General features: G+C 33.9%; 6 protein-coding genes across 6 annotated transcripts in view; 4 read left to right on the plus strand and 2 right to left on the minus strand.

The window, feature by feature from the left end:
• The window catches only part of LOC132750881 (deoxyhypusine synthase-like), a 15,227-nt gene extending 11,347 nt beyond the window's left edge, over window positions 1-3,880 (plus strand). Inside the window, exons 8-11 of the mRNA XM_060740945.1 lie at window positions 92-284; window positions 1,789-1,892; window positions 2,237-2,362; window positions 3,117-3,880. Of these exons, the coding sequence (XP_060596928.1) occupies window positions 92-284; window positions 1,789-1,892; window positions 2,237-2,362; window positions 3,117-3,251 (558 nt within the window). The 3' untranslated portion in view covers window positions 3,252-3,880. The remainder of the gene's footprint in view (window positions 1-91; window positions 285-1,788; window positions 1,893-2,236; window positions 2,363-3,116) is intronic.
• A 6,844-nt stretch (window positions 3,881-10,724) lies between these two features.
• On the plus strand, window positions 10,725-20,629 carry LOC132750882 (negative elongation factor B-like). The gene is made up of 7 exons (XM_060740946.1): window positions 10,725-11,708; window positions 12,785-12,887; window positions 13,350-13,445; window positions 14,371-14,559; window positions 15,947-16,126; window positions 17,632-17,751; window positions 20,338-20,629. The coding sequence occupies exons 1-7, from the start codon at window positions 10,822-10,824 to the stop codon at window positions 20,473-20,475; spliced, it is 1,713 nt and encodes a 570-aa protein (XP_060596929.1). The 5' UTR covers window positions 10,725-10,821; the 3' UTR covers window positions 20,476-20,629.
• Window positions 20,630-21,703: 1,074 nt separating this feature from the next.
• On the minus strand, window positions 21,704-38,955 carry LOC132750883 (A disintegrin and metalloproteinase with thrombospondin motifs adt-2-like). The gene is made up of 17 exons (XM_060740947.1): window positions 38,829-38,955; window positions 37,688-37,787; window positions 37,166-37,262; window positions 36,602-36,679; window positions 34,862-35,013; window positions 34,508-34,545; window positions 33,724-33,829; window positions 32,973-33,125; window positions 31,975-32,119; window positions 31,376-31,492; window positions 29,604-29,661; window positions 28,707-28,981; window positions 27,571-27,702; window positions 27,154-27,205; window positions 23,953-24,105; window positions 23,258-23,395; window positions 21,704-21,852 (listed from the first exon to the last, which is right to left on the minus strand). The coding sequence occupies exons 1-17, from the start codon at window positions 38,866-38,868 to the stop codon at window positions 21,737-21,739; spliced, it is 1,950 nt and encodes a 649-aa protein (XP_060596930.1). The 5' UTR covers window positions 38,869-38,955; the 3' UTR covers window positions 21,704-21,736.
• A 1,225-nt stretch (window positions 38,956-40,180) lies between these two features.
• LOC132750894 (17-beta-hydroxysteroid dehydrogenase 14-like) lies at window positions 40,181-43,455 on the plus strand. The gene is made up of 6 exons (XM_060740966.1): window positions 40,181-40,289; window positions 41,009-41,047; window positions 41,456-41,544; window positions 42,235-42,301; window positions 42,684-42,775; window positions 43,237-43,455. Exons 1-6 carry the CDS (start codon window positions 40,181-40,183, stop codon window positions 43,453-43,455), a joined length of 615 nt encoding a protein of 204 aa, XP_060596949.1.
• Window positions 43,456-52,164: 8,709 nt separating this feature from the next.
• Window positions 52,165-53,067, plus strand: LOC132750895 (E3 ubiquitin-protein ligase TRIM33-like). The gene has a single exon (XM_060740967.1). The coding sequence runs from the start codon at window positions 52,165-52,167 to the stop codon at window positions 53,065-53,067; it is 903 nt and encodes a 300-aa protein (XP_060596950.1).
• Window positions 53,068-59,187: 6,120 nt separating this feature from the next.
• On the minus strand, window positions 59,188-71,060 carry LOC132750903 (17-beta-hydroxysteroid dehydrogenase 14-like). The gene is made up of 9 exons (XM_060740974.1): window positions 69,559-71,060; window positions 69,299-69,337; window positions 68,695-68,783; window positions 67,358-67,424; window positions 66,663-66,754; window positions 65,338-65,442; window positions 63,960-64,027; window positions 60,984-61,080; window positions 59,188-59,706 (listed from the first exon to the last, which is right to left on the minus strand). The coding sequence occupies exons 1-9, from the start codon at window positions 69,659-69,661 to the stop codon at window positions 59,572-59,574; spliced, it is 795 nt and encodes a 264-aa protein (XP_060596957.1). The 5' UTR covers window positions 69,662-71,060; the 3' UTR covers window positions 59,188-59,571.
• Window positions 71,061-72,089: the final 1,029 nt, after the last annotated feature.

The following is a 72,089-nucleotide window of genomic DNA, read 5'->3' on the forward strand; positions in this document are numbered from 1 at the left end:
TTTAGAGTTAAGATGCTGTGTCAAAAAAAGATTCGGTTTTTGTTTTGTCAATTGTTAGAACAAGGTCAATATTAACTCTTTTCTATTTCAGAATGTCCTGTGGACTCCATCCAGAATGATAGATAGACTGGGCAAGGAGATTAACAACCCAGATTCTGTGTATTATTGGGCACATAAAAACAACATTCCAGTCTATTGTCCAGCTATCACAGATGGTTCACTAGGAGATATGATCTACTTTCATTCCTATAAAAACCCTGGACTGGTTCTAGATCTTGTACAAGGTAAGTCTTGACTGGTTTAAAAGTATGTTTTGTTAAAAAAAAATATTTTTTATAAAGAGGGTATTGTTGCTGACTTCAAATTATTTAGGAATAACAATGCTAAGGTTCAAATCCTGTAAATACTTTCATATGAAGAACCTTTGCTGCTAGTTTATTGGAGGTTGATGGTCTACACCTGTATATGCTTATGCCTTAATGAATACTTAAAGGGGCACAAAAAGGTCTCCATCCACCAGAAATGCTGGAAAGTCACCATTTGACCTTTAAACCGTTAAAATGACTTTAAACCCAATTTGCATTTTGTCATTATTATGTGCCATGCAACAGGTTTGAGAAATTTTTGAGTTTTTTTTTAAATGTGTGTGTATATGATTTTAGAAAGGTTTTGAAATGTTTTCAATTATTGCGCTGACATTTTCTGTCTGTCTTTATCATGTTTATGTCTGTCTTTTAAGTGCTTTTTTAAACATCCTGTATAATGTCTGAGAAGTTACCGCTCTAGTAGAATGTACCTTTGGAAACATTACTGTTACCTCCCTTTATACTCATTTACTGTTGACTGTGTAAGACCTCTATTAAAAAATGCTGGATTTTTAAATAACCTTTATTCATATACATTATACCCTAATGTACTTCCTATCTTATAAGAGTTGATGTCCTAATTTACTACATACTTTAAAGACTTATGAATTCAAATGCATATTTCAAATGTCTGAGGTATATTTTCTACAAACAAGACATGTGATTTAAAGATCCTGTATGTTGTAATTGCAGTTGTATACATGTACCACACTTAAGTGAAATTATATATACTGAACCAAAAAGAAACTTTCGCAAAGTATGTGCCAGTTGTTCAAGGATACCACTTAGATGTACACACTTATATACATGTAGTAGCTTGTAAAACTTGTTTTGTTTGAAAAATCGATCTGCTAATCCCCGTATAAAAGCCCGATATGTTTAATCAACGTAAAAATCGGGTTTCAAAAGGATTGAAAAACTGTACTTACATATCTACATTCAAACTTGGAGAAAGTTTCTTTTTTGTTTCAGTATGTATGTGTATAATTATGCTTATAAAACAATTTTCAAACATCAAATAATATGTCAAATATGTACTGCAAATATTTGTACATATTATATGTTATCATTTAAATATATGCATTTATTTCTTATTGAAAAATTCAACTTCGACTTTATAGAAAATAATTTTTAAATTACCTCCCTTTATTTACATGACATGTTAAATTCTGTAATATCTTCACAAATAATGCTTTTTGGAACTTACAAAATTGATGAATCTTAATTGAGAATCATATTTATGACATAAAACCATAAAAATATTGTGTTACAGGATCTTTAAATGTATGTATACATTTCAAATATCCAAGATCTATTTACTACAAACAAGACTTTTGATATTAATTCAAGTGTGCATTTCATATATCTGAGGTATATTTACTACAAGCAAGACTTAGAATATTAATTCAGATGTATATTTCAGATATTCGAGGTGTAAACAGTATAGCTGTACAGTCAGTGAACACCGGTATGATCATTCTGGGAGGCGGAGTAATAAAGCATCATACATGCAATGCTAATCTTATGGTAATCATTTAATGCATGATTTATTATAAAGGCAGGGTTACAATGTAAATGACTCATACAGTCATGCATTGCTAATTTAAAATCATGGTAATTATTTACATTATTTGATATTATCCATACCCATTACTTTTCCAATGACTGCATTGTTGAGAAGTTGCTAAAGAATCAGATAAGAGAGTACATTTTATATGCATTTTATAGGCTATTTAACTTATATATTTTAAAATTCTGAATAAAGTAAGAAATTTCCTATTTCATGAAATAAAAGCACTTGAAGTCTTAATAGTATTTTAAGTTATTATTATCATGTAATAAAGTATTTTGATTATCTTCTTCTAATGTAGAGGAATGGTGCAGATTTCGCTGTATATTTAAACACTGCATCAGAGTTTGATGGCAGTGACTCGGGCGCAAGCCCAGATGAGGCAATATCCTGGGGTAAAATAAAGAAGACTGCAAATCCTGTAAAGGTATTAGTCCATTCAAAAGTTTTTATTAGAATTCAATATTTTTATAATTTACTATTTTTATAATCATGATGAATACTCAGTTAATTTCATATTTTATTATAATTAGATGATTTAAGGGACCTAATTGGCTAAGTTGTTGAGGTCAGTGACCTTAAATTACTTGACCTTCACTTCTGTTGGTTCAAATCACACCAGGGACTTTGTGAGGAAGCTATCCAGTTAGATAACAATGATAATGGTGCCTTTAATAATGCAGAGGAAGTCTGAAGTCTTGCTCCACCATTAAAGCTGAGCAGATGCCATATGACATTAACAGTGTCAGTGTGGCTTAAAACACAGTCAGAAAAAAGGAAAGATTATTGTCTTGTCAGATCTCTCAAACTCATTTTACTTATTACATTAAGGCTTTGTAGCTTTGTATGTTTGTCTTTTAATTTAGGTGTGTTAAGTAGGGTATTATTAAAATGTTTAATGATAGAATAAAGAGAGCAAGGTATCTGTTCTCATGCCAAATGTATATAATATTCAAATATTGTTCTGACATTTGAATCGTCTATTTTTTATTCTATTGATTTCTATATCAAAATTGATCAGCTAAGATGGTAGAGTCTGATAAGACAACATGGATTATAATGGTGTGATTTGGAAATTTGTTATCATGCCCATTTATATTGCTTAAAAGATAGGCTTTTTAGTGAACGTCCTATCATAAAGATATGTATGTTTAACTATTGGATATATTTGGACATTACAGATCTGTGCCGAGGCAACTCTTGTGTTTCCTCTACTGGTGGCAGAGTCCTTCGCTCGCAGACAACAGGAATTCCTCGATTTTTCCTCGACAGAAAAGAAAGATAATAATGTGGACAGCTTTGAAATTATCAAGTGACACTCAAAATACGTTTTATATATGTGCTTAGGCGAAACCATATCTGTGATATCAGTGAGACAGTGATTCAATCATTAATAATAAGACCTTTTAATCAAACAATCTATCATTTTACCCCACTGAATAAAGTTGTCGAGTCTGTGTTTTAAAATAGGACGGATCATCAGGACATCAATATTGGATGTCAGAGTTTGATTTACTTGAAAAATATAACTTGAACCTCTTAATGAAACGCTCAAGTGCTTGAAAATGCCTCTTAATCTTTTCCTGTAGTTACATAAGGTAGAAATAGCTAAATCTTTTGGTTTAAACATATTTATTTAAGCTCGATTACGAAACAAGTTCTTGCAACTTATATTAATCACTTTGGAGTCTGCTTCCTAGAACCAACCAGTACTGGAGAACCAGTATGAAGAAACATGGTCGTGACCCGAGTAGGGCTCGAACCCATGATCTCTGGATTGAGAGGCAGACACCTTAACCACCACTAAATCTTTTAACTTGTATCAAGTTTAAAATATGTATTTTGGTTAGTGATAACTTTCCATCATCACCATGTCTTTTTAGCTCACCTGTCACAAAGTGACAGGGTGAGCTTTTGTGATCGCTTTTCGTCCGGTGTCCGTCCGCCGTCAGTCCGTCGTCCGTCCGTCATCCGTAAACTTTTACTTTAAATGACCACTTTAAATGACCACTCCTCATAAACCACTAAGCCAATTTCATCCAAACTTCACAGGAATGTTCCTTTGGTGGTCACCTTTGAAAATTGTTCATAGAATTTAATTCCATGCAGAACTCTGGTTGCCATAGCAAAAAACTTTAAATATCTTCTTCTAAAAAACCCAAAGAGCTAGAGCTTAGATATTTGGCATGAAACATCTTCTAGTGAGTGCCTACCAATTTTGTTCAAATAAAAGACCTGGGGTCAAAATTGGCCCCGCCCCAGGGTGTCATTCATTTTCCTTATACGTGTATAATAAAAACTTAAAAAATCTTCTTTGAAAAAACTTAAATAGCTAGAGTTTAGATATTAAGCACGAAGCATCTTCTAGTAAGTGTCTACAAAGTTTGTTCAAATAAAAGCCCTGTGGTCAAAATTGGCCCCGCCCCGGGGGTCATTGATTTTCCTTGTATGTGTATAGCAAAAACTTAAAAAATCTTCTTTGAAAAAAAACAAATAGCTAGAGTTTAGATACTAAGCATGAATCATCTTCTAGTGAGTGTTTACCAAGTTTGTTCAAATAAAAGCCCTGGGGTCAAAATTAGCCCCGCCCCGGGGGTCATTGATTTTCCTTATATGTGTATAATAAAAACTTTAAAAAATCTTTTTTTAAAGAACCAAAAGAGCTAGAGCTAAGATATTTGAAACATGTTCTAATGGATGTCTACCAAGTTTGTTCAAATAAAAGACTTGGGGTCAAAATTAGCCCCGCCCCGGGGGTCATTCATTTTCCTTATATGTGTATAATAAAAACTTAAAAAATCTTCTTTTGAAAAAACTCAAATAGGTAGAGTTTAGATATTAAGCACGAAGCATCTTCTAGTAAATGTCTACAAAGTTTGTTCAAATAAAAGCCCTGTGGTCAAAATTGGCCCCGCCCCGGGGGACATTGATTTTCCTTATATGTATATAGCAAAAACTTAAAAAATCTTCTTTGAAAAAAACCAAATAGCTAGAGTTTAGATACTAAGCATGAATCATCTTCTAGTGAGTGTCTACCAAGTTTGTTCAAATAAAAGCCCTGGGGTCAAAATTAGCCCTGCCCCGGGGGTCATTGATTTTCCTTAAATGTGTATAATAAAAACTTAAAAAATCTTCTTTGAAAAAACTCAAATAGCTAGAGTTTAGATATTAAGCACGAAGCATCTTCTAGTAAGTGTCTACAAAGTTTGTTCAAATAAAAGCCCTGCGGTCAAAATTGGCCCCGCCCCAGGGGACATTGATTTTCCTTATATGTGTATAGCAAAATCTTAAAAATTTTCTTCGAAAAATCCGAATAGCTAGAGTTCAGATATTAAGCATGAAACATTTTCTAGTAAGTGTCTACAAAGATTGTTGAAATAAAAGCCCTGGGGTCCAAACTGGCCCTGCCCCAGGTGTGTCATTGTTTTTAACTATATGTGTAAAGAAAAAACTTGACCAGCTAAACCTTAGATGTTTAGCATGAAACATCTTCTAATGGGTGTCTACCAAGTTTGTTCAAATAAACTTCAGGGCCATCATGGCCCTCTTGTTTCTATTTAATAGCTACTTACACTAGTAACCATTTGGAATGATCAAACTATATTGCAATAGATTTAATATATGATTTCTTGTTGTGTTGTTTAATACAAGTGAAATATAGTCTCCACAACAGACACTTCACCGTCTCATAAGCAAAAAGTTAAAACTAATTCTTGTAATAGATAATACTTTTAGTTTTTTTTAGCTCACCTGTCACAAAGTGACAGGTTGAGCTTTTGTGATCGCTTTTCATCCGGCGTCATACCGTCTGTCTGTCCGTAAACTTTTACTCTAAATGACATCTCCTCACAAACCACTAAGCCAATTTCATCCAAACTTCACAGGAATGTTCCTTTGGTGGTCACCTTTGAAAATTGTTCAAAGAATTTAATTCCATGCAGGACTCTGGTTGCCATGGCAACCAAAAGATGGCAACCAAAAGAAAAAACTTTAAATATCTTCTTCTAAAAAACCCGAAGAGCTAAAGCTTAGATATTTGGCATGAAACATCTTCTAGTAAGTGTCTACCAAGTTTGTTCAAATAAAAGCCTTTGGGTCAAAATTTGCCCCGCCCCAGGGGGGTCATTGATTTTCCCTACATGCATATAGTAAAAACTTTAAAAATCTTCTTTTAAAGAACCCAAAGAGCTAGAGCTAAGATATTTAGCATGAAACATCTTCTAATGGGTGTCTACCAAGTTTGTTAAAATAAAAGCCCTTGGGTCAAAATTTGCCCCACCCCAGGGGGTCATTGATTTTCCCTATATGCATATAGTAAAAACTTTAAAAAATCTTCTTTTAAAGAACCCAAAGAGCTAAAGCTAAGATATTTAGCATGACACATGTTCTAATGAATGTCTACCAAGTTTGTTCAAATAAGAGCCCTGGGATCAAAATTGGCCACACCCCGGGGTCATTGATTTTCCTTATATGTGTATAGCAAAAACTTAAAAAATCTTTTTTTGAAAAAAAACCCAAATAGTTACAGTTTATGTAAGCATGATACATCTTCTAGTGAGTGTCTACCAAGTTTGTTCAATTAAAAACCTTGGGGTCAAAATTGGCCCTGCCCCGGGGGTCATTCATTTTCCTTATATGTGTATAACAAAAACTTAAAAAATCTTCTTTGAAAAAACTCAAATAGCTAGAGTTTAGATATTAAGCACGAAGCATCTTCTAGTGAGTGTCTACAAAGTTTGTTCAAATAAAAGCCCTGGGGTCAAAATTGGCCGGCCCCGGGGGACATTGATTTTCCTTATATGTGTATAGCAAAAACTTAAAAATCTTCTTTGAAAAAACCCGAATAGCTAGAGTTTAGATATTAAGCATGAGACAATTTATAGTAAGTGTCTACAAAGATTGTTCAAATAAAAGCCCTGGGGTCAAAACTGGCCCTGCCCCAGGTGTGTCATTGTTTTTAACTATATGTGTAAAGAAAAAACTTGAAAAAATCTTCTTTTAAAAAACCCAACGAGCTAGACCTTAGATGTTTAGCATGAAACATCTTCTAATGGGTGTCTACCAAGTTTGTTCAAATAAAAGCCCTGGGGTTTAAACTGGCCCTGCTCCGGGGGCCTATATACAGGTGAGCGACTTCAGGGCCATCATTGCCCTCTTGTTTATATTCAGGGGCGAAGAAAGGGCGGAGTCTATACTCCAAGTGTCTGTGGTCTCCACCACTCATTCGTCATAATTGCTATAATCAGGAAATTTCCGCATGGCACTGTCATTTTTTAAACGAATTTGCAACGAAAAAAGACTAATGGTTTTTGAACAGTTGGCTTTAGGATATGGTGTTTTTATGAAAATTCATGCACTTTATATAGACAAAGAACAATTAGCCGTTCGCAAAAAATGGCCATGCCTTGCGGAGATATCTCGGACATGCTATTTGGGTTAGGGCTTTGATGCTCATTTCGTACAAAGAAGACCCTCTGTTGTACAAAATCGAATTTGCAATGAAATCAGACTAATGGTGTTTGAACAGTTGGCTTTAGGATATGGTGTTTTTACGAAAATTCATGCACTTTATATAGACAACAAATCGCCGTTCGCAAAAATGACCATGCCATGCGGAAATTTCCTGGGCATATTGTTCTAGTTAGAACTTTGGTCCTTATTTTGTGCAAAGAAAACATTCTAAATTTGTACAAAAACGAAATCAGACAAATTGTGTTGAAACGGTACGCTCTAGAATATGGAGATTATTTACGAAATTACTAAGACATCAATGTGCCACTTCTAAAAGCGACAAATAGCCACTTGCTATCATTTTCCTAGCACTAGCTATATTTTTAGCCTTGTATTTCTTTGTCGAAGACCTTCTTAGCCATCCCAATCTACTTGATCATTTTAATTTTTTTAAGTAAGGAGCGTTCATTTTACAATGGCCAACTGTGCACAACTTGAATTCCAGGAAGAACATGCTCTAAGGCGGATTTTTGTCACGGACCACTAAAAAAAATTCTTATTAAGTTGTGATCGAGGTTTTGTCTCTATGTTTTCGCATTGCAAATTTTCAGTTGATCTACGGTTATATCGAAAACTACAAAAATGGACATGCCACGCGGAAATATCACAGATATATTATTTGGGTGAGGGCTTTGATACTCATTTTGTATATAGAAGACACTTCAAAGTTGTACAAAAACGAATTTGCAATGGAATCAGGCAAATGGTGTTTTAACGACCGGCTCTAGAATATGGTGTTTTTATACACTTTATATAGACAAAGAACAAATCGAGGTTTACAAAATGGCCATGCCACGTGGAAATTTATAGGACATACAGATTGAGTTAGGGTTTTGATGCTCATTTTGTACAAAGAAGACCCTCTAATGTTGTACAAAAAAGAATTTGCAATGAAATCAGTGTAATGGTGTTTGAACTGTTGGCTTTAAGTTATTGTGTTTTTTTTTACGAAAATTCGTGCACGTGACTATCTGCAGCAATTAATTCATTTATACGATTTTCGCTCTTCCGTAAATGACACCAAGTTATATAAAACGTAAAGGTATCCTTCATTAGTGAAGAGTCCGTGCGCCTTAATATTTCTATCTAATATTTAATTATGTTAGTTTTTCTAAATACATCAAGTGGTATGCGTCCAAGTTTTCCGAAAAGTGTGGAAAGGTTTGTTAAACGTTTTGCACATAATACTCGACGTAAGAATTTAGTTCTTCACAGTTCTACTTCGGTCTTTTCATGCAATCCCCATATTTCATACCCGAAATTTAGAATAGAGCCGACCAAACTGTCAAATAAACTCATTTTTGTCTAATTAGTAACTCGATATTATTAAAAATGGTGAACAGGCTATATAATGCACGAGAAGCATGCTGTGCAATACATTTTGACTGCGGTACCAGTTTCCATTTTTAATTATATAATACATGCACCTAAATATTTAAATGACGTAACAACGGTTGTATCTTCAATATTAAAGTTATGCCGAGACTGGCGGCCTCTGTAAAATATTAATATTTTTGTTTTTGTAGTATTAATTGTTAGACCCCCACTACCCATAATACCTTACACGATCATTAATCATAGAATGTAATGCTTCCGGTGATGTAGCATAAAGTACTTGGTCATCAGCATACAATTGTAAAAAATATTTTTCCCTATGTTAGAGATGAAAAAATCTGATGATTTTTAATTAATCTTTACACAAGACTCAACAATATATATACATTACTTTTACGACCCGTACAAATTTACTACAAACTTTTTTTCTGTTAATTTTTTGTCATTAATGTGTTCTATTAATACTATCAAAAAATAACATATTATAATCAACAAACAGCAATAAAGTTTGTACCCAAGTCTAAAGTCTTATTCAGTACAGAATGCAATCAATTATTGACTTTCCCTTTTGAAAACCGAATTGATTTTTGTCAATCGTATAATATATTTATTGGACCAGTGAGTTAATCTGTTCAAAAGCAAATGAAAGTTATTTTTTGCAAGTACATTAATAAAACATATGACTCGATAATTCTTAGAATTATTTACGTCCCTGTTTTTAAAGATTGGTGTAATTATTCCTAGACCCCAACAGCTAGGTTATTCATCATTGTTAAACATTCTGTTATTTGTTTAAAGTTTAAAATAGGTAGCGTGAAATAGTTGGAATTTCATGTGTAAAACCAGGGTCTTTCAAATAGAAATTCTATTTGAAAGACCCTGGTAAAACATATTTTCCTTTTGCGCTGATATTATGAAACTTGACAGAATTATCTTAATTGTAATTTCTTTATATACCATTGACCATTCTAAACATTTAAGCTATATAGAGGAATAATGATGATTTATATATTAGTTAAGTCGTACTGTAGGAAAACCAAGATGTATATCAATTCGCTATACAAACAGCATCTAAACAAATCAGACAAAGCACAAAAAACATTCTGATATAAATTAACTAGTCGAAGGAATAAAAGTTGAGCAGAATTCAACCAGGAGCATGCAGTCAAAATTGATGGCATTATGGATAGAATATTTCAACAAGACACGTAAAAAATCTTAATACTTGCGCAAGCCTTGATGGTTTATAATTGTGCATAATATTATGTGTTTAATTACGGTAAGAGAATATATATTAATATGTAAACCAATCGGTATACATGCATGCGGTTTTTAAGTTTTGTAAATTAACGTATACATGTTTGTCTGACTATGTCATTATTTTTAGTATATCAGTAAAATAATCTGTGTAGATGTGAATTTTGTCTACCTTTTGTGTTCATTTATTGTAATGCGACTCATCGTCATTTTACACTATTGTTTTGTATTAATTGCATGTGTTACCAATGTCATGCAGACGCGATCGAATAACAAATTAAGCCTTTTTATATCGTATTGTTAAATAAAGTTTTATCCTCTTATTATTTAACAATCAAAATCCCAATAATTGGTCAATTATCACCTGCATAACGTCCAACTCTATGCGGTTATTAAAAATTTCATTTAACTGTTTAATTCTCAATTAATAAAATGCATTAATTACTATTTGTATATGTTTATAATGATATGAAAAGAAAAAAGACAATATTTAAATATTTTTATTACATTAAATCACGGTCCGCTTCGTCTCGAGTCACGGTCCGCCCTGTCGCAAAATATGGTCTGCCCCGTCCAAACATACGGTCCATCCTGGTACAGTCCGCCCTGTCTCACTGTCCGCCTTGTCCTACGATCATCAATAGTAGAGTCTGACCTTTTATGAATAATAGCCGAAGATGTTCCGATTGTGAATCACATAAACTCTTCAATTTGGAGGAAGAAGCACTTTGTTCGAAAAAAAAAAAATTGTTTCACTTACTAATAGTTTAAATATACGAATAAATGTCAGGTCTCGAACCTCTTGGAATCCCTGGTGGGGACCATCTCCGCGAAGCCCTCACAAACTGCTCGGATCCACTGGCTGCCATTGAAGAGTTCCAGCAGGAGAATGGCGTACTCCTACCGTCTCTAAAACCTGCTCTCCCATTTTTAGATCTTCATGGTGTCAAAAGATGTGAATTTCACCAATCAGTACTGGAGGAAGTTCGGGAAAAACTGATACAGAAAATAAACGAAGTGGTTAATGGAGATGATAAAGAACGTTTTCAAAAGATTGAGACCATGTTAGAGAAGAGTTTTTGTGTGATAAGAGTGGCATCACTAAGGCCTGTTATAATGAACATGTTGAAAACTTTACCTAAGATTAAAGATGTTTATCTGAAAGAGATCCTTGATGATAAAGAATTGTATAAAGAAGCTGCAACAGAAGTGAAGAGACAGATTTGGGAAGAAAATCAGGCGCTGTTTGGAGACGAGGTTTCACCATTGCTCTCTCAGTATATCAGGGAAAAGGAAAACACTTTGTTTAGTCATGAGAATTCATTATCAACATTTTTCTTAATGTCTCCAAAAGCAAGACGCCAAGGTGAAGTCGTTCAGAAGCTTACACATATGGTTGGGAAAAGCGTTAGGCTTTATGATATGGTGTTACAGTTCCTCAGAACTCTGTTCTTACGGACAAGGAATATGCATTACTGTACACTAAGGGCAGAGCTTTTAATGTCTTTGCATGATCAAGAAGTGAATGACATTTGTGCAGTTGATCCATGTCATAAGTTTACGTGGTGTGTTGATGCATGTATAAGAGAAAAATTTGTTGACTCCAAACGCGCAAGAGAGTTACAAGGTTTCTTGGATGGGATAAAAAGGGGACAGGAGTTTGTTCTTGGGTAAAATTTTTATACAAATTTGATCCACCGTTGTATTTTCTATAAAGGTACAATGTATTTAGCACTACTTTTAATTATATCTTTATTATTAAAATATTTAATATTTTACTAGAGGGTATTTTACTAAAACAAATACTGCAATTATTCATTGTCAGTATCTTATATTTATTATAGATTATTAGTTGGAAGTTGCCCGTACGGCTAGCCAAAAGCTTGTACAGGGACTGACAATAGAATTTTAGAATGCATTTCACGAAACATGCAAACTTTTCTTAATGATGAACAAACTTCTACTGTCAGTAATTGATACAATTATCAGAATCTTACAACAATTATTTTTGTGCTTCTTTTCATTTTTAAAGGTGTTGAAAATTAACTTATTGAAACAAAAAATTATTATTATAATAATTATCTGTAATTTTTTTCAATCAATGTTATTCAACTGCAACAAAATGCTCTTTTTTTCTCGCCATCTTGAGATGACAATGTACGATATTCAAACTTTCTTTAGCCAACATGGCCATTCATCTTAAAAAAGTAAACATACAAAGACATTCTTTGCTGTTTCTTGGTTAAAATCCTCAATTACATATTCATTTTTGACTTTCATGTAATTTTTAAAGTGCCATACAGCTCGAAAATACTGTGAATATAGTGTTCCCTGGCTAGCTGTATGTGACTCCCGTAATGCTAGAACTTTTGCTTAGCCGTACGGACCCATACTGCTAGCCACTTCCGTATTAAATGGCCAAAATGTATATCTATCTTCCATTAATGTCAATTTTATCACTTGCGGGGACGTAGACATGACTCTAGACTTGGTCTAGTCACTTCAGAGACAGCTATAAAGGAATCCTGGAACTAGTCTCTAGCTCTTATTGAATAGACCCCATTGTTCTTTTCTATGCCTAGTGTATAGCACTGATGCATTTGAGGATTACCTGGATTTCTTACCTGTACACCTTTAGTTACATGTAGGTGGGATAAATGTACATACTTACCCAGTCAAAAATTAGTTAGCAAACTATTACACAGTGCCTGCTGAAAATGAAAAAAAAATTGTTTTTGTTTTTCAGTGATTTGTCAATGATTCTTTGTGATCCATATGCCCTCAACACAGTGGCTCTCTCCATTATGAAAGCTCTCCAACAGTGTATTAACAACGATGTTTTACCAAGAGTAAGTAATAGCTAAAGGTTGCATTGAACACATTGTCCACATAATTTTTTTGGTTATTTTAGAGGGTTTTGTTATGAAATAATTTTCCCCAAATAGCACTTTCTAAACAATAAAGTGATAGATTATAAATTTCAAATAGTAAAATTTGTCCTATTTACCACAAAAGAAGTACAACTCGACTGATATTGATGAAATTTCATTCGATTCTTTTGAATTGTAATATTTCAATAAATTGAATAATCTAACTTGTATCTGCTTGTTTTATTTAGTTTAGTTTATTATTCTGTGCAATAATATTTTTGTAAAAATTGGCCATGTGTTATAAAACATGTATTTGGGTTTTATGAACAGAGTCACATCTTTCAGTTGTATAGCAACTATTTGATTGAATACAGACTTAGTAACTTAAGTTATGTTCAGGCATTTAATAAATTTGAATAAATTGAAATTCATACATTGCAGGAAAGTACAGACATTATCCTATTGCTACGAATGCTTGGTTTGGGTCTTGGTGCCTGGGATATGATAGACAGTCAGGTTTTCAAAGAACCAAAACTGGTATAAAGCTAAAATGAGCCGTGCCATGACAAAACCAACATAATGGGTTTGTGACCAGCATGGATCCAGACCAGCCTGCGCATTCTGATCAGGATCCATGCTGTTCGCTTACCAACCCTATTACAAGTAGAGAAACTAATAGCGAACAGCATGGATCCTGATCAGACTGAGCGGATGCGCAGGCTGGTCTGGATCCATGCTGGTCGCAAACCCATTATGTTGGTTTGTCGTGACGCGGCTCATTTATAAAAAATTAAAAAATTGTGTAATCATGCTGTTTCCATAATTTTTATGGTCGATTCCTGAAAGAGTTGTAACATAGTACTGTGTTTCTGTTATTTAAGACACATGAAAATAATGTTCTGGAATAATATAATTATAATGCTGATATTTTATTGTATATTTTTAACGGTTAAGCAATAATTTTGTGCCTATGCCATATTGCTCAAATGTAAAAATTTTGTAAACTGTAGGCAGCTGTGTTATAGCTTTATACGCTTTAAAGAAAAAACTGTTATTTCTCTTCCATTTATATAGAAATACTTTTAAGATGAAAAAAAATTGGTAGTTGGCAGTACGGGGGAAGTCAGATAAAAAAATTTCAGTCATTTTTTTTTCTAAATTTTTCGTTTTTTTAAATTTACAGTTTATAACACACAACTGAAGCAAAATAAACTGACTACTCTGTAGTACTATACAGAATAAAGAGTAATATGATCTTTAGTTGTGCCCAAGTGTTTAAGGTAGCTATCTTGTATTTACTTTCCCGCCACTGCTTTGGGTACAAATCCCACTAGTGCGGTAAATTTGAAAAAAAAATCTGTTTCTAAGCAACAACTGAATGTTTCTGTTATATAGATTTTGAAACATAACAAAGAGGCTTATAGTCATGTATTAAATAAAATTGATTTTTTTTTTAAATCAGGAACCAGTTCTGATAACAAAGTTTCTGCCAACCCTTGCTGGTACCGTAGTTGATGATCAGATACGTCCAGTGGTTGCCCGTCTCTCTGATGAAGCACAGCCAGTGCAACGCCCACCTTCACAACTGTTTCTCATCTTTATAAAAGAGAGTGAAGTAGCTGCCATGATGGCTCTATATTATACTTTACAGGTAACATAATGTCTCTGTAATGATCTAAAGATACAGTTATATAATAAAGTTAATATCTTTAAGCGCTTTCATTAATTCTGGGTAAAGCATTTCAATGATATATCGATATTGGATGAGAAAAATTGTTGATACACCGATATGTTGATAATTACTTACAGTTACTGATCAATTCTATTTTTTACCAATTTAAAAATGACTTCATTATAATTAATGTCATGTTAATACATGCACAATTATAATTATTCGTGTTTTTTTCCGACCATTTTTGTCACCACTGCTGTACAATATGTCTATAATACATACTGTAGCAACAGCATTGTTTTAGACATAGCCACCTGATTCTGAATATGTTTTAGGTAAATTTTTCATAATTTCTAGACATGTGATAAATTAGACAAAGTTATTGATTTGTTTCAAATGTGTATAAATCATTGATCAACAGAAAAATATTGCTAATACATCAATATTGTATAATAATTATGTTTTGTTTGATTTTATTATTTTTAATGATCAAAAATTCTCCCTCCTTGAATAACTAATACAGTTATTGTTTAAATGTGTAATTCTTGTGGGCACTGATCCTTTAGGCTTGATAAGTAGAGAATATTTGTTTGCTTTAAATACATATGAAACAATTTTCATTAAAGGCACATTATGCCTTTATTATATTATAGACGTTTTTTGCCTGATGAAAGTAACGTTAAATGTGAAATTATTTGTCCTAAAAGAATCAAAATGTAAACAAAGAAGTATTTTACATGTAACTTCCATACAAAATAATAAAACACTATAACTACAATGTATACTTACTGCCAAAAAGCAACAGGAGCAAAAGATGCTTCAGGTAATTGGCTTAATTAGTAACTTTTTGGAAACTATAACAAAAAAACAAAAATAAAATGTTTTTGAAAAATAATATAGAAGTATTTCTGGGGCATAATGGGCCTTTAAGAAGTAAAAATTGTTAAATATTTTCACGAGTGCAAATAGGTTACTTTTTAGCTCGTCTGTTATGATGAAATAGTCAAGCTATTATTATTACTGCTTAATTATTGCCTTTGTTGTAGCTATGCAGACTCAAATGAGCCCATTGCTCATATAATTTTAAAGGGTATCAATATGAAACTTTGAATCCTTGCTTATTATGACTAGAGTTAGTTGAAAGACAAGGGGCATAATTCTGAAAACTATATTTGAGGACTTACGGACTTATGCCCCCTTTTAAATTTTTGTCAAAAGTACTTTTTTTATTCTAAATGGACAAGGACATTAACATCACATGTGCAGTGCTCTTGTTTACAATTTTGTATATTGACCATATTTGACATTTGTTTACTTATCCACATATTTGGGGTATTTATCCTTTTTGAAAATTGTACCATTCCAGGTTTGTAAAAATCGTGACAAGGTTGCCATTTGTCAGATGCTGCCGTGTCTGACAATTTGTCAGAGTGAGCGCCATTTTGATGACACCTTCCTTCATTCCCTTGTATCTTATCTTATCTCCATGGCTGAAGAGTTTACCAATGATGACTTCCATGAGGTGGTTTTCAACCAATTCTTTAAGGTGAGTATCTCTTGTCTGGTAGGAAATTCTTATACCAATATCCCTCATATTCACAGTGGACAGTTCTTAATTCTAAACTGGACAAGTCTACTTATATTCACAGTTCTGAATTCTAAACAGGACAAGTCCATTTTGCAAATTAAGCATGTTTTACATTATCATGGAACAACCAATATTCAATCAGTTAAGCTGTTTTTAGCCAATGATAAATGAAAGGGGAAAGGATACTTTAAATTTATTTTAGCTATGAATGCATGTATCAACATATATTCATTTTAAGGTTGGTACATTTTCAAGAAGTCTTGGAATCTATCTTGGAAAAACAATAAAAATGATATGACCCACTCAGGTCATTCGCAGAAATATTTTAACCTAAATTCAAACAGCAGGGTAAACACCACTGAAGAATTTGTTCAAGATATGTCAGGGCTGCTAAAAACAGTTTTTAAGATAGTTATTATAGACTCAAATTGAATTTCATGACTATGCATTCTTACATATGAAAAAGCTCTCTAGCTACCTTACAGGAGATTGGTTTAACTTACAGGAGATTGGTTTAACTTACAGGAGATTGGTTTAACTTACAGGAGATTGGTTGGTACAACTGGTGTGTCTGCCTGTGACTACAGTTATTCATAGAGGAGCACTTTCAGTCTTCCTCTGCCAATAAAGCTGGAAAGTTGCCACATGACCCTAGATATGTCTCTTTGACTTAAATCCCAAACAGAAACTAACACATGTAAATGTGATAAAGTGTGGCATAATTAATGTCCATATTAATGTAAACCATGTTTTTGCTAGTTCAAATTGTCAATATCAAGAATCTTGATGGAAATTTCATGTTACTCCAAAGCTTCATATAATCAATAGTAATACCTCTGCATAATGGCCGGCCCCTTTAAAGAGAAATTACCTCTTAACAACAACAGTATCAATTCTTCCTAAAGTTTGATTTCACAATAAAGTTAACCTATCTTACAGCAATACCTCTCAGAATCAATCAAAATATTAGTCTCCCAAAGGGTGGTTGCTCTTTAGAGGTCATACTAGCGTTTAACATAATAATTATTTTTTGAAAATACAAACTCAATTCTGTATTTAGCATTTTGTATTTAACAAAACTTGTAATTTTTAATGTACAAATTGTACACCACTTTAAGACTATCTGTATTTTCTAATATACATGTATTATGTACAATCAATTTTGAAAATGTGTCCAAGCTCAATCGGCTACCTGTACCTGCTTTAATGATACTGTTATTTAGAATCAACCATGTTATCAATTTGAAGAAATTTTTTTACTCATTTGAGGCTAATTTGTTTACCTCATTCTGAAGAGTCATTAGCTGGAGCACTAAGATTTGCCTCATTTATTTTATTTGTATTATATTCTACCAGACATGCAGATTTGTTAAATTTTCTTTACTATGCTTAAAAGGCATCAATTTGTCAAGTTAAGATATAGATTTATCATTAGGTAATTTTGATTTTATTGTTGTTTTCAGAGTGGTATGTCCAAACATAATGTGTTGCGTCACATGTTACGCCTTGTTTATTACGTCCACCCGAGAATCCCGCAAGAAAAGCTGACTGTTTTGATGGAAGCCTTAAAACCAAATCAAGGGGTAAATTCAGAAATGTTTTGTTTAGTAGCTCAATGCAGAACTTTGTCCTCAAGATGATTTGTTGGATTTTAAGTGACTGTCACACACAATCACTGAGGAGGTCATAAAAGATTCGGACCCACAGCAGTGTGGGGCAAGGATTAGAATCTCATTAGTGACTTTGTATTTTTTTCATATTTGAGCTATTCAGCTACTTATGGAAGTCAGGTGCTTGCCTGGGCCTGACATAATGCATTGAAGGGTCACATGGTGTTTTTCTCCACCAGTAAAGTTGGAAAGTCGCCATATGACCTTTTACAGTGACTGTTGATATTACTTAAAATCCAACAAATAAAACAATGACCAATGATGGACATAGTGCTGAGATTTTGTAATCTATAAATGTGTGCTTTTGAAAATATTTTCTTTTTTCCAATTAGCATTAATCTTATCTAACTTATATGCTGTAAAGCAAATTATGGGAGCTGTTTTGCTTAAATTTAAGTGTTTTGATTTACACTTTCAGTATCTATGTCCTGAGACTCTGAATCATTCACTTCTTTTTGTACAACAAAATGTTATGAAACATTAAACATACTATTGTTTGGATGAAGCTTTGCTGACATGTGTTTTTGTTTTATTGTGTTTTTATGCCACCGCAGCATCTGCGATGCGGTGGCATATAGCGATTCACCTGTGTGTGTGTTTGTTTGTGTGTGTGTGTGTGTGTGTGTGTTATATAGATTATATAGTGAACTTAAAAAATCTTCTTGTGAAAAACCACTAGTCCAATTTCAACCAAACTTGTCAGGATTGATCCTTGGGTGAAGGGCTTCCAAAGTTGTTCAAAGAATTTCATTCCATGCAGAAATCTGGTTGCCATGGCAACCAAAATGAATTATAAGAATAAATTTAAAAAATCTTCTTGTAAAGACCCAAAAGGCCTAGAGCTTAGATATTTTGCATAACGCATTGTCTGGTAGACCTCTACCAAAATTGTTCAAATATTAGCCCTGGGGTCAAAATCGGCCACGCCCCGGGGGTCATTGATTTTCACTATATGTACATGTAGTAAAAACCTAAAATACCTTCTTGTAAAGACCCAAAAGGCCTAGAGCTTAGATATTTTGCATAAGGCATTGTCTGGTAGACCCTTACCAAGATTGTTCAAATTATAGCCCTGGGGGTCAAAATCGGCCCACCCCGGGGGTCATTGATTTTCACTATATGTTCATATAGTAAAAACTTAAAATACCTTCTTGTAAAGACCCAAAAGGCCAAGAGCTTAGATATTTTGCATAAGGCATTGTCTGGTAGACCTGTACCCAGATTGTTCAAATTATAGCCCTGGGGTCAAAATCGGCCCCGCCCTGGGGGTCATTGGTTTTCCTTAAATGTATATAGTAAAAACTTATAGTAAAAACTTTAAAAAAGTTTCTTCAAGCAATTGACAAATGCTGGAGGTTAGATGTTTTGCATGAAACATTGTGAAGTGGACTTCTAGAAAGATTGTTCAAATTATAGCCCTGGGATCAAAATTGCCCCCGTCCTGGGGTCATTAATTTTCAATATATACATATAGTAAAAAGTCAAAAAATCTTATTGTCTGAAGGTACAAGGCTAAGAGCTTTGATATTTGTTAAATAATATCATCTATAGGTACTCTACCAAAGTTGTTCAAATTTTGCCTCTAGTGTCAAAATTAGCCCCGCCCCGGGGGCAATAGGTTTTCCTTATATGTATATAGTAAAAACTTAAAAAATCATCTTCTCTAAATTTACAAAGGCTAAAGTTAAGATATTTTGCATGAAACATTATGTAGTGAACCTCTAGTAAGATTGTACAAATTATAGCCCTGGGGTCAAAATTGGCCCCACCCCCAGGGGTCATTGATTTTCACTGTGTACATATAGTAAAAAATTAAAAAATCTTCTTGTCTGAAGGTACAAGGCTTAGAGCTTTGATATTTGGTATATAATATCATCTATGGGTCCTCTACTAAAGTTGTTTTAATTATGCCCCTAGTGTTAAAATTACCCTGCCCCAGAGGCGATAGTTTTCCTTATACGATAAAGTAAAAACTTGAAAAATCTGAAAAATCTTCTTCTCTGAATTGAAAAATCTTCTTCTCTGAATTGACAAAGGCTAGAGGTTAAATATATGGCTTGAGACTTTGCAAAGTGAACCTTTACCAAGATTGTTCAAATTATTGCCCTGGGGTCAAAATTGGTTCCGCCCCGGGGGTCATTGATTTTCATTATGTACATATAGTAAAAAAATAAAAAATATTTTTGTCTGAAGGTACAAGGCATAGAGCTTATAATGCGGTGGCATTGCATTTTTCTCAAATGCAATCTTGTTTATTTTATTTCATAAGTAAACACAGGAGTTATAGCCCTTTGCTTGGCTGAAATTCAGGCATCATATACTCTGCTCCCTGAGAAAATGAAGAAAAGTTACCAAACATTACACAAGTAATTTAAGCTGCATTATTAAATGACAAAACTGAAGGTTGGGGACATATATAATATTTATCTAGTTAACACAGCGTTAGTTTTTTTTCAGTTTGATTTTAAATAGCTTAAAAAAAAATTATTTTTATTTTAGCATAGTGATATAATTAATACCACGTACAATGCCCTAGTGGATAAGATTGAATCATATCAGCCAAGTCCTACAGCTCAAGCAGAACGTCTAGATTCCCCATTGATGAGTGTTCCGGCTCCAACACCGGCCATGATGTGAGATGTATAGATCCACGATGAGAATGAAAGATAAATTTTGTACATCTGAAGACAACGATGATGATGATGTTTCAGCTCAAAAGCCACACACAATTTGAGGCATAGGTCATGGGTCAATCAAAAGAGGTGTGACGATAGTAATCATGCATGTGCTTTAAAACTAGCAAAATTAGTGTATAAGTGTACAGACTTAAAGACCTCCGATGAGCTGAAACATGAAATAGCTACAGCTGATGTGTGTCATACTTGTTTGTATAAGCCCCCTTCCAAGGCAGTCACATGGGAATATTAGGTGTGCATTAGCCTAAGAATGGTATTCATGTTATGCATGATTGGACAGTGAACACAAGAGGTGATCAGTGCTACATTTGAAGAAAAGTTTGAAAAAGTTGAAGCAAACCCCCGAGTATGAAAGCTTTTGTGTCTCCGTAAAGATGGTATTGCACGGCCGTGCATATTTTTTGACTTGATGTCATTTTTGTTATAAACATAGTGAAATGACATGCTAAATGTTAGAGTTACATTCTAGGCCCGTCAATGAAAAAAATGATTCTTTTTCACTTTAAACAACTTTAAACAATCTTTATTTTGGGTATGTGATAAATAGAATATTATATTCGTGTAGGTCCATTACTGAATTTATTGAACTTGTTGAATAAAATAATATTTTGCTCGCCAGAGTTGAATTCAACCCGTTCAATAAATCCAGTATTTAACTTACACTCATTTAATATCCTCTATATACGTATTTTTTCCTCATTATATGTTAAGTGTATGTTCAAATATATTATAGTCTTAGTCTTAACATGAAGTGTATGATGTGAATAAATTGTTAAAGTATAATGTACTACATTGTAGTTAAAACGTCATATTTGAGAGAAAAAATTTGTAACCAAAAGTTGTAGTAAGGCAACTGCTGTCTGTCATACAACCTGTTGTTTGTATGAACTATGATAAGCAGTTTCATTTCATCTTAGGTTTAAAATACATGTACTTGCATTGAGATTATATAATTATATAATACAGTTCCATTCCTATTTTATTTAAGATTTAATGCACAACAGTACATGTACCTCTATATACATGATATACTTGTCACAAGTAGAAAATTCAACTCAATATCAAGTCTGTTTTGTTGAAATATAAGCATATTTGCAACTCAAATTTCATGAATTTGCAGAAAGAGTTAATGTGTGGGATAGATTAAAAAATAATACTTCTCACTCTGCTTGGTTAAACAAAATTTATTTGATTTTAATTTTCTAGCCAATAAGAGTTACAGGGCTACATGTTTCACAACATTTCTGGGTAGTGTCTGCGCTGTAAGTGTGACATCTATATGACAAGCAGGCGTCCTGTCTATCTCCATACTCACAACCTGTAATACAGTGAGACAGGTCAATATTCACAACCTGTAATACAGACAGGTCAATACTCACAACCTGTAATACTGCGAGACAGGTCAATACTCACAACCTGTAATACTGCGAGACAGGTCCATACTCACAACCTGTAATACAGTGAGACAGGTCAATATTCACAACCTGTATTAATGCGAGACAGGTCAATACTCACAACCTGTAATACAGCGAGACAGGTCAATACTCACAACCTGTAATACAGTGAGACAGGTCAATACTCACAACCTGTAATACAGCGAGACAGGTCAATACTCACAACCTGTAATACAGGGAGACAGGTCAATACTCACAACCTGTAATACAGGAAGACAGGTCAATACTCACAACCTGTAATACAGGAAGACAGGTCAATACTCACAACCTGTAATACAGGGAGACAGGTCAATACTCACAACCTGTAATACAGCAAGACAGGTCAATACTCACAACCTGTAATACAGCAAGACAGGTCAATACTCACAACCTGTAATACAGGGAGACAGGTCAATTCTCACAACCTGTAATACAGTAAGACAGGTCAATACTCACAACCTGTAATACAGGCAGACAGGTCAATACTCACAACCTGTAATACAGGGAGACAGGTCAATACTCACAACCTGTAATACAGTGAGACAGATCAATACTCACAACCCGTAATACAGCAAGACAGGTCAATTCTCACAACCTGTAATACAGGGAGACAGGTTAATACTCACAACCTGTAATACAGGGAGACAGGTCAATTCTCACAACCTGTAATACAGGGAGACAGATCAATACTCACAACCTGTAATACAGGGAGACAGGTCAATACTCACAACCTGCAATACAGCAAGACAGGTCAATTCTCACAACCTGTAATACAAGGAGACAGATCAATACTCACAACCTGTAATACAAGGAGACAGGCCAATACTCAAAATCTGTAGTACAGGGAGAAAGTCAATATTCACAATTGTAATAAAGTGAGACACAACAATACACACAGCCTGTAATACAGTGACTACATCAATATTCACAACCTTTTATACAGTGACTACATCAGTATTCACAACCTGTATTACAGTGAGATAAATTTACACTGAAAACCTTTTATACAGTCAGACACGTCAATTCACACAACCTTTTATACAGTGAGATACATCAATTCTCATCGTCACCCTGTAATACTGGGAGACAGATCAATATGCACGACCTGTAACATATTGAGACATCACTTCCCTCAACCTGTAATACAGCAACACCTGTAAACTATGACACATTAATACTCACAAGGAATACCATTACAGTGTCAAAATAACATAACAGTTAAAAGAACTGTACAAAACCAAACGCAATGAGAAATAGATATATAATTTATAAGAAAGAGTAGTAACATACCAACATGGGCTGCATTCTTAAACTTGTTGCAAGATTCACAGCACAGATCTGTATTATGACCATAGTAACAATTACGTCTGTCAGCTGAATGGGCTATGTTCGATTGACACCAGTCGCTTTTATCTCCATATTCACATCCTGTAAAATATTTGAGCCGCGTCATGACAAAACCAACATAACGGGTTTGCGACCAGCATGGATCCAGACCAGCTGCGCATCCGCGCAGTCTGATCAGGATCCATGCTGTTCGCTATCAGTTTCTTTAATTGTTATAGGGTCTATACTGCGCGGGCTGGTCTGGATCCATGCTGGTTGCAAACACATTATGTTGGTTTTGTCGTGACGCGGCTCATTTACGTCCATGCATTTAAGGTGTGTATACTTATTACATGTATATAACATGCATATAGTAAATAACACATATATAAATAGGGCATTCTTTGACCAGTGGGAAAGGGGGCGGACTAAAATCCTGATTGTAGTTTTTATTCCTTCACTCAACGACGCTATCCAGCTTAGCTGGTTTGATTCTTAGTGTCGCATGTGCCTGGAATAATGCTCAAATGGGGGCATCTGAGTTCCCTCCTTCAATAGTTTATTTTGCAAATCCACCATATGATCTTCAGACTTAAAAACAAAAACTGAGAAAAGAAATCATGCTTAAGTTTGGCAAACTTTCGCATCTTTCCGTTTACCTCGCACATTTCTCTTCACGGAGTTACATGCATCACAGCATATCTTAGCAATGAAGTTGTCATAGCAACGCCAATGGTTCTCTGGTTGTTTAAATTCATCACATGTCATGCCGTATATTGCCACGCCTTTCTGATTACCCCACGGACAATTGTCTAAAAGAAACAGCAAATAATGACGTCGCATATTTGAATATAATGTATATAAGTTCTTACCATAAAATATTTCCTTGTGTACATGTGAATGTTTTAGGAAAAAGACTCGAATGGACTTAAGCATGCATGCTTATACATTATTAAAACACTACCTAGGTCCTATATTGCAGTGGAAAATAACTTTGATACCAAATCATGTATTTATAATTTTTTTGGTCTGAAATTTGTCGAGAAAATGTCACAATGGTACTTTAAGCTTTTGGTTAATTTATATTGGACCTTATACGCTGTTAGTTGATCAAGATAGTCTTGATCCTTAATCAAAATATAACCCACAGGCCACGCCTAATATCGCTTATGCCATGCTTATTCAAACTGGCTTAAATAAATAAGATTTATTGCATCTTGCCAATATAAAATATATATATAACAAGACTGAAAGAAATATTATAAAAAGTACAAATGAATTCCCGGTGAATTTTGATCTTGTAAGGTTGGCGTTAAGGTACCTAGTTCAGTAAACAAGTCTCATTCCTGATTAGGTAGTGTCAAATCATAAATTTTGTCAAATACGATTTTACGCACATTGTTTTATGTCGCATTTCCGTGGTATGTCAAAAAAGAACAAATTTCGTGGGCTTTTATATTCGTAGGCTGTCTGTTTTTAGCTCACCTTGCACAAAGTGCAGGTGAGCTTTTAGGATGGCCAACCAAATGGCGTCCGTCGTCTGTCGTCCGTCCACATTTTAATTATTCTAAGGACATCTTCTATGATACCGCAAGGCCAATGTTAATGAAACTTGGCAGGAATACTCTTTGTATGAAGCTTTATCAAGATTGTTCAAAGAATTCCATTTCATGCAGAACTCTGGTTGCCATGGCAACCGAAAGAAAAATCTTTAAATATCTTCTTTTAAAGAACCGTAAGAGCTAGAGCTTAGATATTTGGCATGAAACATCTTCTAATGAGTGTCTACCAAGTTTGTTCAAATAAAAGCCCTAGGGTCAAAATTGGCCTGGCCCCAGGGGGTCATTGATTTTCCCTATATGCATATAGTAAAAACTTAAAAAATCTTCTTTTAAAGAACCCAAAGAGCTAGAGCTTAGATATTTAGCATGAAACATCTTCTAGTGAGTGTCTACCAAGTTTGTTCAAATAAAAGCCCTGGGGTCAAAATTGGCCCCGGCCCGGGGGGTCATTGATTTTCCCTATATGCATATAGTAAAAACTTAAAAAATCTTCTTTTAAAGAACTGTAAAAGCTAGAGCTTAGATATTTGGCATGAAACATCTTCTAGTGAATGTCTACCAAGTTTGTTCAAATAAAAGCCCTAGGGTCAAAATTGGCCCCGCCCCAGGGGGTCATTGATTTTCCCTATATGCATATAGTAAAAACTTAAAAAATCTTCTTTTAAAGAACCCAAAGAGCTAGAGCTAAGATATTTAGCATGAAACATCTTCTAATGAGTGTCTACCAAGTTTGTTCAAATAAAAGCCCTGAGGTCAAAATTGGCCCTGCCCCAGGGGGTCATAGATTTTCTATATATGCATATAGTAAAAACTTAAAAAATCTTCTTTTAAAGAACCCAAAGAGCTAGAGCTAAGATATTTGACATGAAATATCTTCTAGTGAGTGTCTACCAAGTTTGTTCAAATAAAAGCCCTGGGGTCAAAATTGGCCCCGCCCCGGGGGGTCATTGATTTTCCCTATATGCATATAGTAAAAACTTAATAAATCTTCTTTTAAAGAACCGTAAGAGCTAGAGCTTAGATATTTGACATGAAACATCTTCTAGTGAATGTCTACCAAGTTTGTTCAATAATAAAGCCCTGGGGTCAAAATTGGCCCTGTCCCAGGGGGTCATAGATTTTCCCTATATGCATATAGTAAAAACTTAAAAAATCTTCTTTTAAAGAACCCAAAGAGCTAGAGCTAAGATATTTAGCATGAAACATCTTCTAATGAGTGTCTACCAAGTTTGTTCAAATAAAAGCCCTGGAGTCAAAATTGGCCCCGCCCCAGGGGGTCATTGATTTTCCCTATATGCATAAAGTAAAAACTTAAAAAACTTCTTTTAAAGAAATCAAAGAGCTAGAGCTAAGATATTTAGCATGAAACATGTTCTAATGGGTGTCTACCAAGTATGTTCAAATAAAAGCCCTGGGGTCAAAACTGGCCCGCCCCGGGGGTCATTGATTTCCTTATATGTGTATAGCAAAAACTTAAAAATCTTCTTTGAAAAAACCCAAATAGCTTGAGTTTAGATATTATACATGAAACATTTTTAAGTTAATATCTACAAAGTTTGTTCAAATAAAAGCCAGGGGGTCAAAACTGGCCCTGCCCCAGGGGTGTCATTGTTTTTAACACTATGTGTATAGTTAAAACTTAAAAAATCTTCTTTTAAAAAACCCAATGAGCTAGAACTTGGATGTTTAGCATGAAACATCTTCTTATGGGTGTCAACCAGATCTGTTCAAATAAAAGCCCTTGGGTAAAAATTGGCCCCGGGGGGGGGGGGGCTATATACGGGTGAGCGACCTCAGGGCCATCATGGCCCTCTTGTTTCCAAAAAAGTTAATAAAGGCAAATGAAGTAATTCAAAATTATTTTACAGTTACTGTAGATGAAATTAAATTTCGTTAGATCTTTAATGCGTGATCTGACCTATCTACGAAACATACGAAAATTAATGCTCAACAAAGTATAATGTGCGTTTTTGATACAAGTCTATCGGACATATAAATCTATGAGAAGCTACCTATTTGAACACACATACACAAACGCACGTGCGCACATGCACACACATATACTAGTATTATGTCAATGTGAGTCACTGTGTTTGCCCCTAACGGTACACCATAATTAAATATATGTGCACATATTCGTGATGTAATTTAGTCTTTTATAAATATCGCATTCTTTTTATTAAAGACAGGCTAACACTCGTTTCTAGAATTGGTAATTAGCTTTAAGTACATGCACTCCTTGCAAATGGTTGATAAATGCCATAATTTTAAAACATCACTTGAACATATTCAAATTACCTGGGACAGCTGGAGCAGCGCTATTATGAACACAAACACCATTTTGACACCACTGTAATAAGATAAAAATATATTATAGCGAGGTTAGAAAAGTGTAAAGTTTGCTTTGCGTTAATCACCATATGGTTCCATCTCAGAAATTCCTTAAACAGTTACTGATGTTTATAAAAGGGAAAGCGTCACGCACATCTTTGCTTTTAGATCCCAACCAAATGTATGTTTTTCTATATTTCTTTTGAATAACCTTGGGATCAAGGGTAAATCACTTGACTTTTAATACGAGTATTTGGTCCATTCAATGTTAACTATTCGCTTAACTCAAAAGAACACGATCGCTTCCACTCTCCTGTACTTAGCACACTGGTCAACGTATTCTAACTAGATTAAGTTACAAACCTTATAGATTTAGTAACAAACCTTTTGGTTACCACAAGATGTTCGGTCATCGGCCTTAGAAGAGAGACACCAATTGTCCCTGTTAGGATCGTGACATTGTAAATCCCAACAAACGGTGTCTTGGTAAGTTTTTCCACTGTACGATTTTGCTCCCTGAAAATATACGACAAATTTACAATCTTTAAACATGAACATTGCACATAATGTTACAATAGCTGATTTGGTACACTTTGCGCGTTGCGTTGTAGATAGCGACAACACAACCTATATCGTTATCGCCTTTTCGTCTTGTCGCTAGCGAAGCGCGACAATTGGCGCGTTGTCGTCCTGTCGCTAGCAAAGCACACTCAACGGCGAGATGTCGCGCGGCGCATGTTGCGATGTCGCCCTGCCGCTTGGCTAATAAGCCAATCCTTCGATTTAAACCGAGCGACAATGTGACAACACGCCGTACACAACGCCCCGTTTGGCGCTTTGTCATGCTGTCGCTAGCAATAACAAGACACATAAAAGCGTTCCAAATCAGCAACCATACATGTATACTGTACACAATGCAAGCAAATATGTAAGGTTAATGTCGATAAAAATTGTGAATGATTTTTTTTTCAATTTATGCCAGCTAATACAATAAATGTAATGGCTAAAGATCGAAACGTATTTATCAAGTAGAGCTATAAAAGAAAACAATTATAGCCCATTTAAAGCGACCAAAAAAGTAAATAAAAAAGAAATTAAACGTTCCTTATGATGGTATGTAATTGCCAACAATATACAGCGACGATTTTCTTCAGACTTCATTCTGAAGGCTTAATTATCACTTAACATTTGGCTAATCCATTACCTTTGTTGTTTTGTAAAATTCTAAAATAATTAAATAGTTAAATTTCAATGTAGGGCAACACTACTGAATAAATTTAAATTCAACTGGGTAAGTGTTGAGATAAAATGAATTCTTCTACTGATTATGCACTATGCTAGCCGACATATTGGTATTTTGTCAAATAATGACGTCACAATGGAAACCCCCCTATCACTCGACAAAATGTTCTAAATGTGGTCTTAAGAAAACTGACGGCGAGAGCGTTTTTATTACGCAACAGCTACTGATCAACTACTATTGTATGTAATATTGAAAATGAATAAAATATGTGTTTCACCCTGCACATAAACGATCCAGTTCCATGTTTTGCAGCACACTGTCTGTCAATGTCAGTACCCGATGTGGTTCCCGGTGCCGAGGTCACTGGTGCCGATGTCACGTGGCCGGAGGTAACCGGATGTGATGTCACACCATGATGTGTAGTTGAACAAGAGTAGCAGCACTTGCGTTTGACAGAACTATGACTGCAGTCACTATGGTGACTGGTTCCTATTTGTTGACAGGTTCGTCCATTGTAAACAACGCCCGGTTGGTCTCCGGCTACACAAGCATCTGAAAAAAAAGAGCAAGCAGCTAGCCTTTAAACTCAATAGATATAAACAAAACACATTCTGCATAGATTCTACTAACGTAACTTAATACATTTTATTCTTAAGTCATTTGTTGTGCTTAAGAATATTAAGAGTCATGAGTAAGAGTCTTACAACAAGATGCACTTTTTTGTCTTTTTGCTGTGATGCCATCCCGATAAAGGGACCATTTATGAGAAATGCGTAATACCCATTACAAAATACGGTACCAGATCAGCAAATTGTCTGTTGGAGAATTGCTTTAAAAAGATATATATAAATGTAATTTTAAACTGCTTTACAAATTTTAATTTATAGATTACTTGTAAACAATTCAATTCAAATTTTATTTAGCCCTATTCACAACATTTCACTTCGGGGGAATACTGAAACATAATAAATAATGTAACTACAATGTAAATTATATATTATATTATTCACGGTGTTTCTAAATAGAAAAAGCTGATTTTATTTGATTTACTGATAGAGATTATAATCTTCCTTTATTTATTATTGTATGTCCACCATCTTTAGGAAGGATGTCCAAAATAACATTGCTCGGTTTGTGGTCATTTATCTATTTTTGTATGTAACAATGTTATTACCATCTATGTTCTTTAATTGACTGGCAGAGTTGGTTACACACACGTCTGACATGCACCACTGTTGTAAAAAAACACGAAAAGAATTGGACAAAAACAAAAAAAAAAACAACATTACATCTATACATATGTATATCGAACGAATCGAAATGAAATTGTCAGAATGAATCTATCTTTTGTCGAAGTTCAGACTAAATACTAGCTGAAATGTGAAGTACCATATTTAGGCGTATTTTAATTTAAGATCGTAATTTATTTGCTGGTAACTAGGAAGAACAAGCGCTTTAGCAGTCATGTTTTGCAGAATGTTACACAGTCAAACACTTTAATGAAATCTTATTACATTCAAGATTTAATTTTAAAAAAAGTATATGTATGATCAGTGTAGATATTAGTTATTACAAAATGTAGTATGACATCAGAGTAAGAAGACCCTTTTCTGTTTTCTGTTCACTACTTTACTAAACGGTGTCGCAGACCCTGACCTTGAATGACTGATGTCACACGCAATCAGTAACATGTCGTGTTTTTTTAAGGTGATTCCGCTTTGCCAGCCATGTTTGTTTTCGCCAAGACTTTGTCTGTCCAAAGTGAAAGTAGGCCAAAATTCATATAATAACAAAGCTCTCAATGTAAAATGATGAGCCATTTGCATGTACACTTCCAGTTCTATGTTTTAAGGACTATTTTAAACAAAAATATAAATGATAACAATCAGAAAATTTACCTTGAATGTGCTAAATTTCTGAAGACCAAGAACAATCTGTTGTTAAGGTTTATGCACATTTCATGAATGGCAAAATCCATTTTAAAGTCAGTTTTCGTGCAGACAAATGCTATGTTTTGCAGAAAACACTGACAAACTTGCAAAAACTTAAATCTTAGGAAACTAGTTTATCTGACTTTGAAAAAACATGGCCTCCATGTCATGCGAAATAAGTAGTACCATGAAAATAAAAATAATTTACCTATTTCTTCTGAACATGACAAACAGACACACTTCACTGTTACACAATAAAAAGTTTAGATTTTAAAGTCTGATTGTGTTTTCATTTTAATTGTAGTTCATAAGGCTATAAATGGTGATTGTCTCCTTGCACTACTTTTTATAAAAAATAATGGAGGCCATGTGCTTAGAAGGACATGAGATACTGATTTATTTGGAATTAATTTTTGAAAGATTTTTGTATTTGCTGCAAAAATAGCATTTGTTGACACTAAAGCAGACTTTAAAATGGATTTCGCCATTCATGAAATGTGCATAAAACTTAACAACAGATTGTTCTTGGTCTTCAGAAATGTAGCACTTTCAAGGTAAATATTCTTATTGATATCATTTTTATTTTGGTTGATAATAGTCCTTAAAACATAAACCTGGAAGTGTACTTTCAAATGGTTCACTATTTTACATCGTGAGCTTTGTTATTATATGAATTTGGGCCTACTTTCACTTTGGACAGACTAAGTGAAAACAAACATGGCTGACAAAGCGGAATCACCTTAATCTTATTACAAATATAGCGTTCAAAGGAATTTCTTTTCAAGATATTTTTAACTATTAAGGCTTCGAAAAAATCCTGCAAACTTTGTCACGATTCCAAAAAAAAACAACATCTATTTTAAAAGCGTTTATTTAAATTTGACATGATTATTGTTGCTCTAGCTAATACAGGCGCTTATCCTATTTTTACAACTAACAGAAAGGGACGGAAGATGCCGAATCATGTCGAACTTTTACACGGCTGACGAAATAGATAAAAGGTGTTCTACAGAACCTTGCCAGTACCACATGGACTTCCATCACCTCCATCAAGATAGTAACACGCTCGTTTCTTTGGATCGTAACAGAACATCTTCAAACACACGTTGTCATAGCTACCGTGATACTGATCCTAGGGTAATAAAATGTTTCTTTTTTTCAATCAAGCTGTAACTTATTTCGTTTGTGTTGGTTTAAAATACCCCACCCACCAATTAAGACACGTGATGATTTTGCACAAGCAATGAGGGAAAAGGCAACAACATTAAAAAGGTGAAAGTTACAGACTCGGTTTGAATAAGTCTGTTCTCGAATGATAATTCAAGGTGCAACATGCACCCCTCGCACCGTCTAAAAAGTATTCAATTTTAAAACAAAAAATATTGGAGTATAACAATGTATTGTTTTCTTGCAAGCAATCTGGGCAGTACCCTCACTGCACGATTCATTGCGACATTGGCAAAGCTATAGTACGTAAGATATGAACTGATTTGGTCAGTTTTAAATGGATTGAAATCGAATAAATAAGAATGTTGTAGATCATATAACCAATTTCAAGAAGAATAACACGTTTTGACTTAATGAAACTGACGTACGTAGAATTATTGTTCATACCCTGCAGAGATACGAAGTAGGGCCATAATGGATTTGACATTGTTCATCCCATGTGTATACTTGACCGTACCATTCATGTGTCGCAGTTGCCACGTGTGTATCTGGGTGATTGTTGTCGATAACTTTCATGCAGTTCGTATGGTTCCTGAAATATCATACACTAGCTAGCTCCCTAACACCGGCTGATTGACATCAGGGCAAAATGAGAGAACATTTTGTATACAGAAATAGTGACCGTACATAGTGTGCCTCCAGACTCCCGTTATTAATTTCAAGCCAGTGGTTTGTTTCATTTTGATTAAATATATATCTTTAAGCTCAATTGAGAAATAATTCTTTGCAACTAATACCAATCACTTTTGGCACCACTTCCGGGAACAAACTAGAACTGGTGTCGTATGAAGAAACATGGTAATGTCTACAGTAGGACACGAATTTCCGTTCACTGGGTTTAGGACCCGAAATCTTACCACGGGAACACTGCCTCCACACAGGCACTGATGTATATAGAATACATATGTTTTCACAACGTATTACTGACAATTACAACCAATTTACTCCATCTTATATATTTGTTACGTATTCTGAAGATATGATGTCAAAGTATTATATTTATTTATTTAAAGTGCATTATTATGTTGTTACACGCTTGTCTTTTACGGTGAAATTACTGTTTCTTTCTGTGTAATGGAACACAGCTAAGCAACATTCCGATAACAAGCGAAATCATGTGACTGAATTTTAAAGGGACTCAACTGAGGTTTACTGGATATATTTTCTGTTGGTCTTAGAATATTAATATTACTATAAATATCGATTTTCAATTTTATTTCTGTATCATGATTTCCAATGTCGTTTGAAAGTGCTCTATTTGATCCATGAAAAAGTTTCATTTTTTCGTTTTAGGCAACAGTAGATTTTCTTTAACTCTTTTATACCTTTAGGTATATAACAAATGATACACATTTATGTCAAAATGAAGAAAGATATCAACACACCTGTTTAAATTCATTAGGTAGCCCCAAATAGACGTCAGTGAACAATCAGAGAAAAACCATTTCTTTTTGTTGGCTAGAATAAAACCGGCCTCCATGGCATACCCGGCACCAGTTGGGCACGAGTTTCCGTCTCCGTCATGTTGACACCCAAGGCTATAAATTTACACATAAAAGAACAAAACATACATTTAAAAACATTTGTACAGTAAATTGTAGATAGGTTCCGTTTTGTGTTTACAAATAAACTTTTTAATTATACAAAGTATTTATGACATCCTTTTATAAATGGAGAAAATGTTAATGGAAAACGGTATGTCCCCTTGCGGCTGAGGGGTTGCTTTTACGGGTTGAGACATCAGAATTGCAGCCACTGTTTAACCTCGTAAGAGGCGACTTAAATTGATTTGAATTAGGTCTATCCATCTCTAAGCTCCAGCAGATGAGGTAGTTTTGACCCCTGGTGTAGCTTAAAGTTTGTAGCACTAAAAGTATCTTTCCTGTTCCGGCGCCTTACGACCTAAATATTGTTGTTGCGCCATAAAACGAAACAAACAAAAAGAGCGTTGTTTCAATGGCATCGCGCCTATTATTTTTTCATTTCTGCTAAAGGCAGTCTGTCTAATGTCTTTCCTCTGTCGCTGCGGCTTCGTATCACTATTGAAGTTGTTTGTGTGAGAAAACAGGTTAGTTCTAGCAAAGCTTACGTATGTTTACAAAAAAAAAGAGAAAAACATCAATGCGTGATATTTACCTATGGCCTATTTCGTGGGCAATCAGTTGGGCGGTGTAGAAGTCTTCGTTGTCTTGTACTATTGAGACACTTTTGGCCTTACATTCTGCGTCAGTGTACGCATACCCTGTAAAACAAAAACAGTTGATACATTGTGCGTCAGTGTACGCATACCCTGTAAAAACACTTGATACATTCTGCGTCAGTGTACGCATACCCTGTAAAACAAAAACATTTGATACATTCTGCGTCAGTGTACGCATACCCTGTAAAACAAAAACATTTGATACATTCTGCGTCAGTGTACGCATACCCTGTAAAACAAAAACATTTGATACATTCTGCGTCAGTGTACGCATACCCTGTAAACAAAAACATTTGATACATTCTGCGTCATTGAACGCATCAACAGTTAACACGAATACATTCTGCGTCAGTGAACGAAGAAGAATACATTTTGCACCAGTGAATAATTATAAGAATGTATTCTGCGTCAGTGGATGCATACCCAGCAACACAAAATTACATTCTGCGCTAGTGAACGCATGAACTGTAAAACACGAATACATACATTGCGTCAGTGAACGCATAAACTGTTAAACATAAATGCATTCTGCGTCAGTGAATACATACCCTGTAAAACACGAAAACATACTGTGTCAGTGAAGCATAAACTGTAAAACACGAATACATCCCTGTCTTAAAGGCAATACTTGTCAAACTTACAAGCAAATTATTAAACACCATTTAAATAAAGGTTGACAAATAAAAAAAAACATAAAAAAAATCAGTAACGATTCCTTACCTGAGAATGTAGATCCTCCACCATGGTACAAAGGATACCTTAAAATCATTTTTAAGTCATAAATATCAAATGCTGGTCATAAAACATAGCGCATATAATGTTTTTGATTTGAAAACAAATTGATTGTCAGCATATCTACTTCTTTTTAATTATTGTAATAAGATGTAGGTCTTAATTTTGATCTAAGACTATGCTGAAATAAGTACACACGATAGCCTCTGTGATGCAGATATCAGAGATTAGTTACGAAGGCAGCCAAACGCAAACGGTCCAATAAAAGATAGATACTTTAATAATATAAAGCTGAAATGAATTGTGGTATTTTCTTTTAAAGATATAAAGTGAAACATATACTTTGTTAGAATCATGGCGTGGTCATGAGGTATTGTTTTCTGAAGATCTACAGACTTTGGTTGAAATATAGGTAAAACCCTGGTCGGATCCACGTCATAAGTTGACCCTGCTGGTACCTTAACTGTTTCCGTCCATGGTGAGCTAGACGGTGTCTGGGGGTATAAAATAGCCATACTTTAATTTTACATCGTACATACATACTAACAATAAAAACTATCCATCGCTTAACACACTCAATTATATTGAATTCACGTTATTTTTCAGTATTTTTTCTGTTAAAAGAGCAATACTTTTTATAACAAATAAAGCGACAAAATATATTGCAATCATTCAATGACAAAATAGTTGTCCTTGTAATACAATTATAAATAATACAAAATGTTATTTAGCAAAATAGTTCCGCTTGAGACATACGTAATTGCCTCAGCAAAGTTGTTGTGCTTATGGAAACAAAAGAAACGACACAACAGTCGTGCATTGCAATAAGATCTACATCTACATTGGTACAATGTATTGCTTTTTTCTCCAAATTATAATATATTTCCATGAATGTATAAATACTACAATATAAATAATGACATGGCAAAATAGCTACATTTGTAAAGGAATTTAAAGTCAATATTTTTTTCTTAATTAATAATCATTATATCATGAGAAAAAGATCTTCTTGTCAACATACATATACTGAAATACTAACACAATTTATACCTATGGCAAATCCCCTTTAAAACAAATACATGTAATATGAATTGCTCTATTTCTTAAAAAGCTACATAATATAATGCGAGGAGACCCTTCAGGTAAATATGAAAAACAGTTTGAGATGAAATAATTTGCGGTAGGAAAATAGGTCTTCCTTTAAAAATTTCATTTCAAAAACTTTTGCCATGGCAAAATTGTAATTCTTGTAATTTAAGAGATGATAAAAGCATTGACTGTAAAAAAATCTTTTATCATGGCAAAATTGCTCTTTTATCATAAAGTAATATAGCGATTTAATATTTTTCCCATGGCAAAATAGCTCTTCTTGTTAATTAAAAAAATGCTCCTACACTTATTTTTGCCTTGGTTAATTAGTTCCACGTGTAAAGGAAAAAACCCCAGATAAATCTGATATTGCCATGGTAAGATGACTTTATCAGAAAATATACATTTAAAATATACATTTGATAACATGACAAAACAGGTTTACTTGCAAAGCAAGATACATATATAATGTATCCCTCGGCATACTCTATCGCCATGATAAAATAACATTGCTTATGAATATCCATATTATTCAACACAATTATTGCAATGGAAAATTAACTTTCTTGTAAAAATATCCATTATATTCGACACAATTTAATGCCCTGGCAAATAACTTTATTTTTGAACACAATTTATAGCACGTCCGTTTATATTTACTCTGCATTATTAATTCTTAAAGGAGACTAAACATGACATTATGTTTTTTTAGGTCGAGGAACAGCAAAAGTCACTTTTGCACTTTTTTGACGTCATAGCACATCATTTGACGTGGAATGTGACGTCGTAGCATAGCCATTGTAACGTTAAATTTTATGTTTTTTTTTGTTTTGTTTTTTTGTTGTTTTTTTGAAAGATAGGTTTAAAGTACTTAGGATTATTCTCTGTAGTTTCCTGTAAATGCTACTTGAAACAGAAAACAATTGTTGGAAACGATTACAAAAACAAAGATAATTACATAGACATGAAAGGAATTGAACTTAAAGAACTTACGGTCATGACGAGGACGTCAACAAGCTTGATGTCTATGTATATACTGTGCAACTCGAGACTTCTGTACACATTATTACTCTAGATGAAAAGAAAAGGAAACTCATTTATTATAGCGTTAATATCGAGAATGAAAGTTTGTAAATCCTACACTAAAAAATAATTCCTTTATCTCGAAACGATTTTAGATGTGACTTATTTCTAATCAACCACTTTTATGTCCATACGGCCGACAAATTACCTCAGTTTTAAAATATGTAGTGACAATATTTATTATCATCGAGGTATTTTAATATGTTTTACATGCACGAAATTTTAATTTATTACCTATGTAAGCTGGGGCATTAAAACAGAAATATATTCAGAAATAGTTTTGTTTAGAAATGAATTAAAAATCAATTGAAAATCGTATCTTTTTTTTGCGCCCCATTTAAGTGAAAAACGTTGCAACGATTTTCTAGTTTGGGTCATTTTTCACAAAACGAGTAATTATTTCCAGTCCCGTCATAACAAAAAAACCTCAGTGGAGTCCCTTTAAAGTTTGAAAAGGGAACGATAAATACTAACTGAATGTATGAGAGCCGCAGCATACTGTTTCACTTTCTCGGTAGCCTCGTTTACACGTTGAGAATGTGACAACGAGGCTGACGTCAGTTGGTACCACCTTCATGACGTAATTCAAAATTATAAAATATATCATTAAATATATATACATCAATAAAGCAAACAAAGATCTTAGTTATATTTGTACATGTATAACAAAAATATAGAAAATAAAGTGTGACTCAAAGATTGGTGAGTAATAGATCATGGTTCTTGTAATACATCGATTTTCATTGGATAATCGTGATGTTTATATCTTTCATATACACGGCTACAGCAAATTTATTAATCAACTGTGAAGTATTCCAAATACGTGAAAAGTAATCTGGTATTATATTATCTGTTAACTTATAAAATACAATGCACGTTATTTTTTATTTAGACGAAAAAAAAGGAAAACAACAAACAAGTATTGTATGCAAAATGAATCAAGAAATATCAACAGTTTAAGATTTTAACCAATTGGCAATTGCAGACGACACTTACTTGTTGAATTCACTATAATCAGCAACGATGAGCAGTTCTATGGTAAATCTGTACACGCCACGTTCAGTCTTAAATGAAGTTGCAGAATGTACTGCATAACCTTGGTAAAAAATTAACCAAATCTAGAATTTAGATGTATAATAAAGCCTACCCGAATATTTATTTATTTTATAACGTAGGTTTAAAATGATCTATAATATAGTTTCTATATTCCATAACAGAGTCCTATAATCTATAATTGAGTTTCTATATTCTATAACGCAGCCATATAATCTATAATTGAGTTTCTACATTCCATAACAGAGTCTGAGTTTGTATATTCCATAACAGAGTCCTATAATCTATAAAAGAGTTTGTATATTCCATAACAGAGTCCTATAATCTATAAAAGAGTTTCTGTATTCCATAACAGAGTCCTACAATCTATAATTGAGTTTCTATATTCCATAACAGAGTCCTACAATCTATAATTGAGTTTCTATATTCCATAACAGAGTCCTACAATCTATAATTGAGTTTCTATATTCCATAACAGAGTCCTATAATCTATAATTGAGTTTCTATATTCCATAACAGAGTCCTTTAATCTATTATTGAGTTTCTATATTCCATAACAGAGTCCTATAATCTATAATTGAGTTTCTATATTCTATAACGCAGCTATATAATCTATAATTGAGTTTCTATATTCCATAACAGAGTCCTATAATATATAATTGAGTTTCTATATTAACATAATTGAGTCATATAATCTATAATTGAGTTTGTTTATTCCATAACAGAGTCCTATAATCTATAATTGAGTTTCTATATTAACATAACACAAATTCAGATTCCTATAATCTATAATTGAGTTTCTATATTAACATAACAGAGTCCTATAATCTATAATTGAGTTTCTATATTCCATAACAGAATCCTATAATCTATAACTGAGTTTCTATATTCCATAACAGAGTCCTATAATCTATAATTGAGTTTCTAAATATATTCTATAACACAGTCATTTAACCTATATTCTATAACATAGTGATTATGAAGATTTAATGCACGAAAAACGGTGCATAAACCCTGAAATATGTAAGCATACATCTTTTAACATCTATATGTGTATAAAATAATATTTTGTATACTTTCTCACCAATTAAAAGAACTGATATAAATTCCGTTAAAAGTTTCATGGTCCTAGTATTAGGCACTAGCTCTGTCCAAATAAGAAAAAAATAAGGTCAAATTCTTATCTTCTCGACCAATTTGGAATACTATCCTTATTTAATTTAAGTTATCTAAAAGCGACATGCCGCAAGATGAGTAGGCCCATACATACATTTTTCCAAACTGAAACCAAAAAAGAGTACAAGACATGCTAAAGGTATTCACAGGCACTCAAATCAAGCTAAAATGACAGTTAATGAATGTCTGTATAAATTATATTTTGGGTTTGAAGCGTAAATATATCTTTATATGTTTCACGAAATTTAGACGCCGACAGAATTACCTAGTATTTTTAAAACTAGTCATGTGATTCGAACAAACCCTGGAAGTTACAATATCAGATATTGTGGATATTGTATGATTGAAACAAACCTAAATCATTCATTTGACATGTTCTTAAAGGGTCATATTAGGAAACCATCATTTCATTTTAATGTCTGGTGTATTCGTTTTGAGGACATTTACAGGATAATGAATGGAACAAAAATCGAAGGAATGAAATTTTGTCTATATTCAAAAATCTACGTGATAATGTATTTGCATATTTTATGTAAGGTAATGGATTGATTTACTTTGTACACTGTTTTCAACCTTCTTTTTCTTCCAGTGTAATTTCTATAATTTTCACCTGTTGGTACGTTTCAGGCTGGTAAAAAAATGACAATGTTTTCTAAATATATATATATTTTTTTGTGTGTGGCATTTTTCACTTTACATGTACACAGAAAAACTACGAATTAACAAATCCAATATAAAAAGATAAAACATAATTAAAAGAAATATATATAATAATTGCATTATTTTCATTTGTGTATACGTAATTTTGGTCGTATTTAATGAATTGTTGTCATCTTATGGGTAAAAATTGTAAATCAACAGTTACAGAAATTTATCAATGTTCGTAACTTTATCTTTCTTAATTAAAGAATCTTTTGTCATTTCTATATAACGTGTTCTGTATTTTATTTGAACTTTTTAATTATAATATAATTATCTAGAAATACACATACTTGATATGTCTAGCTAGACAATGTCATTTAGACATCTGCTCCATATAAAGTTCACCTTCGACACGGTGGTGTTGACTTATGGATGAATATAAACATGACCTTGGCTCACTTGAGGTCAATGGAAATGATAAAAAAGCAAACATAGCTGAACTTGAACAAATGCTCGAGATGAAATAAGGTTAAGATTATTTACAGCAATCGAATGGTCGGTCACCTGGAAGTGTTTTGGTAGCTTTATTAGTAGAAAAAAACGTGAATAACGTGAAAAATGTCACAAGCTGGAGATCGTTGTTTAAAAAACTTAAGATTCGAGAATAAAGTTGCCGTGGTTACAGGGGGATGTTGTGGAGTAGGTCGCGGCTGCGTCGATGTTTTAGGTAAAACATATTATTAAATGTTTGTCAGCGGTTAATAGTAATAATCAGTTAAATATAAAACTGATATTTCACTGTTTGAAACAGTGAAATTATAAATTTGATATCTATCACTGATTTGAATTGAAGCCCGTTACGTTGTTTCATTAAAATTCCATCGTGCAAAATACTGGAAATCAACTTAATGACGTGGCGTCGTAAATGACGTCACTTTGTGTTATTATTTGGCTCGATTTTTCATTAAGCATTATCAGGTTATTTAAAATGTCCTTTTAAACGTTTCTTTGCATATAATAAAAAGAAAAATTGTTTAGTTTAGTGTAAGATCGAAATATGTTTCATCTCGTGAACACCAAAAGTTATCCTTTTGATGCTCATTTGGTGAAATATATTCCGATCTTACACCGAACTTATCAAATATCCTCTATATAACTGTTTTCACAAAAGATCTCATTTTACAACTAACAGTATTTAAATAAGACATAGGCTTGAATTACAGTAAAAATATCATCCCGAGGAAAAGATTGTAACACTAGGCGTTAGCGAGGGATGATATTTTTGCTGTTAGTCACAAAACTATGTGTTATAACATATGAAAAGAAAGGAATAAATAGTGAATAAAATATACTTATCATTCATCATTCGATCCTGTTATTATTAATCCCGAACCACTCATAGGCACCGTTTATATGACGTCACGTGATTTTGTCTTTTATTTTCAGTCGAGGAAGGTGGAAAAGTTGCTGTGTTAGATACAAATGGTATGCGTTATAATTCATTAGATGTGTGTATGGATGGATGGATGGATGAAGGGATCGATGGATGAATGGATGGATGGATGGATAAGTGGGACGGTTGGTGGTTGGGACGTTTGGATGGTTGGATGGATAAGTGGGTGGTTTGGTGGGTGGGGTGGATGGATGGATGAGTGGGTGGTTGGGTGGATGGATGGATAAGTGGGTGGTTTGGTGGGTGGATGGATGGATGGGTGAGTGGGTGGTTTGGTGGATGGATGGATAGACGGATGGACGGACGGATGGAATGCTTGATTGATTGATGAATCATTGATTATATTAATGAAAAATAAACGTAATGATTGATTTATTGCAAGATTAAATCTTGAGATTACTCGCATTTGTTTATTTAATACTATTATTTCTTTATCATAGATGAAGTAGGGATGTCACTGACCTCAGATAACCTGCCCGGTGAAATATATTTCATACATTGTGATATGAACAAAGAAGGAGATATACAAGTAAGTTCATATCAGCTATAGAATAGATAAACCTATCTCATCTCAACTAACCTTTAGTCTGGTCACATATACTTAGAGATATGGTATATTTAAAGAAACATGCCGGCGCTTAATCTAAACCTGTTAGCTGTTAAAGGCACATTATGTCCCAGAAATGTATTTATGTCTGTTCTCAAAAAAACTTTTATTAAGTTCCAGTGGTCTGTTACAGTTTCAAAAATTTACGAACTGGGATATTTTCTGAACCATTTTTGCTAAAAATAATTTCCAGAGGCCCTAACCCAAACAATATCTCCTGGAAATTTCCGCGTGTCATGGCCATTTTTGTTAACCGCGATTCGTTCTTTGTCTATATAAAGTGTATAAAAAACAACAAATTCTAGAGCCAGCCGTTAAAACACCCTTTGTCTGATTCTGTTGCAAATTCGTTTTTGTAGCATTTTGGAAAGTCTTCTTTGTACAAAATGAGCACCAAAACCCTAACCGTCAGATTTCCGCATGGCATGGCCATTTTCGCGAACTGCGATTTGTTCTTTGTCTAAATTAAGTGCATGAAATTTCGTAAAAAAAGCACCATATCCTAAAACCAACCGTATTAAAAATAAAACAAAAGTTTAAGAAAAGTTAAAAAAAAGCATTTCTGAGGCATAACGGGCCTTTAAATAACTTGGTCACATATTTGCCTTGCAGAGTGCTATTGAAAAGGTGATAAAGAAATATGGTCACATAGACTGCTTGGTAAATAATGTTGGAACACGTAAGTCTTTACTAGCCTTAGCCTCTCCACACTTCTTGCATATCTCTTAAGCAATAATATAAATCAACAGGTTTTGCTAGCAGTGCAATTTTATGATACTATTCTCAACAAATCAAAACGCCAGACGCTTTGAACAATGTTATGTAATGCGAGTTATAAATTTATTTTGTTTTTTTTTGTAATCCAGGTTTTTTTAAAACTAAATGTGATAAGTTATGAAAGCCTGGTAAAGTTGTTATTTTGTGTAAATCATGTTGTGTTGCCACGAGACTCAGTATTTTTATGTTCAAATACGAGACTCAGTATTTTTATGTTCAAATTAATGGACCTATTTTATTTTAAATGTTCATGTTATTTAATCGCAAGATATCATCTTTTTAAGATCCTGGAAGAAATTCGATTGACAATCTCACCGTGCAAGGGTTTAGAGATTTACTCGACACTAATCTTGTCAGCTATTTTGCAGCAAGTAAGGTTAGGCGATGCTAAATTTGTAAATTTTTCATCGTGCAAATACTTTTTTATAAGTGTGTGTGCTTTTGTTCCTGTTTGTTTTGCTCACCTGACCGATTGGTTCTTTTTTTAGAGAAGTACAATCCCGTCATGCATTATGGAATCATGGCAACTGAATACTAGAAGGGCAATATGCACTTGGGTTGTAGGGGCGAGGGTGGTGGCCGGTCTTGAATTCCTATTGGCAAAATAATAGTTATTATCACTGCATGAATTTAAAAAGTTGTGTATTTTACTGCTATAATTTGATCATATAATAAGTTAAGAAAATATCGCTAAAAGTTGCGGGAATGTCACCAAAACTGATTCATCACATAAAAAGCCACAATCAGCAAAGTCGTTCTTTTATTTCATTTCCTATTCTTTTCTACATCACCATATCCCAAAGTTGATGCGGCTAAACACTTACGTCTTGTTTTCAGTATGCTTTGCTTTATTTACGCAAGACAAAGGGTTGTATTGTTAATATTGGAAGTATTGGTTCATCAGCAGCTGCATTTGGGATGCCGTCTTATTGTGCTTCAAAGGTAGGTATAGATTCTTACCGCTTTCTGGATAAATCCTCTAAATATCACTACCACCGTAACGTTGGTTACATTCCAATATTTGATATCGTGTTATCAAATGATGTCCAAAAATAGATTCACCTGCTTAAATATATATTACACTTCCTAGGAGTATCCATATCCAAAAAGGCTCCCTGCAAAACCATCATGGTGTGCGCCCCAAATTTTAAAGGTCACACTATCAACAACAAATTCTTGACCGCTCTCTTTGACCCATATGCGAGATAAACCTGTTAATTTGGTCAAATATTTCTCTTCGTGAGATGGATAATGAAAGTAAGCTAAACATTATTGTTTGTCTGTCTGTGTGTCTGTCTGTCGTTCTTCAGGCTGTCGGCATGTTGGTGAAACGTTGAAACCATGTGTTTATAAGTCGCCGGTATAAACCGGCGACTATATTTGTAACAGTTTAATATTTTACCTATGGTAGGAGAAGGCATTAATTTTTGTAAATAAAAGCATAACAATTACTGAACAATTAAAGACTACAATTGTTTTCAGTAATATCAAAAATTCAAACATACAATAATGTTGCTAAATGAAATGAAATATTCAAATATTGACATCGTAAAAAGCAACATTACAATATTTATAAAATGAATTAATGACGTATCCCTATGGACCAGTCATTGAATGTAGGGATGCTTTTACTTCTTTTTTTTAAGTGTCAAGCGTTGCTATTTTATGATAAATAAATCATGCATGATATTTGAAATGACACTTTTAAATTATCTGGTTGTTTGTATCTTATGAGACCTATTCTATTTTTTATCTTATTTATTATAAACAGTTTCTCCCAGAATCACGTGACTACACGTTGTATGTTATTGGTATGAAATCTATTAATAGTAACAAATGGCTGATAAGATAGACATACAGGTAATATGTGAATGGTTGGCAGGTGATAAAGTGCAAATCAAAGTAATTTTGTATGAAAAATCTCGGTATGACAGTAGGGGTCGGAATCGTATTGGATACACAGAGAAAACTAATAAACCATCTTTGTGTTGATAGTTTATCGCACTGAAAGGCAATTAAACATTAACTTTATTGTATGTAACGACAGGAATATTGATTTCAGCTAAATAATATATTTTTTCGATAGTGCATAAGAATAATTTGTTTATGCAGACACCACTTTTACAGTAGAATTGCATTGTTTTATGCAATAATTAAGCATATATATTTTCATAGTCACTTTGCAAATATTCGATGATCGGTAATAATTTGTCGTTATCGGATGCTGAAGAAAACCATACGTTCAACGGTACATGAATAAAGTAGAATTACAAATAGAATTATAATCATATCACTTGCTTTACAAGCCTCGATGACAAGATGTTAGATTTTAAGTTAGTTTCAAATTGAAGACTGAAGGTTCGATTTACAAGCCTCGATGACAAGGTGTTAGATTTTAAGTTAGTTTCAAATTGAAGACTGTAGGTTCGATAAAGTGATTTTTTATGTTTTCTTTTATAATACTTTTTGTATTTTGCAAAACTTGACCGTTTATCAAAATTATGAAATAAAAAAGTGCTAGAAATGAAACACACGATTTATCAACTTATGTTTCATAAAGTTAAAAGATATAATAAAAATCAATTTATGAAAACTACACACAGGATTTGTCCGAGATTCGAGCTTGCGCCTACTACATGTAGGTTACTACCACTAAGCCATCGAGCAGTATTAATTGATATGATTATACATGTTATTATACTTACAATAAAATCGTTAACATTAATCATAATAAGTTATGTAAGCAAACGAAACAGCTCCCGAAAATTATTGAGTCACTGTGAGGTAAATATTGCCAAACAATACTTGCTTATTTATTAATGATACGAGTTTCTTGACAAAATTGCTAAGCAAGTTTGATTCAAATATGATGTTTTATTATAACATAAGATAAATTTTTGCTTAAAACTCTCAGCAAGAAAGATATAATTGTGGCAAGTAAATGAAAACGTGTTTATGAATAAACATTACTCAACTTATTGTCCTCTTTTCTTCATGCTCGAACCATTAAACTGATATTTTCTTTTATTTATGATAATACAATCATATTTCTATCCGGCGACTTGATGCTTTAGCATCAAAATCTCTACTTGTTTCTTGCTTGATTTCAGTTATACAGTCGTACTTCTGTTGATACATCAATTAGAAACAGGAAGCGCATACACGCTAAAGTTGCAATATTTCGAAAGCTGATGTTTCTGACATAATTCATTAACTTTTAGATTTTTTTAAATTAAAAGTTACCTTTGATTCGGTTTTCTCAAATAATTTTGCATTCAGGTATACACTGGACAACCTAAACATCGCTATTTTTTATTTGAATAAAAAAATGCCATAATTAAATTGTTTCTTATTATTCTCATATTCAGAAATTTAGCTTTGTTACAATGTACGCTGTCAGGTAAGGAAAGGATTATCTTTGCTTTGTTATTGAATTGATTTCAGGAAAGAAAAACATAACCTTTGTTTTGTTATTGAATTGATTTCAGGAAAGAAAAACATAACCTTTGCTTTGTTATTGAATTGATTTCAGGAAAGAAAAACATAACCTTTGCTTTGTTATTGAATTGATTTCAGGAAAGAAAAGCATAACCTTTGCTTTGTTATTGAATTGATTTCAGGAAAGAAAAGCATAACCTTTGCTTTGTTATTGAATTGATTTCAGGAAAGAAAAGCATAACCTTTGCCTTGTTATTGAATCGATTTCAGGAAAGAAAAGCATAACCTTTGCTTTGTTATTGAATTGATTTAAGGAAAGAAAAGCATAATCTTTGCTTTGATATTGAATTGATTTCAGTTTTTGCATTGTTATTGAATTGATTTCGGGAAAGGAAAGCGTTATTTTTGCAGTGTCATTGAAATGATTACAATAAAAAAAAACATTAAAAGGACTGAGTTTTTTTTAAATGATGGAACTGAAAATATTTTTCCAGATAAATGTACCATTTGATGTAGGTTTAGACCACTAATCTTTGTGCAAAATTTCAGATCACCCGCGCACTTCGTTATTCCAGAATAGTTATTCAATTTGTAAAAATATGACCAAAATAAAAAGCGTTTAAACGCTTTTCACACACAAATCGAGCTAAGAAAAGCATAAAAATACGATTTTCAATTTATTTCGAAGTATTTTTCTTGACTATCTTTGCATATATTTCAATTTAAAGTGCCCCAGCTCATTTATGTACGAAAAATCAAATTTTATGATCTTATGCTTTTGAACCTCAGTGGAGTCGCTTTAATTTTGCATTGTTATTGTATTCATTTCAGGAAAGGAAAGCGTTATTTGTGCATTGTTATTGAATTGATTACAGTTTTTGCATTGTTATTTAACTGATTTCAGGAAAGAAAAGCATTAATTTTGCATTTTTATTCACTTGATTTAATCTTTTTTCCATTTTCCAAGGGTGGGACTATTGCACTAACTAAAGCTTTGGCAATTGATGAGGCCAAACATGGAGTTCGTGTTAATGCGTAAGTTTTCTCAATTGCACATTTTAGTTACGGCGGAAATCGTAATATTGAGCCTTGTCGTCGATATTTTAGACAATAATTTACAACAGGTTTCACTCCAGTGTTGTTATATTTTTCTGGTCCTTCGGGATCATTGGCGCCAGCATTATTAAGTGTTGAGAATTGAGTACCGCTCAAGCCGGTGCTAGGGAGGGGGCGTGAGGGATGTTGCACATATTCATTATCCCTCATGTGCAGACTCAATCAAACCGAGTCTGCAATTCTCTTGTAATGTTGTTGTGATTAATGCTCCCGAGGGATCACTTTGTTTCCAGATTTTTGAATGATTTAAGAGTAAACAAAACAATGACGTGCACTAAAATAATATTATCTTATTTTTAAATTGTTATAATAATTACGCTGCCATAACATGTATTCCGAATTTAACATTTAGATCTTATACAAATGTTCTCATATGCAGGATAAAATTAATACACGTATAAAAATAAATACAGTGAACTTGAAGACTATAGTGGACAGTATACGAAAAGTGGCTGCAGTGTGAATACTTAACGCCGGGACGATGACGGAACACTACGGATTTAACATATTGACGTGAAATTAATAGAGGAATTATAGAAAATTTCTATGTGATCATACGACTTAATTTTAAGGATATCACCAAGCATGGTGGACACGCCTTTGTTGAGAAGGATGGCAAATCAACGGGGAGACGAGCAAGAGCAGATTGACTTGCTGGCCTCATTTACGGTATGACTTTTATCTATTTAAAATTGTCAATACCTTTACTTCTGAAAGACCGTTTTCTTTCTTGTGCATTACCGCAAAACCCGAGCTACAGTCTCCTTCTGAATACAGACCATATAAAGAAGATTTGTTGCTAAAGGCAACGTTCTTTTACACCGTCTGCTGAATGTCCCCTAATAAGCAGTTACAGAGAGCTGAAAATGTCCGTCTGTTACGGCAGCCCCTGGTTTGTCTTTCTTTCTTGTATGTAAATATTTTTTATTAAAGCCCGGAACGATAGAATGAAGACTAATATGTTTGTTTAAAAATAAATCAATTCAATGAAGTAAGTGAATATTAAGCATTAGGCCCATAAGCGCTGTAGTTTCAAATTCCGCCACGGACTAAGAATCGTTTCATATGAAGAAGTTGGACAGACGATCTTCCAATGCTTTACGTCGCACCATTACAGTAAGCTTTCCTAGTGGGGAAAGATCTTAGGTGCCCTTCTGTACATTATTTCATGCACAAACGGGCACCTGAATAGAATCTATAGGCTTGCTGGATAGCTTCCTCACATGATAGAATCCGAATTCATAGTTCCTGTCTGGATATAAACCGACAGCGGCTAGGGGAAGTGGTTTTCAAGCAACGACCTCAACCAAGTATATTTTATTTTCAGCAATTAGGCCGTTTGTCGTTACCCAGGGAGATAGGTAAAGCATGCCTTTTTCTTGCCGTGGATGCAACTTTCACGACAGGGGAAGAACTTATGTGCACCGGTGGAACGGAAATTGGATATGGCGTTAAACAATGTGGTCGGGTTTTATAAATAACTGCGATAAAGACGTGTCGAAAGGACACATTTGCATGTAATACACTAAACGTTTTGCTGTATGTGATTAATCAATATTGAGAATGAAATATGAACAGAACATAATCTCAAACATTAAGAACAATTAAAAAAATACCTTTATTATTTTTTCTAAAATTCGGGGTAAGAGTTGTTTCATCTACGGTGTTCCGATAGGCCCACCGCAACACAAACACAACTCGCAAAAATGATGAAAACTCGATAAAATTCCGTGTTTTCACCATCATACCTTCGGCGTATCACAATCCTTGTCTCGTTATTTCGATTTTTCACCATCGTACTTTTGATTTTTCATCATCTTATTTTTGACATTTTACCATTTCGACTTCATCCTACGTCATGACCCAATGCATTAAAATCATCTTTTTTGTGCTTTTACGAAATGTTTTAGAAAGAACAAATCGCCGGTCAAAAAAAACAACAACAAACTATGCCACGCGGACGAAATGAGGCAATATTCCTTGGCCGGAGCTTTGAGACTCTTATATTGCTGTAAAAAGGAACCTCCATACTTTTTGCAATTTCTTATCTGTAACGGAATCAAACAAATGGTGTTTTAGCGCTGGTGTTTTTACAAATATTTATACACTATATATAGAAAGGACAAGTCACCTATCGAAATAACGACCATTTCCCTGGGTTATAACTTTTGTGTTCTATATTGCTGTAAAGAAGAACCCCAAAACAATGTAATTTCTAATCTGCAACAAAATCACAAATAATGTTGAAGAGTTGGCTCCAATAAATGATGTGTACCTGTTAGGAAAAGTCATACTCTTTATATACTTAAAAGGCAAATTGCCAAAAGCGCCTACACACGCCGTCATTTTTCCTTGCGTTAGACAGTTGAGCCTTTGAGTCTGTTAAGAAGATCAACCTACTTAGTGACTACTGTTACATGTCCATTTGAAATATGTATGTCATAATTAAATGGTTGGAGATTCTGCAAAAATGCTTGCGAAATTTTTAGTCGAGATTCCAATAGAAAGAACAAACTGCTACGCGGAAACTCTGGAGACCATATTCCTACAAACAGAGATTTATGTCTTATTGTGCCGTAAAGAAAAACCTTGTCCGTAACGGAATCACGCAAATGGGTTCTAAACGGTTGGCAACAGCAAAAGGTCCTTTTTTACCGACCCCCCCCCCCCCAAAAAAAAAAAAAAACAACAACAAAACATTTGTGCCTTTTCTGCCTAATATTGCTGTGAAAAAACTCCAAACTAATGGAATTTCTACTCCGCATCGTAATTAAACAAATACATTTAAGGTTTAAAGGTTGACCACAGAAAATGATGCTTTTACCAAAAACAATAATACTTGATAAAGAGAAGAAAAAATGTCAGTAAATTAAAACGAATATGCCAAGCGGAATTTTTGTGGCCATATTTCTTGGACCTTATATTACTGTATAGCAGAACTTGTAAAATCCGCAACGGAATCGGTCAAATTATGTTTTAACGGTTCATAAGAAAAATGGTGACTTTTTTTACAAAAACCTCTAAACGTGATTTTACAAAAGAACAAATCGTCGATCCAAAAACGACCGTGCCACGCCGAATTCTCGATAGTTCTTGACCTGTGTGTCTTATACATTTGTAATATGTAATCATGACAAAAATGGCGTTAGAACGGTTTGCAAAAGAAAATGGTGTTGTTTTTTTTGCATACAATTTTAAACTATTTATAGAAGTACAAATTTCCAGTTAAAAAAAATCGACCATGCCACGTGGGAATCTCGGGTCCATGTTCCTTGTACTTGAGCTTTGTATTTAATATTTATTTAAAGAAGAACCTCAAAACTAATGGAATTTGTAATCCGCAACGAATCAGACAAATAGTTTTTGAACAGTTGGAAACCGAAAGAAGTGTTTTTTTTACAAAAATTGTTACACTTTAAATAGAGAAGGAACTGATCAGTTGTAAAAAAACACTACTATGTCACGCAGAACTCTAGAGGCCATATTCCTTAGGCTAGAGCTTTGTGCCTTACATTGCTGTAAAGAAGAACCTCTAAACTAATGCAAGAACAGAATCAGACATATGAAGTGTATACGGATGGCACCACAAAATGCTGCTTTTTACGAACATTTATACACTTTATATACAGATAGAGCAAATAGCCGACCAGAAAAACGACTATTACAAGCGGGTCTCACGAGGCCATTTGCCTTTGGTTATACATTTTTGTATTATATTGCTGCAAACTAATGGAATTTTTCATCCGCAACGAAATATCAAAATGGTGTTTTAACACTTGTCCCCAAGAAATGGTGATTTTAACTAAAATGTATACACATTATATACTTAAAGATTAAATTTCCGTGAAATTTATAATTTTATTATGTTCGATGATCTCAAGGCTCAATGAACGACTTAAAATTCGGTCATCTCCGGTACACACATATAGGTATGCGAATGTTACCAGCAAACAACAGTAATGTTCTATTCCGGTTTTTGCATGGTTGACAGATTAGGTTAGTCAGGAACGTGTTTAGTCTATGATCCTAGGATATACAACATTATATCAAATTATATATTTTTGTAGCATTGCATATTTCATTCTTATTGACTGCCCATTGATAAATCCAGATCAAAGTTGTTTGGGGAAAAATTTGATTAAATGTCAAGAGTCAAAAAGTACGAAAGTTAAAATCGAATAACGAAACCAAGAAGGTGAATGGGCGAAAGTACGATAGTGAAAATTTTATCGCGCATATCGGGGTCTCTGTATACCAAAAGAAATGGTGATGATTTATCGTGGACCCGATATTGAGCACACAGGCGTAATCTTTAGATGAATGAATTATGTGACTTAAATGTTTTGAGAGGTTTTGTTTACCCAATCTCTTTTTATGGTGCTAAATATGTTTGAAAATAATTGTTGAAAATTTTGCTTATGTATTTGGGATTGAGTGTTTATACTATATGGAATCTTGTGCTAGTTCCGTTTCAAAGTATTACCACAATTTTCACATAATTGTGCCGTGACCTCTGATCACGAATATGTATAATCTGAACACCCTCTCCATCTGAACATGGTTTAAACTATTCACTATTCAATCATTACACATTTTTTATTTTCTCCAAAAAGATAAATATGTTTTCCAGATTTTAAGAAGTCGAAGTTCATTAACAAAATTAAACGATGAGAGGATAAAACAAATCTTACAGATTGATCAAAACTCATTGACAATCCCTATACGTAAAACAAGGAAAAATATGATATAAATAATAATGTTCCTTTCGTATTGTTCTAAACAGAAAATGAAGATCTTTGGACACGATTTGAAAATTTAAGTACTTAAATATGACTTGTTAATATGTCCTTATAATATATGTTAAACAGGAAACAAATCAAGGACATTGAAAAACTAGGATGGGATTTGTCAAACCGAGCTTTAATGATATTAGCTGCAACTAATACATTACATAATTAAGATTCACTAATACATTCACGCAATTGCTAGCATATAAATAACAGGATTCTTAAAATTTAATCAACAAATTTTAAGGACATTGAAAATTAATTAAAAATAAACACGAACAAAAATTATTTCAAAACACTTTTTAGTGTCGTTTCAACACAACTTTTGAGGTTATCCTCGTTTAAAGGAAACGACACTTGACATTGAAAGTATATATGCTTGTATCTTAATATATTCACATTTACTTCAACATTAGCCACAGCCATGAACGCTTGTTTAGATTCAGACGAGATCGTAGAAATATTTTGTGAAAAATGTCCCGGTGGCGTAAAACCTCCGTATTTTTGCGTGGACTGTGTTTGTTTACTGTGTAGATCTTGTAAGGTACATCATGATTTCTATTTCAAAGATCATGTGTTTGAACAGAAGAACAATATACCGAGCGATCTTTACCGCATGAAATGTTCTAAACATGTGCCATCAGTTACTAAATTTTACTGTTTGAGGTGTGATAAATTTGCATGCGCCACATGCGTACAATGCGAGCATTCTTTGTGCTCAGGTATGGTAAAATCTGTATACAGCCTATCAAGAGGATTACATGACAGTCGAGAGTTTAAGGAATTCTTAAAAAGGATAAATGATGCAGATGTAAAACTCGAAGAGATTGAGGACACAAATACAAACATCTGGTCAGAAATAGATATTTACAAGGACAAAGCTAGGAATGAAATAGAACAGTGGCGGGATGCAATCATATTGAAGGTGCAATCACTCTCCAATGAACTTTGTGAGTCGATTGAATTCGAGGCAAGCACTTACCGTGCCAAGGCTCTTACTGTAGAAATGGAACAAAGTAAACTAAAGGAAGATGTGAAAGCAACAAAGAAAGATTTGGTGAGGAAAATATCGTCACGGGAAAACTGTTTACTCTTCAAGATATTGAAAGAGCAGGATATGGACAATGTAGAAAATGCAGTATTGGCGTTAGAAAGAAATCATAGTGCTTTTCGTTACACATTTCAGCCGTCAGAAAATATCGAGAAAATCAAAAGTATATTAAAAGGTACGACGTCATTTGGCAGCTTGAAAGCAACAGGGTGCAAGGGATCTATACGAGAAAAACTAAGTGATGGACTTAAGTACCTACTTAGTCCTAGAAAATAGCAGTGCTTCGAGAGTATCATGATATTGGCTACGTTGCAATGACAAATAACAGATGCCTTTGACTTATTGTTCATGTAACTGGGACCAAAAAGAAAAAAAAACATGGAGTGGACATTGTAAAGAAGGTTCAAACGTTAATGATGGTTTTCATTTTCAGTTATTATAATAATATCTTTATTCAAAGAAGGTAGCATATAAAGATATAGCATTTTATTATAAACGTATCAATGACACATTGAGAAATATTGATGAAATAAAATGCGTAATTTTCATTTTCCGTTTTCGTTTTCTTCAAAATAAAATAAAGTAAACATTTATTTTTCACTACAGTGAAAAATATTTTCCGTATTTTCACTGGTGTTTTTTCTAAATTCAGTCAAAACACAAAATTAAAATGGAATTCTTTTAAATCATAATCATAAAGAGAAAAGTATATAATAAACAGAAAATTCAAGATTTTTCTAATAATACATGACTTTTTTATCTTGTGGTATAAACATTTTCATATTCCACTCGAGTCTACTGGCACTTATGAAATATTTATTTGAATACCATTCGATGAAAATAATTCTTGTATTTATAGTATAAAACAAATATCATAAAATGTAGCGTTAAGTTTTAAAAGTTAACGAAAACGTGAATTTTAGTTTTAACAATATTTTATTTGTAATCTTTTCATTTTCGTTATAAATTAAATAATAATAAATATTTTTCAGGGATTGAATGACAAATTTCAAAATCTCGCTCTTGAATTGTGTGAATGTAATCAAAAGGGAAGATCAAATGAACTTATGGTGTTTTTTTTTTGAAAGTTTCTATTCATCTTTGTTTTCACTTTAAAGTCAGAGTACCTTCTCATTTCAATAAGTCAACAATTGCGTGCAATGGTTAATGTGTCCTTGTAGCTTTTAAAATAGCAAGGCTACCAACTATAATGTTATAAGCACAATTCATGGCCTTATACGTTAGCTGTAGAAATCGATAATATCTCTAGTCCTACCAAAGGGATATGATGCAAAAAATGTTATTATTTAGTTATTTTTAAGATCTATATGTAAAAACGCGCGGACATCAACTATGCAAAATTGTTTACATATCTATGTTGTAATGATTTATTTTTCACTGGTTAGAAATAAAACACAACATCAAATTAAAATTTGTTTCAGATCGTATGTGTTTTTATATTTTATAGGTTAAACAGTATAATAATTATAATTGCTTTTTCATTCACTTTTCCTCAAACAATTAAATAAATATTTCCTTGTTTTATTTCGATGTAAAGTCGATGTCAACTGCCACCTTTTGATAACAATTTGTTTTATTTTGTTTGGGTTTTTCATCGCACCAACACGGTATAGGTCATATGGCGAATTTCGGGCTTTACAGATGGGGGAGCCCCTAAATGCATTATTTCAGGCATGAACTGGCACCTGAGCTTTGGGGAACATATTTTCAAAAAACAGCAAGGACTTCGCCGGAATAGTATCGGGGAAAAAAGTGCAATGTTAGAGTATCTACATCTATCTATTAATGAATATAGCCACTTACGAATTTATTTAGAAAATTTATTCATTCAAAACTAACAAGAAAAAAACAAACCTTACTATAAAGAACACACAATTAGAAACAAAGTCAAATGTTGACTGAAAATAGTTTTCAAAGAAACCATAAACAAATTTGTAATGCTCTCGATACTTCTGTTTAACCGCGAAATTGAACTTTTACCTATGGGATAGCGCAATGAGAACACTTAGATATCCTAATATCTGCAAAATACTGGTTAAAATACAGCGGTTTAATGTTAATATCAATACATGACATATTGTATAATATCAACAATCATTTACATTTATTTTCAAGGTACAAATGTATTTGATGAAATTTATATGAAACCTGCTGATGAAAACTGCATTACTTTTTGACAACAATACTAATCTAATGGCCATTGCCTCTTATCAGTGATTCAGAAATCATGTTTGATAAGTAGTGGGTGAAAATTGCTATTAACTGATATCCGTTTATGTCAACCTGTTAACCGAATACTAGGGTATGACCGAAAATGCATGAAGATTGCCGTAAAAGCTACATATACAAATGAAAACACGGGGGTATTTGTAACTATTGAAATACGTTATTATATAGGGCACAATGATAATAAGGGGACTGGTCACTTTTGAAGATATTGGTCTAAGATTGAAGTTGAGGGGTATTTGTCATCATGGAAGAACGGAGGTTATTGGTCACTGTTATTTTGAAACACGGTATATATTGATCACAACTGAAATACAGAAATATATTTGTCACGATTAAAATACGGAAAATATTACTTTAATTAAAACATAGAGATTGTGGTTACATTTCTTTTCTCAGTATTGAAATAAATATAAAATAAATATAACTTATGAGTAAAAATTGAAACACGGAAGGATATATTACCATGAAATACAAAGGATATTAGTCATCATTTAATTACTAGAAAATATTGGTGACTATTGCAATATATTTGTATCTGCCGAGATATGGGAGGGGAGAATATATTTAACACCGTAGAAACAAGGGATGAAAAATAGCTGGTCACTATTTAAGTACGGGCAGATATTGGTCACCATTTAAGTACGGGCAGATATTGGTCACCATTTAAGTACGGGCAGATATTGGTCACCATTTAAGTACGGGCAGATATTGGTCACTATTTAAGTACGGGCAGATATTGGTCACTATTTAAGTACGGGCAGATATTGGTCACTATTTAAGTACGGGCAGGTTTTGGTCACTACAGATAAATGAAAGATAACAACTACAATAAAAAACAACTTTAATTTGTCCCATCATTAATTTGCCTGCATCTCGATGATTTGCAGACTAAAACTTTAATGTGTATGCAATCACAATCTTTTCATAATCTATCCACCATTGTCATGACAAAACTATAAGTGTGCTTATCTCGGCTATTACCAATAACAGCCTCGGACCTTATACTGATCAAAAAGGGAGGATGTAATCAATAATAATGTAGAACTGTGTTACGTAGTGACCTATTACTATCTGAACTATTACGTATATCGTTTCATTACATAAATCTGTTTCCATAACATAGTGATACATGTAATGTCTTGTTTATAAAGTTCTTTTTAACACAAATATTTCCTTATGTTTAATTGTCAAAGTATTTTCGTAAAATATCACATTGTTTCTCAAGTAAACGGTGGCTGAAAGTTGGAAAGTTAAACTTTCTGCGTTATTCTGACGTGGCGATTTCCATATATATCAAAGGAAATTATGGTGGCTGATTTGTGCCATTTGTGTTTTCACCCAGCGAAAAATCGAGAATTAACAAGTAAAAATGGCGGGTCGCGGAGCGAAAACACGCTGATTAGCGAGGGCTCGGGGCGAAGTTTAATAAATAAAACTTCGCCCCACGGGGGCCAAGAGCGAGATTTAAAATAAAATGGCGGGGCGCGGAGCAAAAACACGCTAATTAGCGGGAGCGCGGGACGAAGTTTAAAACCTCAAACTTCGCCCTGTTAAGCCCGTCTTACACAAAACACGGTTGGACACACGATTCCCATACGGTATAATCGGTTATACACGGGTTGACTGGTACGAGTTTTGAGCTTCAACCGTGCTTGTGGATTAGTTGGCACGAATAAGACTCGAATATAGCACGAGTATGTACGAATTGAGCACGGATATACTCGGTCAAGCAAGGTTTGAACACGATTTGCATACGAATATATACGACTGCTGTACGGTTCCAAGTACGGTCTAGTACGGTCTGGTACGATTAAACACGACTTTTACTCGATTTACCCGACTTTCACAGGGTTTACATAGGGTCCCGCCGACTTTTGTTCGAGTAAAACTCGAAATATCACACATTTGTGTATGTTTTGATATAAATTAACCCGTTTTGATGTCTTGGCTTTCGAAATTTCAACAAAGAACACCTGTATATAGATCATTATAAAACTGCACGTTCGTAACGTCGCTTTTCATTGGATAATCGTGACGTTTAAATAGTTTTATATACACGGCTGTTGTCGATTTATAAAGAAATCTCGCTTTATTCCTCTAAAAATGATGCTTGCTGGGTTATATTTACAAACAGCCGTTTATATAAGGCCATATAACCTGTCAACAATCTTTTTAAATAATATTAACATCAATAAATGAATAAAAAGGTGAAGCAATGTAAAATGAATGTGTCTTTTTTCTGTTGTGCAGCGGTTGCTGGAGGGTCCACCGAGCTGGCATTGGAGTCTGAATCCCTGGGAGACACGGTTATTGCCGGTTGGTCCTCCACCTTATCAGGGTCAATAAGTTTGAGTGGTCGGTGGGCCTGGATGGCTCTTCTTGTATTCCTTCTATGCGTCCAAGACTTCTTCTTTGGATACATTCTAGTGTGATGCAGCAAGCACTATAAGTAGGGTGGCAGCAGTTAGTTGTGTTTTTTGTACCGTTCTTGCTGAGCCGTGTTAGACCGTACGAGGCAGTGTGAGACCGTGTATACCCGTACTTTACCGTGTCGGCCATGTATGTTTCGTATATGAACCGTATTGGTCATATGGCGATCGTATGAAACCGTGTGTGCACTCGTTTGAATCGTACCGTGATCTTGTGACATTCGGGTGTTAATCGGGTGTTGGATGTAGGACTTGGGGACGGTCTCGAACGATTCCATACGATTTATATACGACCTTGATACGGTTGGGCTCACTCGTGGAGTGGACTTCACATACGGCTGTATATACGGTCTCATACGGTCTCACACGGTCTCTTACGGTCTTGTACGGTCGCTTATACGGTCATACACGGACATGGCATCCGTACCAGTTTTTTAAAAGTTTTAAAAATCATACACGGCTTACACGGATACACTCGAATTGCCCGAGTGTAACTCGAATAACGCTACGGTTAGTTCGGTTGAATGTACGGTTTACACGGGTGGCCAACCGTGTACGCCGTGTGTCCTGTGTGAGATGGGCTTTAGCGTTTTTTTGTCCAGCGATCCGCTAAGCGAAAGTCGAGAATAAACATGTTCAGTGACGGGGTGCGGAACGAAAACACGCTAATTAGCAAGGGCGCGGGGCGAAGTTTAATAAATAAAACTTTGCCCAACAGGGCGCGGAGCAAGATTTAAAAAGCAAAACGGCGGGATGCGATGCGAAAAAATAAACGTTTATTAGCGGGGGCGCGGGACGAAATCTAAATATAAATCTTCGCTTCCGCTAATGGGCATGTTTTCACCCTGCGACCCTGCCAAGCGAAAAGGCGAGAATTAACAAGTTGAAATGGTGTTCAAAGCGCGGAGCGAAAAAAAAAAACGCTAATTAGCGAGGAGTTTCCGCTCCGCACCCCGCCATTTTATGCCTTAAATCGCGCTCTGTGCCCCCGCGGGACCAAGTTTTATTTATCAAACTTTGCCCCGCGCCTCTGCTAAGTAGCGACTTTTCGCCCCTTCCATTTAGACTTGATATTTCTTGACTTTTCGCTTGGCGGGGTTGCGGGGCGCAAATGCGAATGGCACAAATCAGCCACCATACGAAATCGACTTATTTGGTAACCAATTGTCAATAGTTGATGAATCTATCATGATGTAAACATGACTAATATAACCACGTGATAGGCATGGACGCATATCCACACTCCATATTTGTAGATAGATTTCGTAATTCCTGCATACGTCATACTGACATATATTTTAATCTCTAAATATTTATGATCGAATTGCCTGGGACCATGAGCCTATCGCCATGTTCAGAAAAGCGTTACAATGCAAATGAGTTACGCCAGTCAGCCCTGGAATGCAGACACATTTAAAAATCATAGACTACCAATATAAAGAGGCTCCCACACACAACATACAAATAGTTGCGCTAGAATAAAAAATAAAACACCATTCTGCAACTACGTTACATAATGAATGAATATATTTCATATCCAAAGGAAAATAAAGTATGTTTCGGTAAAATTATGATTTAGAATATGTCTGACAATCATAATCAATTAAAAAATGCCCTATGATGAACAAAATATAACCAAATCCAACATGTAGACATTTTGTACTTTCGGTTTCTACAACCATAATATAAAAATATTCAAATAATGTATTGTTTACTTTTATTATTTTATATCTATAAATATACTTGATTTAGGTGGTCTGTTACTCGAAATGTTGATACTTAGCGTAGATTAGACCGAAATACCTTATCAGTTCTGTGTATTATTACTACTGTGTCCGAAGTTCTTATCCAAAGTTTGACGGAAAGGGCGGAGGAAATGCAATTGGCTAGGCATGTGTTGTACATTAAACTTAAACCGTTGGTATATTTCATGCTAGCTTAACAAGTTATCTTAATAATATCAAAGTATGTCCATTATTAATCAATATATTAAGCCGGATGACCAGACGTCTTCCACATAACTGGCCTTTTAACTAATGAACTGACATTTTCGTGTTTTACGGTTCAAACTCTTTCTTTTACCACACACATCTTAACGCAGTTATTGTTTAACGCCATATCCAATTTCTGTTCCACCGGTGCACATAAGTTCTTCTCCCGTCGTGAAAGTTGCATCCACGGCAAGAAAAAGGCATGCTTTACCTATCTCCCTGGGTAACGACAAACGACCTAATTGCTGAAATTATAATACTGTTTATACAATGAATGTTTGTGTACATTATAATAAATATATCGTACATTCTCTGTGAAAACTGTGTATTTGTTAACCGAAAAATAATATTATTATCGTCTAAAACAGTTAATAAGTAGCTGTAGTAAGCTTAAGGTCCTTTATTACAACAATATGCAAGACTGTTGCACTTATTCATTATCTCTCATGTACAGACTCAATCAAACCGAGTCTGCAATTCTTATGTAATTTTGTTGTGATTAATGCTTCCGAGGGATCACTTTGTTTCCAGAATTTTGTACTTCACAACAGCAGGTGTCAAGTGCTGTGTGGCAGCTGTAAAAAGTTGCCCCGTACTTCACTTCAGTGTTGTTATATTTTCTGGTCCTTCGGGATCATTGATGCCAGCACTATTAAGTGTTGAGAATTGAGTACCGCTCAAGCCGGTGCTAGGGGGCGTGGGGGATGTTGCACTTATTCATTATCTCTCATGTACAGACTCAATCAAACCGAGTCTGCAATTCTTATGTAATTTTGTTGTGATTAATGCTTCCGAGGGATCACTTTGTTTCCAGAATTTTGTACTTCACAACAGCAGGTGTCAAGTGCTGTGTGGCAGCTGTAAAAAGTTGCCCCGTACTTCACTTCAGTGTTGTTATATTTTCTGGTCCTTCGGGATCATTGATGCCAGCACTATTAAGTGTTGAGAATTGAGTACCGCTCAAGCCGGTGCTAGGGGGCGTGGGGGATGTTGCACTTATTCATTATCTCTCATGTACAGACTCAATCAAACCGAGTCTGCAATTCTTATGTAATTTTGTTGTGATTAATGCTTCCGAGGGATCACTTTGTTTCCAGAATTTTGTTGTGTTCAAAGACTGATTTTCTTAGTACGGTTTGTTATGGTTTGATTGGCTGGTTGGTTAACGCCGATTTAAATGTGTTATTCATACCTCGGCGCTCGGTCCACCTAACCGGCTTTTGCTAGATAAATTACCAGTAGTTATCTGCTAGTGAAAGACTGATAATCTCACATAATTTCGGAATAAGCGATGAGACACAAAAGATTATTGTCCGAAATCAATTGTCACGGATAAATTTTGTACTGTCTGATGATCACACCAGCGAGCCCTTAAGTACAGCTCCGATGCTCTTCGTACTGTGCTAATTAGGCTGATTTACCTTATGTGGTCTAAGGTCTGTAATCTGAAAGATCTTTTATTTGGCTGCAATGCACGACATAACCAGAATGAAATATATCAAAGTAAATTGAAAGACCGTACCGTAAACGAGGCTAACATATCGATCTGTGCCTGTTCCTCGCCCCATTCTTTTATCACCTTTCTCAATAAAGGTGTGTCTACTATGCTAGGCGATACCCTTAAAATAATATCAGAAGAAGAATATAAAAATAAAACTTATATATAGTATTTGATACCACTGCAGTACTGAATTTCATAGGCAGCGTTTCTACCACCGCAATGCGTTGATGGTGTTCCGTCTTTTTCGTTCTTTATGAGGCTTGTATGTTAATGTACTAAATGTGACAAAGTGTTAGGAAGAAGAAAGGTAATATAATTACATGTGCGCCCTTAACACATGTCTATTTAGTATCACAAGCACAGTCCAGTTTCTCTAAGCTTTATAACCAAGGAGGAACACTGTCTTAAAACTGGCCATCTTTACCTGTTGAATTTGTGTGAAGGATTTCTTTCCAGCTTTGAATTTGATGTTTAAAAAAGTTTCATATCAGAATACAAAATGAATGATTAACTAACAATATAGAGGCTTGACCAGATTTCACCAGTCTGTCTATACTGATGACAAAGGCTAAACAATATCGGTTCTTGCAGGTTAAGATTAAGCCTATGCTGTAACCCTTGGAGTGTTGGCCATCGCAACATCTATTGGAATATTAATGAAAAGGAATGGCTCCTTAGAATTCCCATAAAACATTTCTGATAATTTAAGCCCATTGTTTTAAAATTCAACGACCCTTATGTTTAAGTATAAACAAGCAAATTCGTTGAATTTATATCCCCCGCCGAGTACTGGTTATTATTAACACAACAACTGAAGACATAAGGCTTTATTTATATATTAATCATGGCATAAACTGTAATATTCTTTGAACTTGAAGCCTTGTACCTTCAAACAAGAAGAATTTTTAAGTTTTCACTATATACATATGAGGAAAATCTATGACCCCCTCCAGTGGGGCAAATTATGACCCAAGGGCTAAAATTTGAACAATTTTGGTAGAGGACCTATAGGTTATATCATATACCAAATATCAAAGCTCTAGGCCTTGTACTTTCAGACAAGATTTTTTAATTTTGCATTTTTGAAACTCCTTTTTCTGGCCCTGTGACCTACTTATGCAACAGACCGGAACCATTTGATCAACTTTGGCAGGGGACCACCCTAGGATCATTCCTGTAAAGTTTGGTTGCTGTGCAGTCATTTGTTTCTGAGGAGATGTTGTTTAAAGAAATTGCTGACGACGCACGACGACGGACGGTGGGGGATCACAATAGCTCACCTAGATGTAAAAACATCTTAATCTCCAGACTTCATTGCCATTTTCAAGGCATCAAGAAGGGATCTCACAATTTTCAAATATTTTTAAATGTTATTGTAACAACTCATTTTAATTCTTCTTTAATAAAAACTAGAAATGTGTCCATAGGACACGGGTGCCCCCACCGCGCCACTGTTCTCTCAATCTTATGACTCTAGGTCAAATATTTTTTGAAAAGGCAAGAACTTTACAAATACTGAATAAATCCCCAAGCAAACCCCAAGTTGAAAATTGAAAAATTATACTACTGTAATTCAAGGGCAATAACTCTAACAAAACTGAAAAAAATCCACATGCAAAGTCCCAGGTTCATAGCTTCACAGTGAGGTGAATCATTATTCCTGTAATTTAGTGATGTTGATCATTATTCCTGTAAAGTTGGTCGATTCTAACTCAAGCACTCAAGGATCAAATAACAACATAATGAAACAGTTTTTACTAAGTCAAGGGAAATAACTTTACAAAAACTGGATAAATCTACAAGCAAACTAAATATGCTGAGCAACTTTCCAATAAGGTTTAATGACTCTATGTCAAATCCTTTTTGAGTTACATGCGACACAATTTGAAAATTGCAAACATTTTCTAAGTCAAGGGCAATAACTCTAAAAATACTAAATGAATCCAGACGAAAATACCCAGGTGCACAACTACACATGCTGATCAACATTCCTGTAAAGTATCATGACTCTAGGTCGAATACTTTTTGAGTTACATGCGACACAAGTTGAAAATTGCAAAATTTTACTAAGTCAAGGGCAATAACTCTAAAAATACTAAAATATCCGGACAAAAATACCCAGGTGCACAACTACACATACTGATCAACATTCCTGTAAAGTTTCATGACTCTAGGTCAAATACTTTTTGAGTTACATGAGACACAAGTTGAAAATTACAAAATTTTACTAAGTCAAGGGCAATAACTCTAAAAATACTAAAAATATCCAACTTCACATGCTGATCAACATTCTCATAAAGCTTCGTTGAAATCCAACCATTAGTTGCAGAGAACTACTCCGGAAACGAAATTCGGACAAAATTTTACTAAGTCAAGGGCAATAACTCTAAAAATACTAAAAATATCCAGACGAAAATACCCAGGTGCACAACTTCACATGCTGATCAACATTCCCATAAAGTTTTGTTGAATTCCAGCCATTAGTTGCAGAGAACTACTCCGGAAACGAAAATCGGACGGACGGATGGACGGACGGACGGACGGACGGAAGGACGGACGGACAACGCCAAAACTATATCCCCCTCCCGATTCCATCGGCGGGGGATAATAATAATGAATGATCTTCTTAAACTAATTTTCAAATAATATCGTTCAGAGTTTTGAAGTTATCTGTACCATAACCTTTGGTTATAACTTTTGCAACAAGTTCAGATCAAGATCAGGCGGCAAGTTTGTGCCGTATGACCATGGTCGACACTGTTCTCTTTTTTGACAGTACATATTTTGCAATTTCGCCAAATAATGATGAAAGGTTTTGCCCAAATTAAAGGATGGGCAAGTCAGTTGTTTTAAGTTATGCAACGTAGTAAGGCTTAAAAATCACCAGAAATAACCCGATTTTAAAGCAATATGTATATACTTTTTTATAAATTGCCTACAAGGACCATTAAATATATTTCTGTCATTATCATAATTATAAATTAAAAAAAAACTTACGCATTAATGCGAACCCCATGTTTCGCCTCATCAATTGCCAAAGCTTTAGTTAATGCAATTGTTCCACCCTGAAAGATTGACAAATGCATAACAAAATGATAACAGTCTTGCAGAATGAATATCTAGGTAATACTTTTGTCCGTACCGAAATGTTTGATTTAAATGTGTTAACATGAAACAGTATCAAAAGGTTCACTTTTGAACAAGGGCTAACCAGATGTAAAATCAATCAAAGTTAATTCAGAAGCAAAGTTTAACATTGTTTATAACACTGACAGAAATGAAAATTATTTGATATGTCCCTATATACATGTATTAACCAGAAATGAAAATCTACGCTTCATATAGACGCTTAAAATCAATCATCACAAGAGACAATTTATGTATAAAAGACGTTTAATTTATCAATTAGAGTTTCTTCCTCCGCATAGATATAACAATATATACCCCGTGCAAAATTGTTTGAAACAAAACTCCAAAATAATGTTTCATGTTCAGTAGACTTCCAAAAGTAATTGCCCTTATATGAAAAAATGCACGAAACATATATAATTGGAACTAATTAAATTTTTGTGTAAATTAAATGTAGCCTACGTCTTGCAAGCTGTTTGCTTAAAAAGAAATATCACAACGAGCAGTTAAATAGTTAGAGAAAGGACACAATATTGCCAACGAGCGGCGACTTACTGACAACCACCATACGTAAGTAGTTTTCTTTGCACGTTGACTTACAGGAATAAACTTTTGAATTATGTAGCGAGTGTGTCCAAAAAATATTTCGACGGTCAGAATGGCAACAATAAACATTTTAACTTAACTATGACTTTGACATCAATGCTGGCACACGAACATGGCTTCTGCATTTCGTCTCAATAAAATGTCCAACATGCGGTTATGGGTGTGTTAGTTGGGACTAAAAAGTGCTGCTTCTATCATTTGTGGGCAACTTGAATGTTGGTTCCGCTCATCGTCTCAATAAAGGGAAATACTATCAGGATTACCCTCCTCTCCCCTTCATACATTTAAAGAGACAATGAGCCTCGGTTTAATTCCTATTCTGTGAGCTGGGACATTGAAACTGAAGTTTTGCGGCGTCCGAAAGCCATGTTATACACGTAGTCACAGTCAAATAAACAATATATAAAGAGTATGCCTGTTGAGCATCGATAAGGACTGGATAGTCTTTTTCTGTCCGATAGACGGACGGATGACTAGCTGTTATCCGTCTCTTCGGGAGAATAATATTTAAACTAAGCTGCTGCATAATTTTTGAAATGAATTTTATACAACAGGATAACAAATCCGTTGTGAAATGAAACGCATGTTAAGGTTATATTAAGAGCACATGGCTAAAACGGGTGTAATAAAATATATCTACCTTTGAGGCACAATAAGAAGGCATCCCTAGTGCAGCTGCCGATGAGCCAATACTTCCTGTATTAACAATACAACCCTTTGTCTTGCGTAAATAGGGCAAAGCGTACTGAAACGAAGATAATCATTTTAGCTGCACATCAATTGTGACAGGATAAAGAAAGAACTGACAAATGAAAGAAATCAAAGGAGAAGAATGGGTGGTTGTGTCATGCGACCTTTTACATTTAGGAATACCGGTATTTTGTCCGAATTTCAAGCAAATTAGATGACCAAATGAAAGCAGTAACCAGTAACATAAATGACTTTCGTGCTAAGTTTGATTTATAAGCCAACAGGAATGACTAAGGTCGAGATTAGCAAATAATAAACCGCCTTATTCGTTTGTCAGTAAATAACTTAATAAATAATTTCTTTCCTAAAGCATATAATCCAAACTAAGAAATAAGAAAACTCAGTTAAGGTTCCATAGATTTGGGTTTACTAAAGCTCGAATAAAATTTGGTGAACCGTGCGTACTGTATGTGTAACCGCGCGTTAACTCATGAAAATCTCGTGCCCCGTGAACAATAATACACAACTATAAACCAAACAACAAAAAGATATATAAAGTAGAATAAAACATGTTAAAAGTACTTAAAGAAAAGAGTAATAATTGATCTTTTGTCAAATTACACTGTGAAAAGTACTCTCCCAAAAGAAGGTACTCAAATACTGTTAAAACAAAGATGAGCGATCGGTTTCGGGTTTCATCGTGAAATTACCCAATTGTTTGTCTATATTTACTGTTTAATAAAACTATCACTTACTCAGAAAGCGCACAAGAAGCATACAATTAGAGATAAATATGGAAAGAGATATTCGTCTCCGGAACACGCCTGTGTCAGTCTACTTTTCGTTTACAGCAATAAACTGTACACACCTAATATGTACCATTCGTTAATGTTTTGAATCATCTACGTTGAAGATAAAAAAAAAGATAAGGAAATCAAATACATCAATGTACGGTCAAGGTAGATATGTCTGTATACAAGGACCATAATTCCACGACGTATAATAGGATCAAACGAAAGGACCGAGTTAAGATTCAAATCAAATCAAAAGAAACTGTAAGCAATTGGAAATGACAAAACATGGCTGTCTCATTGGCGACTAGGCTGCTATAAGAAAATAATTCATACTTACTTGTGATTTAAATTTTGTTAGTTTGGCGCAATAAAAAAAGAAGTTCCATGTGAAGTAAAGATGTTTCTCTACTAACTTAGGTATTTTGCTAATGGTAAATATTATTAATATATTGGAATGATTACAAATTTAACATCGCCTAACCTTACTTGCTGCAAAATAGCTGACAAGATTAGTGTTGAGCAAATCTCTAAAACCTTGCACGGTGAGATTGTCAATTGGATTGCTCCCGGGATCTGCAATATACAATAATTTCCGATATAAATATCTCCAACTTAACACAATTTAAAATAAATATACTTGTTATCTTTCTTTAGAAAATGACAAAGAAAAAATGAGTTTCGAATTGTTGTACGTAAGGCGGTCTAGATGCTAATTACCTGAAACAATAGCGTCGGATGTGAGATTATTTCTGGTAGAAGAAAAGAAATGTAAACAAAGTGGCATTTTGTGTTCCGTACAAAACACTGATTTAATTTAAGTAAACTTAATGCAAAAGGTAAAGGAAGCAAAGGATGTCTAAGCTATATAAACAATGGTTAAAATTTAAAAAAAAAAGAAAAGAAAAGAAAAACAACAACAACAACAAGACATCAAGAATGGAAAGCTTTTGAAAAATAAATATATATTACCCGTTTTAGACTTGATTGGCTTTAAGCTTATAAACATGTAATCATATGATTGCATTATATTAAACAGAAGCAGTTGACTTATTGAGAATAGTATAATACAATTACACTGCGGGCCATACCTGTTAATTTAAATTATAACTAAAGAAGTATGCAAGAATGGTGTTGGTGTTATAAAGTAACATTTCTACAAATGATTATGTAACTTACGTGTTCCAACATTATTTACCAAACAGTCTATTTGGCCATATTTCTCTACCACCTTTTCAATAGCACTCTGAAAAAAATAACATAAAGCGCATTTTTAAAGATTGCTGCAGAAAATATGAAAATTAAAGTATTTCTTGCGAAAAGTTGATAAATGTTACTTGTTTCTTTTTATTGTTGATGTTGTTGGTTGTTCAAAGTACGTATAATACTAAATGCCAGCTCTAAATAAATAATTCATTCAAATAAATAAATAAATGAAAAAAAAAAAATCCTTAAACATAGCCGAAATCATGCTTTAAATAAATATTTTGTGATCGGTATCATTTTGTCATTCCATTGTTCTTTTTCTTTATGTATTTGTTAGTACAGATCCAGACCCTAAAATATTTTCAACTTGTTCAAACGATTGCTTAATAAATTTCTATGAAGATAAAGATTTAATTATTCTCAATTATTTTACTTATTTAGTTTGTTTTGTAATGGTCATGTAATCGTGTACTATAGCTTTCGCGTGACTATTGGTAAATACAACCTTTTAAGGCACTTTATGCCTCAGAAATGAATGCAAAGAAATCTACTTTAGAAATGGCAAAAATGAGTATTTTAACGTTAAAATAATGATTTATAGTATGTTAGACGCTTGTTAACAAGAGAATGTAACGCTGACGTGCAATTATGAATCATTAAGGTAGCAAATTGTATACAAAGTAGTATGATTACTTCCATACAAAATATTAAATCATTCAAATTGTACTTGTTTCAAACACAAATAGAGGCAACAGATGGTTTAAGGAATTTAACAGTGAGTATAATCTAAGACGCTTTAACAGGACACCAATAATATAATCTTTTGAGAAATGAAAATAAAAGCATAATGGGCAATTTAAAATATTACCATACTATACCACCCAACTAACCAATATAAGTGTCAAAAATGAAATTAAGTTGACTCTCTGTATTTACAGATATTTTATCATGGAAATGCCATTAATTGTTGGTTTTTTATTTTAGTGAGGTGGGGGCGGGTGAAAAATATAGAAAATTTAATCTTTAATATCTTAACGATTTTCGATAATATTCAATTTTGAGCTGTGCGTAAGGATATTGGTCGAAATCTGTCCCATAACAGAAACCAATCCACATCAAAAAGTAAAGTGATTACGATATCATTTTGTTAAAGTTTACAGAGGTTGAGATATTGTTCACATTATCTTATTTTAATCTAAATTTGTCGGGCAGGTTATTAGGTCACAAACCGTATTAAAGGTTAGTTAAAGGTTAGAAAATAGTGCTATGTCTGCTCAAAATCTAATATGATATCTTAATGTTAGATTTACCTTTATGTCCTCCTCTTTGTTCATATCACAATGTATGAAAAATAATTCACCGGGCAGGCCATCTGAGGTTAATGACGTTCCTACCTCATCTAGTATAAAACAAAATCACTTTTAATGAAATTGAAATGTATCATAAAATTGCATCAATCAATCAATCAATCAATCAATAAATCAATCAATCAATCAATCAATCACTAAATCAATCAATTAAGCAAGGAATCAAATTGAATACAGCAATCAATACAGCAGTCAACCAATCAATCAATCAATCAATCAGTCAGTCAGTCAATAATGACAGTTCAATTAAACTTGAATTTCACACACAGAGTTATTTAGAAATGTCAATCTTTAAAGAGTAATAATAGGTTAAAAGGCCATCAAAATACAGCCAAACCTGTTAACAAAGGACGGGCCTGAAAATGTCCCGTGGTTTTCTTTTTGAGATTAAGTGCTGTGTTCTTTATAATCGATGAAGTGTTTCTCATAATGACCTTTATACACATGGTCATCTTTATTCAGAGTGTGTGTTTTTCTTTTTCTTTTTTTCTTCTTCTTTTTTTTTTAAACAGGTTTAACTGTATGGTAATTTTGGCTTTATGCATACCGTTTATATCCAGTACTGCAACCTTTCCACCTTCATCAACTAAAAATAAAATTTAAAACTATCAAAAAAAAAATTATTACGTACCAGGAAAATTCTATATAGACTGTTTTAAATGTTGTATCAAAACAAAAATCAAAATGTGTTGTAAATATATAGAATACGGCAATGTGTATATTGACGTGTTAATGCAGCTTTTCGATTAAAAATCTAAGTGCATCAAAATGTAATGTATGAATGAATGAATGAATGAATAATTTTACCTAAGACATCGACGCAACCGCGACCTACGCCGCAACACCCGCCTGTGACAATGGCAACTTTATTCCTAAACCTTAAATTCTTATATTCATCAGCATTTGACATTGTAATAGATAATTTGAGGCATAAAACAAGCCAAACGTCCGAATTAAATCCTTTCTATGTTTCTACTAACTAGCTGTTTCAAATAACACTGTTCTAAACTGGTACCGGACAGTGTGTGCGGTTTTGTTATCTTGCTTTATCACAAGTAATTCAATGACAAGATTTATCATTGCAATATATAAACCAGCGTTGTTTGCAACTAATGCACCTGCACTGAGCCTGTTTGAAATATTAAACTGTTTAAATATCTCTAAAATACGATGAAACTTTTAAGATAATCCCATCTTGTTGATATCCAGGACCGAAGTTAACGAAAGGTTTCATATGGTAAATGACACAATCATGTCATTTGCGTTATACAAACATAGCGTTAAAACGCCCAACATGTTAGCGTTATACAATAAAAATAACCAATGTACGAGCACCTGAATATGACTTTTCTTTCGTTATCCGTTTCCCTGTCGTGACAGTAAGTAAACCCCAGAAAAATGTAGTCTATCAACCAGCATGCTCTAACAACGTGGTAACTGGAGTGTGAGTATAATAATATCTGTTATATGTTGCGGTTCAGATTTAAATATTCGTCCCGAGCGGACGCGCTCATGATGATTGAAATAAGATCTTATCTACCTAAATACCCTACCCAAACTTGCAAGGGTCGCGGGAGCGGAAATAGAGATGAGAGTCTTGCCTGGCTTAGTCTGACTGAGTCTTACAATTCCATTAAAATGTTTGGTGGCTATATCATTATTATATAGTAACGTTAGTCGGTAGTTTGCGGAGAAATAGGTTAATACTGGTTAGTTATTCAAGAAAGCCATTAAGGTGGATCGACCGTCGAGATATAACCAAAAATACTTTTATTATCGGCGTATTAACCAAACAAACAAACTATATGTATATAGCAAATATGATTTATATCTCTTCAGAATAACCGATATTTGATATACATGAAACATTTTTTTTCTTTGCAAATGAAGAGCACACAATCTCGGCAGGCATCCAGAGAGGGTAGCTACAGTCTACTACAGAATAACTGGGCACAGATCTTTGCAGATAGCTGACAAACAAACAGACAGCATAAATTTGCAGTATACACAAGAGCTGACAGGAGCAGCCGCCTCGAAGCATAGAGGTAGTCAACTGTGGACCTGGCAGGCAGACATTGACAGTCACATGGAGCAGAAGAAAATTGTTATAACCTATTTGTGAGATTCATCTCAACAGCTCACATCGACTGGTCTTGTAAGAAGGATCCTACCTGATAACGATGCAAAGGCTATACCAAGAGCAGGGCCGTAACAATACCTAAATATTGAGATGGTATTGTATATATCTACAAATGTTATGGATAAAATAAAAGCACACTATAAAATATCATATCTTTTTTGTTGAAATAAGGTAAAAGTTATTTGTTTACAATATTTGTCAGTTTTTCTTCTAAATTTTGAGAAAAAGATCTATACATATCACGTGCACCATTTACGAAAAAGATCGGTTTTAAAGTCTTTCTTTAACATATCAGAACATCTTCCTTTTAATGTCAGAAAGTTTCCAAATATATTTGTCTAGATAATCTTGATACATATTGACTTGAGTATGTGATTTATTAACAGTGAATACTTGATCTGACAAGAAAAAAAACAACAAAAAACAAAAAAAAACACACATGCTCATCCGTGAGCATTTCTTTTCACAAAAATTTATTGAAATCTATGAAATTCTTACTAAAAATATGACTAAATTAAATGACAGAATGAAAAGACTATGCATTGGAAGACGCGTTCCTTTATACACATTTTGATATTTTAATTTATTTTTTGTGCGAAACTCTGCTTCACTATGGAGAATATTTGTCCCAAGTTATATTTATATCACGCATGTAGAATTTGGGCTCCGGACACGGGTTTTGCACCGACCTCCCAAGTGTGACCTTGACCTTTAAGCAGCGGACCTGGGTTTTGCGTGTGACACATCAAACTTTTTTGTTATATTTCAGAGAATAAGTAAGATAGAGACAGGACAAATCTAGACGGACGCACAGACTGACGGACGCCCATATACCAAATCTCCAAAAGTGAAAAGTGGCGACTAAGTAGATTATTGTTAATTACAATTGCACAAATTACTGTCGGTTATATATATTATTCTAAAAAAATGGTTTGCATGTCACCAAAACAATCTTTTCCACATTAGTTTTAATACAACATCCTCCATACAAATATTTCCCGAGTTCTTTTGGATCATTTTAACAAAGCATAGACTACTTCAACTAAACTTGTAATTATATTCAACATTCATTTTCGTTTCGAAATCGAGAACAAAAGAATCAGTATGTTACTTTATTTCTGTAACTTGTTTATCAATTGGGTTAAAAAAATCGATTTTATTTTTCATTCAGAAATCTAATTAAGCATTGAACATAGCT

This window comes from Ruditapes philippinarum, unplaced genomic scaffold, assembly GCF_026571515.1.
Source record: "Ruditapes philippinarum isolate M1 unplaced genomic scaffold, ASM2657151v2 ctg1086_1_1_1_1, whole genome shotgun sequence".
NCBI lineage: Eukaryota > Metazoa > Mollusca > Bivalvia > Venerida > Veneridae > Ruditapes > Ruditapes philippinarum.

Excerpts from the sequence above, each read along its gene's own strand:
- LOC132750903 (XM_060740974.1), bottom strand. The coding sequence starts at position 69,661 with ATGTCAAATGCTGATGAATATAAGAATTTAAGGTTTAGGAATAAAGTT. Across the intron at positions 61,081-63,959 it reads CATGGGGTTCGCATTAATGC|GGTATCGCCTAGCATAGTAG; the intron begins GTAAGTTTTTTT and ends TATTATTTTAAG. Across the intron at positions 59,707-60,983 it reads ATATGTTAGCCTCGTTTACG|CAATTAGGTCGTTTGTCGTT; the intron begins GTACGGTCTTTC and ends TTATAATTTCAG.
- LOC132750895 (XM_060740967.1), top strand. The coding sequence starts at position 52,165 with ATGAACGCTTGTTTAGATTCAGACGAGATCGTAGAAATATTTTGTGAA.
- LOC132750883 (XM_060740947.1), bottom strand. The coding sequence starts at position 38,868 with ATGAAACTTTTAACGGAATTTATATCAGTTCTTTTAATTG. Across the intron at positions 36,680-37,165 it reads CTGCGGCTCTCATACATTCA|AGTAATAATGTGTACAGAAG; the intron begins GTTAGTATTTAT and ends CTTTTCATCTAG. Across the intron at positions 33,830-34,507 it reads TGGAGGATCTACATTCTCAG|GGTATGCGTACACTGACGCA; the intron begins GTAAGGAATCGT and ends TTTGTTTTACAG.
- LOC132750894 (XM_060740966.1), top strand. The coding sequence starts at position 40,181 with ATGTCACAAGCTGGAGATCGTTGTTTAAAAAACTTAAGATTCGAGAAT. Across the intron at positions 41,545-42,234 it reads ACAAAGAAGGAGATATACAA|AGTGCTATTGAAAAGGTGAT; the intron begins GTAAGTTCATAT and ends TTTGCCTTGCAG. Across the intron at positions 42,302-42,683 it reads GGTAAATAATGTTGGAACAC|ATCCTGGAAGAAATTCGATT; the intron begins GTAAGTCTTTAC and ends CATCTTTTTAAG.
- LOC132750882 (XM_060740946.1), top strand. The coding sequence starts at position 10,822 with ATGTCAGGTCTCGAACCTCTTGGAATCCCTGGTGGGGACCATCTCCGC. Across the intron at positions 12,888-13,349 it reads ACAACGATGTTTTACCAAGA|GAAAGTACAGACATTATCCT; the intron begins GTAAGTAATAGC and ends CATACATTGCAG. Across the intron at positions 17,752-20,337 it reads CCTTAAAACCAAATCAAGGG|CATAGTGATATAATTAATAC; the intron begins GTAAATTCAGAA and ends TTTTTATTTTAG.